At 45.7% G+C, this 70,597-nt stretch overlaps 2 protein-coding genes across 2 annotated transcripts in view; both read left to right on the forward strand.

Moving 5' to 3' along the window:
• The first annotated feature begins 26,331 nt into the window (after positions 1-26,331).
• LOC144248282 (3'-5' RNA helicase YTHDC2-like) lies at positions 26,332-52,481 on the forward strand. The gene is made up of 23 exons (XM_085567993.1): positions 26,332-26,358; positions 30,204-30,221; positions 31,465-31,576; positions 31,738-31,879; positions 32,821-32,923; positions 34,093-34,220; positions 34,970-35,025; positions 36,439-36,546; positions 37,636-37,784; positions 38,174-38,309; positions 38,664-38,790; positions 39,749-39,814; positions 40,601-40,785; positions 40,936-41,032; positions 41,109-41,196; positions 41,296-41,376; positions 43,075-43,194; positions 43,548-43,820; positions 44,314-44,440; positions 44,959-45,089; positions 46,325-46,487; positions 47,628-47,741; positions 52,372-52,481. Exons 1-23 carry the CDS (start codon positions 26,332-26,334, stop codon positions 52,479-52,481), a joined length of 2,661 nt encoding a protein of 886 aa, XP_085424119.1.
• A 16,075-nt stretch (positions 52,482-68,556) lies between these two features.
• Positions 68,557-70,597, forward strand: part of LOC144248331 (serine/threonine-protein kinase PAK 3-like) — an 8,314-nt gene continuing 6,273 nt past the window's right edge. The window contains exons 1-3 of the mRNA XM_077790414.1: positions 68,557-68,704; positions 69,471-69,584; positions 70,464-70,597. The exon at positions 70,464-70,597 is cut by the window's right edge and continues 55 nt beyond it. Of these exons, the coding sequence (XP_077646540.1) occupies positions 68,557-68,704; positions 69,471-69,584; positions 70,464-70,597 (396 nt within the window). The remainder of the gene's footprint in view (positions 68,705-69,470; positions 69,585-70,463) is intronic.

Below are 70,597 nucleotides of genomic sequence, written 5' to 3' on the forward strand. Positions count from 1 at the left end.
TCTAAAGAACTTTCAGAAATTAAACTTTTCTCCTTTTTTCCTCATTCTTTGCACTTGTGCACCAGAGATCTTCAGTGAATATATTCCACTCTAATACAACTCCAAGCTGAATCTCTCAGATGTATTTACAGTGGTTGCCCATGTGTCTCTTCTGCCCAGTGCAATTTAAAAATCTTCATTCCTCATTATTTCTGCTGTTCTTTTTCTGTTTTAGCTTATAAATACATGCCCATGCATCGGAAATGTTGTTTTTTTTTCATACATCACTTCCTGTCAAGTAGTTTATTTTTATCCTGTCCTGATGTTTCCCTAGTTTCATATGTTTTATTCTAACTGCACTCGTGTACTTTTGAATGTGAAGTTTTATAATGCAATGCTCTCATTCACCTGCTTTCATGAAATCCTTCATTAACGTTAGCAAAGGTACCTGTCTGGTTCCCTTCTGCTTTGTAGAAGATTTGGGAAACTCAAGTCATGCTGAAGATACCTTGATGAACAGATTAATGGGATTATGGGCCATACTGGCCTGCGACAGCAAGGTCCTGTACATGAAGGCAGAAGTGCAGAAGGTCCTGTCAGTCCTGTTTCTGTGTATTTCTGGAAACCAGGGAATCTCTCTTGGTCCTGTGAGGCACTGAGTTTGCAAAGCAATGGTTCTGTTGCTGTTGTTGCTTTCCCTTTGGGCTGTATCAGTATTTGAAGGCAGTCAAGCCTCTCTCCAGATGGACACTCTGATCATTGCAGTGAAGCAATGGAGGAGTTCAGGAGGTGGTGATGACCATTTCAGGATGGCTCACTCCAGTTCAAGCCCTGAGTGGGACTCAGAATAAAAACTCTTTCAAACCTCAACTCCATTGGAAGGTTCCCTTCCTTGTCACCCTGTGAATAAGCTCAACATTAACTTTTGGAATTATCCATTGTTTTTACAAGATGGAAAGTCCCATTTGTGGTGGTTTTGGCACGGTTAGGAATTGGGGAAGGGTCTCCTTCTGATGCCAAAATTATTTTTGCTTTTATATTTTCTTCATAGATATTCATGGCTCTGTAGACTATTGTTGTATAGCTATCTAGTTCCTAGGTAACTTCAGTACTTTTCCTCCCCTGATAGGCAGAAAGACAAAACACCTTCCATTGGCTCCTATCCTATCTTGCCTCCTTGGGGAACCAAAGTTCAAACAGGTTTTCAAGACATTGAGAACTGCACTTCACTACACTTTCCCATAAACTACCTGTAGCCAGAACAGCTAGTACAGCTAGTCACAAAGAAAGAGGGGCCCCAGAAGAGGTGGAAACAAAGTGGGGGAATTTCCCCTTTACTTGGCTTCTAATTGGGAATTCTTGTCAAGTATGCTAACTTCCCAAACTTGTAAAACCACATTGACTGGCCCTATGGAGGGTGGGCATTTTTCTGTATCTGTTCCTGGAGGCTTCCAGTTAAAGACCAGATTTGATCTTACCTGCTATACTTAAATTGCCTGGAAAGTGTGTTGTTTCATTTCTCAGTCTTTAAGGCATCACTCCCTCCACACTGCAGTGCCTTTGGAATACAGCCACTGGCTGTTGTTTGCACAGCTGTGGTACTTCTACCTGAGGCAGAAAGTGCAATTGCATTTCCAGCCAAAATCCATGAGGAATGCGGCAGCCAGAGCATCCTGTGCAGATACAGACCTGCAGCTGTGACTCAAGGGGGTTTTGGCTGCTGCCCAGCCCAGTGGGTGCAGTGTCTCCTGTGTGACTGCCCCCTTCCCTGCTGCCCATGGATAGTCGTGCAGGGCTCTGCAAGGGGTATGGAACAGGGAGGGAATGTCTGCCGGAAAGAGTGAGTGGAAAATGTTGGGAAAATGTTTGAAAGTAAGCAATTGAGAATTCCTTATGCTTTAACAGACAGCTCTGGGTCCTGTATTTCCTCATACAAATGATTGATGTGTGCAAGTGGGTATCTTAGTCTTGAGATTTAGAGTGGGCCTGCTGAGAAGATAGCTGTCGTTAAGGGGAAGAAATTGGTTTTAGGGGGCTCTTGACCATCAAAGGATAATCTGAAGCATGGGATGTTCCCAAAATTACTTTGAAAGAGACCTCTATTCTAATGCAAATAATTTTGTGGGAATGATTTAAATGTGTAAAACTATTTTAGGAATGCTTAGCCTATGCCTTTGAGCAAAGTAGTGAACATGGATACAAACTAGTAGGTGCTAAAATAAAGTAATTCCCCCTTTCTGTCCTTGTTAAAAAGGAACCTGGAAACAAGAATCAACCACTGTCTTTTCCAAACAGCAACGTAGTATTGCACATTCATCTCCATGCCCTTACTGCCTCCTTTCAGCCACCTTGTGGGCAAGGAGTTCTGGCTGCTGATGGAGTACATGGACAGAGGCACTCGGAGAGCTGTGACTAATGAAACTCACAGATCTGAAGATGACATTGCAGCTGCCAGTCTGGACCTTAGGGATCCCATCTGTGCTTCCGAGGACTTGGGTAGGATTGTCTGGGAAACAGCTTCAGAACAGGAGCAATTCCATGTGCTGGACTTTGTTTCTGTATTGCTGGAATGCTATGAGGAAGCAAGAGCATTTCAAGTGAATTGCGTGGCAGGGTGCCTGCACTCACTGTGCTCTGTTCTTGTACTCTTACTTCCTGCTGTTGTATCCTGGCTCTGTTTCTTGCATTTGTATTTACTGTTCCCCACCTTGCTTCTCGAAGCGTTTGCCTGGAGCCTGCCTGCACCCCATTCCTTGCCTGTAAAGCAATCCTGCTGGTGGCAGGATTTGAAACTAACAGCAAAGGAATAAGAGACTCATTTCTGACAGTCCTCAACTGAAAAGGACAATAAGGCAAATGCAAAATACTGTTTGCTCCAGAAGAGTAATGTGACACCCTCCTGTTAGTGTTTTCTCTCTCAGTTCCTGTGAGGACTGGATATCCTTCACTCAAGCTAAGTAATCCACAGGGATGTCAAAAGCTGGCACATCCTTCTCATAACCAACACCTCTTTGAAGCTGGGTCAGTATATTCTCAATCTGGTCCAGCATTCCAGGCATGTGGTCCATGGGGCTGCTTTTGAGTAACTGCCAGTTCCTGCAAAGTGGTGCTGGTGGCAGTGCAGGGACCCCTACTTGTTGCGGTGTGGTTTGATTTAGTCAGTTGGTTTTATTAATGTTAGTTATCATTTATGTTCCCCGGTTTGTCCCCTCATGGTTGGTTTGATCCAAGTTGTTTGGCCCAAAAGTTCCCACCACTTGGGTCCCCAGTTATCTGTCAATCTTCTCACCTCTCCCTGCTTTCTCCTTTTTTGGTTGCATCAATCAGAGTTTGTTCATACTCTTTTGGTTGTGAATCCTGCAACCACCCTGAGTTTCTTCAAGAAAGTTCTGTATCAATCACCCCAGGTCAGTTTTTCTATTTGTCCCCTGACTTGGTGCCTAACTGTGCTATGTTATCATAGGTTGCTGTAATTGGTTTCATCCCTCTCTGGTTTACCTCCATTGGGCGAGACAGATTTGCACCCATGTCCACCCAGCCCCTATTTGAGTTGCTGTAATCTTTGATTTCTTTGGCATTTGTTCCTGCACCCACTCAGAGAGCACTTGTGTTCTTGCCCCGCCTGGGGAAAATAAAGACTCTTTGGGCTGGCATACAAGTGTCCTTCTCTCATCCCTTCACCTCCTCTCAGCGTGTGGAACTACCAAAGCTGCGTAACCCACGCCACAGCACTCAGCACCACCAGGCTGGCAGATGCCGTTCCCCTGGGGTGCCTCTCTCGTGGTGGCCACTCGGCCTCACACGGGCAGTGCCAGCCGGCTCATCCCACCTGCCCGAGGTCGTGGCAGGGAGCCGCCGCACCTACTGTGAGCTGAGGGCAGAGTTGCAATGCACACAGAGCTGTCACAAGGAACAAGCAGTCCACACGAGCATTATTGTGTGTGTATCCCTTCCAGAGGGAGGGAGCTACAACCTAAAGCTTCCAGGGAATCAAATCCACTGCTGGGGACAGTGTAAAAAACTGGTTTGTTTCATTTAGAATGTGGAATTCTTTTGATTGGTTTCCTAATTGCACAGAATTTTTTTATTCTCCTCAGCTGATTTTGGCCTCTTTGCTCAGCTCACCCCTGAGCAGAGTAGATGGAGCTCAGTGGCCGGCACTTGTGGGTGGATGCCGCCTGAAGTGCTGACAGGTCAACCCTAGGGCCCCAAAGTGGACATGGATCAGGAAGTTCCTTACTGGAATGAAACTCCTGTCTCAGTAAGGTGCAAATACTCCCTGATCCTGCTGTCTTTCTCTCCTGTCCCATGTCCTGTGTGCCATTGAACAAAATCCCATTGCCATTTCCTGGCACCATTTCCACCAAGGTCCCCTTCTAAAAATGTCCCTGCAGCACAGCAGCATCTGCTGTAGCTTTGGTTGCATCAGTGGGGGAACCACAAAAGAGAAGTAGCTTATAGGAAGTAGAAGGAACTTGAGCAGCAAGTAGCACAACGAAGTGGCATGCAGAAGTAGCAAGTAGCCCATAGTTCAGGAACCTGTAATTTTGGCCTTCAGCCATACTTACATTTCTCCTGTGCTCTGGAGAGATTGGCTGTGGGCAGGAGGGGCTGTGAGGGGCTCACTGTGAGCCTCTGAGGGGCCCTGGTTTGTGCCCCCCACCCCACCCTTAGAGGTTTCTGGCACACAAACAGGGACAGCTGAGAGGGATTTGTCCCAGCCCCGTCTGCTGCCTGGCACGCTCAGGCAGAGGGGAACTGGCCCAGGCTGACTGCCAGGTTGTGTGGCAGAGAGGGAACTGCAGGACCCAGCGCCACTCGGCTGGCCCTGCTGGGAAGGAAGGTGCCATGCAGCACAGGAGGGGCAGGGCATGGAAAGGCAGACACTGCTCTGTGTGCCTTTGGAAATTAGCACGGTGCCTGTCTTTCCAACACAGGGACCTATGTGAGTCATTGGAGCTTCCTGAAAGGAAGAAACCCCAGGGACAGAAAGCACCATTTCTAGAGCACTGGCAGGGCAAAAATCCCAGCAAGATGGAACAGATGAGTGGGATTCTGGGCCAGGTTTGCTTGTGATGGCAAAATCCTGCACATAAAGATGGAAGTGCAGATGGTCCCATTGGTCCTCTTTCTGCATTCTTCTAGGAGCCAGAAGAATCCTGTGAAATACTGAGCTTGGAAAGTTATGCTTCCTTGGTTTTTGTTGATTTTTTTTTTTCCTTTTGGCTGCATCCATTTGTAACATTTGCTGAGCCTGCATCCAGACTGATGCCACTGATTGTTTCATTGAAGAAGGGGAAGGACACAAGAATGTGATAATCACATAAGGACCATTACCATTTACTTAGAGTAGGATTGTAGGTTAGGGTAGGATTGTCTAATAGGACTTGGAAGAGTTGGATTGGAAATTAATACAGTTTCTGAAACCACAACTCACCTTGAAGATTCCCTTCCTTCTCACTGTGTGAATAAGCTTGATATTTCCTTCTGAATTGTCTGTTTTTTCTTAAAGGTGGAAAGTGACACACCGAAAGTGGGGAAGGCTCTTCTCCATTCATCCTCTCCAGACCACACTGCCTTTGGAATATGGCCCACTGACCCCTTTTGGCATATCTGTGGCACGTCCAGTTGAGGCAGAAATGGCAATGGCATTTGCAGGAAAAAGCAAAGGGCAAGTGGTGCAGCCAAAATATCCTGTGCAGATGCAGGCCTTCAGCTGTGACTCAAGAGCATTTGGGTGCCTGCCACTTGGATTTGTATTGTGAAGGGCAATGTCTTTGGCTGGAGGAGAGCCTCGCTCAGCGGAGAAAGCAGAAAGATCAGAGAGGTGCTCTGAAAGGTCTCCTGCGGTGCAGAGCTGTCAGCGAGTGTGAGCTGAGAGCGGGCCCGGCCCTGCCCGGCGTGGAGCCGCAGCAGAGCCCTGGCAGAGCCCGGAGCAGCCTGAGCCTCGGCAGGGCCAGGCTGCAAGGAGGCCCTGGTAGCTGCAGGAGGCACAGCCCGGCCCTGCGTGCCTCTTGCTGGCAGCGGGCGCATCCTCCGCTCTCAGAGCCCAAGCGCAGCCGGCTGCTCCCGAGGGCAAGCGGAGCCCTGCTGGGCACAGCCCAGCCTGGAGGCATTGGCCCTCTGGAGTCTGCCCGAGGAGAGAAAGGCCAAGGGCAGCCGAGGCCCGCTGGCCTGGCTCAGCATTCCCACTCTTGTGCCGCTGCCCTGCGACTCCTGGCAAAGGTCAGCAGTGTGTGCAGCACCCTGGGCACCGGGGCAGGGAGCCGGGCTGCTCGGCAGGCTGGAGCACAGGGCAGCGTCCTTCGGGCACGGCACTTGTGCCAGGGGACCCGAGGCCAGCGGGAGGCAGCGACAGCTTGTCAGCTCACGGCTGCAGGAGCCAGTGCCTCACACAGCTCTGGGAGGCAGCGCCTGCGATCCTGCAGCTCTGCACTGAGCCACAGCAAAGCTGGGAGCTGCAGAGTGCTCTGCAGAAATATTCAGGGCCGGCAGGCCAGCCTGCTTTGTGCTCTCTGGCACACAGCAAGCGCTGTGCCACACCGCAGCTCGGAGCTGCTGGGAGAGAGGTGTTAGAGATAAACTCTTAGGTACATTTAAATGGAGACAAAGTCATTAAAGCAAAAGAGAACCTTCTTCTTAGCAAGGATTCAGCTGAGCTGGGTGTACTTCTCTTTTGGTCTGGTGTTCAGACCGCCCCTACCCCCCCACCCCGCCCTTTTCCATCTCACAGCAACACCCAACAAATGAACTTGAACAAATGCAAACCATAACTAACAACACCTAGCACCAACAACTTTCATTCTTTTTTTGTAATGACCTTTCGGCTGCAGCAAAATATTACCTCCTATCTCTCAGAGGGAACGGGGGATGAGCCTGAGCTTTGTGCTTGACTAGTGATCTGATTTGGAAGGGAGCAGAAGGGTTTCAGCAGGCAACTTGTGTTTCCTTTATTCATTTCTGAAGGAAAGACGCAGTGTGGCTTCAGTCAGCAAAAGCATTTGCCAGTTGCATTGAGGAAATGCTTGTGAGCAATTCCCAGAAAAGGAACGTGTTGAGGGCAAGTCTAATCCTAACAAATCCTGCATTCCTTTAGCTGTAGCAGGCGGTGTTGCGCCCTCTATTCCCCCGTGCAGTGATTAATGCCTGCAAATGGCTCTCCCGGCCCTGCCAGTGAAGAGAGCGCTCCCCTGCGCAGGTTCTGTGCTTTGCTTTGCGGCGGCAGCTGCCGCTGGCCGGGCAGGCAAAGTCTCTCGCTGGCCGTGCCGAGGTGGCGGTGGCTGCGTGGGCCCTTCTGGCCCTGCCGCGCTCAGTTGGGGCCGTGCCGGCCTCCCCTGGCGCCGTCCCGGGGCTGCTCCCGGCACGGGCAGCGGGAGCGTTCCCGCTCCTGGCCCCGGGGCCGCTCCTGGCCTCGGCCGCAGCTGCCGGCGGCGCTGGGATGAGCCCCGGCAGCACGGCCCGGCGGCCCTGCTGGGAAAGAGCCCCGAGCCCGCCGGGAAGGGGCCCCGCTGCCCCGCAGCACCCCTCGGGGGCACACACAAAGCCGGCTTCTTTCCCTCTCTTTTTGTCTCTCTTCAAAATGCTGTGCTACGGGCGGCACCAGCTTTTCTAATTGGCTTAGCAGTGCGCCTGCTCTCAGAGCCACTCCGTGATTGCTTTTGCCTGGCACAGGGAAAGCTTATGGCAGCTCCTCACAGAAATGCCTCACTTTCCCGGCTGCCTTCTTTCCTCCTCTCCAAAAACTGACCCATGAAAAACCAACAAAACCGGCCACTGGTGCTCCTGGGGCTGGGGAACCTGGAGGCTTAGAGAAAACTTGAAACACTTGTGTGGGGCCCTTCAAAAACCTCATGTGGCTTCATATCCAGACACACAGCTAAAGCCCAGCTATTTCTCTTTTAAAAATCTTTTTAACTGAGAAAGGAAGTCAGATTGTATCAAAGAAAATTCTATAAAGCAATGAAAAGCATATGTACACTTTCCTGATAGCCTTGGGATTTTACTCCTTAAATATTGCTAAGTTTCTCTATCAGTCTATTTGCAAAGTAACTGGTTATCCTAATAAATTTAGATACATTTCCCCTTTGATTACAAATTAAGCATTGCACCTTCAAGGCATATCCAGGGTTGCACAGGTGACACTGCGCTCATTGTCTCAAACGAGATGAGCACAAACATAGAAATTCCTGTTATTACCTTCCCATGCATAATTTTTACCTCAAATGACCTCAAATGACCTCAGTTCTGTGATTATATTAAATGCCATGGTCATAATTTGGTTCTAAAGAAAGAAAACATGCAAATTAGTATTTCAGTGATAGCAGTGGCAGACCTTTTAGCTTTAATCCAATTCCTGCTATATTCAGAAACCTGCTATTGGGCTTCAACAGGAGTTGGCATGGGTGCTTAACCAGGAATAAATCTGGAAGGTAGTTGTCAGTGATTTTCAGCATGAAAACGTTTTTATAGACACTGTAAACAGGTAGCAAATACTCAAGAGTCAGGAAACTCTGCAACCAAAACCTCCGAATGAAACACCTCTCCTTTTACAGACCTAGCCTTCAAAGACCTCTCTCAGATCTGTGGAGTTCATGGGAACCTTTAGTACCTTTATTTATAGTACCTTTCTTTATAAAGGTAAATTATAATTAAAAGCTGTGAACACAAAGGGAACATTTAAGCACATGCAGCGTCTTTAGACACTGCAATCTATGTTTGCTTTTGCTCCACCATACTCCAGTGTATTTGGGAAAATAATAGTTATGCAAACCTGTGTGTCAGTGTAGTTAATCACAGTGGCATTGTGTGGATGGATGGATGGATGGATGGATGGATGGATGGATGGATGGATGGATGGATGGATGGATGGATGTACAAAGCCTTGAGATAGAAAATACAAGTTCAGACTTTGTTAATTATTACTGATAGATCTGGAGTGCTTTAGTTGATCTGATTTTGTAGGGTTGCAGTATCTCTTATCTTAAGGCGGTCCATAAAATATAACTCCCCACACATGAGGTATTCTGCCAAGCAAAACAAAACACCTTGAGACAATTCTAAGATTTTTGAGAATGATAGCCCATGCTTTGTTTACGTATAGTGACTATATATTGAATTAGCATTCCCCAAAGGTAGATTTGGATTCAGCAGTGGGGAACAAAGCAATACAGAACCCCTCATGCATCCAAATGAGATCCCTTTATTGTAAAAATCGCAACCTTTTTATGCCTTTAATCTCAACTCAACATCACTGAAACCAAACCGAGACCTGACAGAACTGAACAGAAAGAAGGCACCCAATGGCTGGTGTTAGCAAATATCATAGATGAGCTTGCTGCCAAGCCCCAGGATTGACTGACCGGGGCTTCTCCCTCTCAGATCTCTTGTGAAGCTGCAAGCATTTCACTGGCCAGATCCCAAGGGCCATGGAGTTCAGACCAAGGAGAATATCCCAATTTCAAATGCTTTGTATAAGGGATGGCCTGGGAAATGAATACTGTCAGTGCCACACGAACCTCGGGGCTGAGTGATCTCTGTCTCCTAGATCTCTTAGACCCGCCACACCCTCGGCCTGTGCCACTTCCCTGTCCCCTCAGTGCCACCATGGCCCCCGGCTGCCCCACACCCTCAGCCCCAGCAGCATCTCAGGGTCACCGTCCCTTCAGTGTCACCGGCCCTCGGCCCCTCGCTCTCACCGTCCTTCAGCAGCTCCTCAGGGGACAGTGCCTGGGGCCAGCGGCAGCTCCCAGCGCTCCAGGGACACCCGGGCTGGAACTGCTGCTCCGCCCGGCCCGGCCCCAGCTCCGACCAGCACAGGGAGAGGGGACACAGGGGGCACAGGGGAAAAGCAAGAGGTGAAAAAGGCAGCTGAGGGGGGAAAGAGGTCAAAATGCAGCCTAGGCCTACACAGCTCAATCTATGCATCTAAACTTCCACATACCTCCAACTGAATAACTATGCACATTTCTAAATCTATATCCAAGCATGTAAATGTATGCATGTCAATTTAGCTATGTAAAAGTTACTCTTGAAAGATATAAATGTAAATCTAAAAATCTATAAATGTAACTACATCCATATAAATATAATTCTGTCCCATCTATAGTGATATATCTCACTTGGCAGTTGGAAGCCTGCTCTTGAAAGAGCCAGAATCCTTCCAAATGTTCAAAACTTCAGAAGTTTTGAAGTATCCCAATAAACTCAAAGTATTTGCAGTGCAAAGGGCACCCAGGAGAGCTTGAAACACAGACAGTCCAAGCTGCCACAAAGAAGCCCAGCCTTGTTCTTTCTCTGTGCTGACACAGAGACCTCAGTCCTCACTGAAATGGCTGGAGCTGAAGGCTTCTGGGAGTGGAGTAATGAATTAGCACTGTTCCCTGCCATCTACAAACTGCCCTCTACAGTGAGCAACAGCTCCTTCAAAACAAGCACCAGCTCTGGGATGAACAGCTCTGTGAAAAACGACCAGATAATATTGACTTTCACATTTATGTATTAGCTTACGCACATTGTTCGTCATTATAAGTATTGAGAAAAAGCATCCATTATAACTCTTTTTAGCAGCTTGTTAATGATAAAAACGAGAGCACACTTCCGGTACTAAAGTGATTTCAACACTTATTATAAGAAAAAGGCCTAAAGCAAGGGGGCCCGTGAGCATGCAGGAGGGTTCCTGTGGAGTTGTGTGATTTATATGTTTTAATATTTCTGTATTATCCATTGGTTTGTCCCTGTACACCCCCATTACCACTTGGTTTGTTCCCTGTTTTCCCGCCTGGTCCTCCCTTCCCACCTTTCCAGTATTTGTCCATCATCCTGGAAAGTGCAAAGTCATTCCCCTGTCTCCTCCCAGGTGCCTTGTCTGTCACTCGGTGTTCCTTCCCCTTCATCTAGAAGCTTCTGCTCAGGGCACCGAGTGGTTGGACGAGGGCCTGGGGCCCTTCCCATATCCTTCCCCCATTGGACCAGGTCAGATCACCCCATCCCGGAGCCACTCCCTTCCCCTCTCCTCATTGGTTCACCGATATCCCTCCCCAAGGGTTTTAACCCTCCCTAAAGGTTTATAACCCAGTGTCAGACCCCTCTCGGGGTTCCAGTTGGCTGGTACTGTTCCTGCACGTTTGGCCCGTTGGCCCGAATAAAGTGGACTTGGCCCCCAGCTGGATCCGCCCTTTCTTTCCTCACCGACGAGGCTTGCCTGCGCCACCCAGGGACCCACGAAGGCACCCTCTAAACCCCATCTGGGAGCAGCGGAGGGTGCCTCCACTGCCCACTCTCGCCCCAGGAGGAGCTAGCCGGGGCTAGAGAGACCAGGGATCTGGGGCAGGAGCGCGGCAGGTTCCCATGGAGGATGCTGCAGCGCTGGCACTGGGTCTTCTCAGCAGCGATGTAGCGAGGTCCCCGCCGTCCCAGATGGAGTGGCACAGGTTCAGTGGGTCAGAAGCCCCCTTTTTATCCTGATTTTTGTTCCTTTTGGATTGGTTTCTTTTTGGATCCTTCATGTGCATGAAGGTTTAAGGTTTAAGGTGCTCGATTTGCCCATCAGAGTTCTGTCCAGGCTGGCTCCATTTGCTTGGGGGATGGTGCACTTCACTCAGGTGTAACATGGTACGTTGAGTACTGTATTTCTTACAACTACCCATTTAAACCCCTTTTACCATAACGAAACTCAGAGTGCATGCTTAACTACTATCAACTGCTTTACAACAGTTTCTAACCTGTTTTTAACATTAATAGAATAGAATCCATCAGCTTAGGTGTGCACTGTGTTGCTCATAGAAATAGTAGTGTAATGAATATAACATCTGAGTATCACTTACGGAAACAAGAGTGTGATGAATGTATTGTGTTATAGACCTTAGCAAAACATAAGGGAAAACAAAATGCTTTTCTGTAACTATAAGCAGTGTAAGGCGTCCACTGACCAATCTGTCCAAGTGATAACCCTGACACAAACCAGAGCACCAGAGGACAATCAGAGAATACCATGCTAAATTTATAGAGGACATACTAAACCCTTATCAGAGGATGTGAAACAGCAGGATGGAGACACAAGAAGACATGAAATTATCAATCAAAAATATTGACCTGACACGTAGGATGTCATGCAGATAAGCTGGAGTGTGAAGAAGTCAAACAAGGAGTTCCCAAAACATCAGAAAGTTCCCCAGAATGTTTGAATAAGGCATGAAACACACGAATATGCATGTTTCTCAGCAATGTAACAGTATAAAGATAAGACTGTCTCCATATATTGGGTGTTCTTTGGCTGTTGGCCAGGAGCACCCAGCACAGAACATAGTGTCTTTTTTTATCCTAGTCTTAAAACTAAGCAGTGAATTCTGTTTTCACAGCTGGGAAGAAAAGAGCTCCCTATGAGGCCTGAAGGCTGCACTAGCTTTGCACAAGAATGCAGACCCAAAGTGCTTTATCTCTCCTCTAGTTCTCGCAAATTTGGGGTAATTTCAGTTCTGCCTTGAGCTACTGGATTTCAGACTAATGATTTGTTTGGCCTCAGAGCTTCTGCTGCTGCTTGTATTTTTAATGTATCTCACTACAGCTACCAGCACACCGGCACGACATCGATTTAATGCTTGGAGACAGAAAGCTCAGACTTCTATACTGACTTTTTCCTGTGGTTTTGCACTCTTGCTTCAAGAGTCACTCAGTGATGCCTCCAGAGCACTGACACACTGCAGCAAACTTATCCATGGGCATCAGCACAAAACTGGGACGCCTGACATGGTGACACAACTCCCACAAGGTCAGGTTTATTCCCTGCTCTCTTGCCACAGCAGAGGACTCAGTGTCAGAGCCTCTGCAGAAGCATGGAGGGCAGGGCTCAGGGAGGTTGTGCCAGTGCAGGATCTGAACTAAAGGCACCGGGGAGCACCAACCCTGCAGACAAGAACTCAGCTCTTCTCATCTCCCTTCCTGCCAGAGGCAGGCTCAGAGCAGCCATCTCACACCTCTCTAACCCAATGGGGCTCTGTCCTTACCAGGCTCCTCAGGCTCCTGGGAATTGTTCCAGCAGCTCTCGGTCCCGGGCAAAGCTCCCTCTGGTGCAGCTCTGTCCACAGGCTCCTCTCCTGAAGACTCAGGGGCAACAATAACCCTCTCCTTGAAACAGAAACAGAAAGAAAGAAACCCTTCTCTGCAGTTACACAGAACACCTGGTCCAAAAACTCTGTGGCTCACACTCTTAATCCCTTGCTCCTAAAAAGAAGTCTGGGCACCAAAGTCCTTCAATAGTCAAAAAGATTTGACTCCTCAAACACTGTCCAAAGGCTGTCAAAGCTGACAGTGTTGGACATGGGCGTGACACTGAACACATGGAATGGCTGCTAAGGAAGGAGTCCTGCCAGCTCCTGGCACAGGGATGTGCTCCTCTCTCCACAGCCCTGAGCACAGCAGTCTCATCCAGGCTGCAGCTTGGCAGGGACTGTGTGGGAACACACATCTCTTCCCACAGAGATGCCCAAGAGCAAGGCGACTGAGCTCTGCAACATGGACAGCAAGACTGGCCAGTTTGCCCAGCTGAGGATTTCCCAGATGGAAATTGGACTGCAGGTACCAGGTTACTGAGAGGACAAGAAAGCTGCAGCTCCAGCCCAGCCCCACCCATGGCTCTGGGAGTGCCTACAGGCACAGCAGGGCTCTCACAGCAGCAGCTGCTGCAGCCCAGCCCTGCTTTGCCTTGGCCTTCCCACCCAAAAGAGGCAGAGCCCACACCTCCACATCTGCTGCTGGAACAGAGGCACCTCTCGCATGCCCCTCCCTGCACGGGACACTTTGCCTTCAGTGGCAATTCTCCAAACACTCTTCTCTTCTTTCCCATCTAACAAAGCCTCTTAGAACCTACAGAGCTTCCACTTCCTCACCACAAATGCCCCTGCAGGAGGGATTCTTCCCGGGAAAATGAGCACCCAAACCTGGCCAACACCTTGCATCCTCACTTAAGGGCTAGCCCCTTGTTCATTCCCTCTTCTTTAGGAAATCTTGCTTTACCAAGCAAATCCTGCCCTGTCCATTCACAGCTGAAGGGAAGAAGCCTTTGCTTCTCAGCCGTGCAACAACATTCAAACGCTTTCAGTCCAGCCCCTTTCATCCCTGTCCAATGCAGGTTCCTGAACAGAAGGAGACGTCTCAGGCAGGGATCTCCTGCTCTCCCAAATCATTTTCTCAGCAGCAAGGCCCAGATCTACTGGTGGTGATTCCACTTACCCAGGTGCATTCTGTGCTGAGCTGGATGCCCTCAGCGCTGCACAACCAGCACTGCCGGGTGGAGCGCTGGGGGCTGAAGCGCCTGCTGTGGCTGCAAGAATGCAAACACATTGGTTAGGCTCCTGAATGGGGCTTTGGGATGCAGAGCTCTATTCCTGCCTTGGCTCAAACATCACAGGAAACACATAGAAAACTCTATTCCAGAAATGTATTCAACTTCTGAAGGGATTTGGAATTTGGATTTCTTCTTCTTAAAAAGTATTTATTTTAATTGATATGTACATACATTCAAGTATGGGCTGTAAAATTGATCTACACTCACACTAATAAAGCCAGGCTGTGGCACTGCCTCCCCTGAGATCCAGCTGCTCATTTCTTCCTCATGGTCGTTATTTCCCAGTGTTTGACCTGGTGTCCCCTCTCAAAAGGGCTCTATTGCTCCCAGTCTGTACAGCTTTTGACTGCTTTTCCTAGGAATCCTAAATGTGCTGAACAATCTTTCAGGCTATTTCCCCAATGGATCCTAAGGAGATCAGTAAAGATCAGCCCTTTGGCAGCTGCTCTGGCTACTGAAGGCATTTTCTGCTGAGATGGTGATGACTTTTCATTTCAGTTTATGATGGCTCATGACTGTCCAGCCTGGGCCCTCAGCCCTCAAGATCTGCTAAGCTTTTGATTGAGCAATGGGCTGTAATCACTTTGTTGAGGATTTTTTTTTAGGAATCTCTCAGGAAGTAAAGAAGGAATAAGACAGAGCTGGAAAAAGGCACCTGGGTGTGTTAGATTTGGCACAGCTTGGTTTTGGGTAGCAGGGGAGGGCCATGTGGGTAGCTTCTCTGGAAGGCTGCTAGAAGCTTCCACCATGTCCAACAGAGCCGTTCTGGAATGGCTCTGAAGAGGGACATGCTGCTGGGCAAATTAGAGAGGTTGTAACATCTCTGTGATGACATATTGAAGAACAAAAGCAAAACAGCCCATGTGTGGTTCTTTCCCAGGGGTGGCGAGGCACTGCTGCCAGGGGCCATCCAGGTGCAGCACGTGGCGATGAGCTGCCACGGCTGCTGCCATCCTGGCACGACCTGTGGTGAGCCTTGTGTGCCTGGCTGCTGCTGGCCAGCCGCACTGTGGACAGAAGGGCAGGGGGGCGATGGCAGCAGCTTCTCCTTCCCAGCATCCACATAAAGAGAGGTGTTCAATAGTGCCAGCCCCGAAGTGGCCACCACTGCCCCCATGGTGGTGGCAGGGCCACGTGGCTGGGAGCAGAAATGTAATGAGCGGTTCCCCGGAGCAGAGCCTAGATGAGATCAACATTTTGGTGCTGTGATATACTGCAATAATCTTGGAGATAGTAAAACTTTTTGGCAATGCTACCCCAGAGGAGCAGTTTTTCTTCTAGTCAGAGAAGAGGAAGAAGTGAGGACATGTGAGGGAAAACAACATGGCAATGCCAAAGTCAATAGAAAAATAAGGATATGAATAAGGGGAGAGAATCCACTGGGCCATAACTCTGTGGGATGTGTCTTGAATTTTTGGAAGTCACAGTCTCTCTTTTATCCTAAACTCCCAATTTTATCTTGCCCTCTTTGTTTTCCCATTGGCTGAGTTAGTGAGAAAGTACAGACTTCCCAATTCGCCTACTCCATGTAACACATATTCTCCCTCATCAAGCATTGCATGTTCATTAAAATTATCTTTAAGCCCACCCTGGGTCCTGCGTCAAGACCAGCTGCCTGAGCTGTCCATTCTGCCTTTAGCTTCTCCGGGGTGGTAGTGTGTTTTTCTTCCATAAGTTGGTTCTGTTATCCCTGTGCAGATGGTTTGTCCCTGAAGCCTATCCTCTCACCTCCCTTGTCCATCTCCCCAAAGATGCTCTTTGTTCCAGTACCTTCCATGTCCATCACTGTAACTCCTGCCCTCCTCTGCCCTCCTCCTTTGTCTGTCAGTATAATCCCGTCTTTACTTCCAGATCCTTCCCTGGCAATCTTGTATCCCCCTAAGACCTAACTGGTTCATTCAAACTGTACTCTTTCCCTGTTATTCCCTATGGGTTTGAGCATTGTAATCCCTACCTTCTGCTCCTCCCCAGGTTCCTTGAAATTTGACAAAGTCTGTAACCTCCCCTTGTACCCTCCTCTGTATATAAATTGGTGCACACCTTTGTTCTGTGTCTTTCCTTCCCTGACCCTTCTCCTGGAATAAACCTCCCTGAGAAACCATTGGAAGACCCCTCCCTATTCTTTGTCCTGACCCTTTTGCAGATACAGCTCGTGCTCTGGGGCAGCAGCCTCACTGCTGCAGCTTTCTAGCAGCCCTGCTATACCGCCACCCAGACCAATCCAGGCAACGGGCGGCCACTCTCAGTGTGGTCAGGGAAGGGGCTAGCTAGAAGTTGACCCAGCACTCCTGTCACTCCTGCCCTAGGGAGAAAGCGTGTGTGGGAAATAACTCTTTATTCCCTTTTCCTTCAGTGAAGATTTGTGAGAGCCCTGCTAGAGTTGCCAGTGGGTTGGCCTCTTGCAGGGCTGGGGAGAGTCCTGGGGGCTGAGTCCCTTCTCTTAATGGGGTGCAAGGGTGCCCATGGCAATCGGTGGTAGCCCAGGAGAGGGGTGGAGGGGCTGAAGCTGCTGCCCTGGGCAGAGGGATCTGCCACTGTCACCACCTCCTGCCATGGCTCCTCCTGGGGCCAGTCCCACTCCACGGAGACAGGCACAGGTGGGGGGCAGCTGGGACCCCCAGGGAAAGCAGCCTCCGATGTACCAGCTTCCTCCTCCACATGACAGACTTCGGGGCCATGGGCAGGAGCCCCCGTCCAGGAGCTGCTGCTCTGGGAGCTGCTGGAGGTGGTGGAGCTGGCACTGGCCACAGGGCTGTTGTTGTCATCCCTGATGGCACCAGAGCACAGCAGCCTCTGGGCCTCCTCACTGCACTGGCCCACCATGATGCTGATGGTGCCATGCACCAGTGGAGCCGTGTGCTGCTCGAGGACAGGCTGCAGCCTGTATATCTCTCAATATAATTTGACATCAGCCTTACTTCCCTAAATGTGTATAAATACATAACTTAATTCATGGGATCATTAATGATCACAGCAGCAAACAGCTGTCTGGTTACAAATGTACCATAATGCTTAAACCCCTGTGTAAGAGAAGGGTGACCTTTTTGTTCGATGCAGCTGCAGATAGTAATTTGTTTCAAGGAAGTTTGTTTTTTACAGCGGTAATAGGCAACAGGCTGTGAATTGCTGATAACACGCATTCCTAAGCTTTTACAGCGGTAGTAGGCAATAGGCTTTGCATTGCTTAACTCATAACACGCATTTCTAAGATAACACGTATACTTGAGACTGTGAGAATCCCCAGATCAAAGGACACCTGTGAGGAAGACAACCAGCCTTCATCCCACGACCACTAAAAGGCAGAAAACGACCACCTAGCAACAGAATGTGACTGCGCAGAAGAAACGAGTGAACTAAGGAGGAAGATAAAAGAGCGAACTAGGGGATCACAGGCGCGGCAGTTTGGCGGAGTGGTTGCTCCCCTCTGTTGCCGCAGCGCTGCTTTTTACTTTACTCTCATATACTCTATTAAATGAATTAAATAAATTCTATTAATCAGATCAGATGGCCTCTTGTGCTCACTCATAACACCTGCATACTGGAATTCCTTTTTTGTTTGGGTTGTTTGGGGGTTTTGTTTGTTTGTTTGTTTTGGGTTTTTTATGGGTTTTCTGCTTCTTTTTGTTTTTTTGGGTTTTTTGGGTTTTTTTTTTTATTATTCAAGGAACTGAAAAGATAAATATATCTTGTGCTCTTTCATTAACTTGATCTTGAAGAATTGGCTTACCAGTGATTCTTGCATCATATTTCAACAGCTAGCAAGTCTTACACCACTTAAAATATTTTAAAAATCCCAAACAAACAAAAACCAGAAAGATTAATTATTTTACAGTCAAACCTGACACAGTCTAACACAGTGCATAATAGATACTACTTTTTCACCAACATCCTTTGCAGTTCTTTTTCTCTTAGAACTGGCATATTTTGTGGAACATAAGAGTGTTTACAAGAGATAAAATGTTCTGCAAACTGAAAAGAAGTCAGCAAAAGTGACTCTAGGGAAGGTAAAATAAGAATGCCTAATTGTATTTAAACATGCAGATGTATTTTTTGCGTAAAACTGTGCTGCCTCTTAATTCTTCTTATAAAAAATACATGGGCATTTGACGTATGTTAATACAAGAAAATAATTCTTATTCCAGGGGTTATTTGTTTTGAGTAAACATTAGCCAGAAGGTATTTCTGAGGCCAATCATGAAAGCAGAATTTTTAAATACTTACAGGTTGTTATTTCTAATACGAAAATCCACAGCTAGTAATTTTTACTAGGAGAATACGTATAAAGAATACAATCTCCATGTCTAAGAGCTTGGTCAGGCACAATTCTTTGCTCATTCATATGCTGAGTGCAGACTGCGACTCAGTATTCAGCAGGGCTGCAGCAGGCAGTGCATGCCTGACCACACTCTCCTATTTTTTCACCCTTCTAATAGCATTGGAGAGTCAAAAAAACAATGAAAAGAGAAGGGCATGTATTAAGGAATTTGTTATGCAGGATGCACTCAGGCTTCACACCATTTAGCCATACAGATGAGCCCTAACCCAACAGTTATCTCTGTGCACTGCTGTATTTACAGGATTGCAAACTGAGAGCAGAATTGAGCCGAGGAATCTTTTTTCAGAATCATGGGGCTTTTTGTCTGTAGGAAGGCAAGCTGATGCTGTTAAGAGGTAGAAACTGTTAAGAGATCTGGGTTCTTAAGTAAAGATGTGACTCTTTCAAATTAGTTATGAACTCTCATTTTTCCTTGTTGATACCAAGGATGATAAGAGGAATGCTCATCTTATTCAGCTGACGTGTTTAATTTTCCCTAACTGTGATGTGCTTTGAGGTGGCAGTACTGAATGTCTCAGGAACAGCTATGAGGAACTAGCATTTTGTACTTTGATTGAAGATACATAGTCAGATACCTGAACTGAAAAACTGAAAAAAAAATTAAAGTAACCTTAGAACAGATCAATTGTTCCGCTCCAGTGTAATCTCTCAGTGCAGAATTATGCTGAAGTTAGCTTTGTAAAAGCCTTGGTGGAGGTCGCTTAAGAGCTATTTTTCAGCTAGCTACATCAGACAGTGAGTGTTTATTTTCTATTTATTTAATTGCCCATTTCAACTGAGGAGTAGTAGCTTATTCTTCTTCCAAGTACTCTCCTTCTGACCTAATGATGTTTCCGAAGCAGCAGCCTTCAGTACCGAGGCCTGTGTCAGGCCCAAGTGGATTTGGTTAAGTTTCTAGCTCGTGTCTTCAGCGTGGAGTCAAAGGACAGCAGGAAAAGCAGGGCAAGTAACACTTTACCGAGCGAGGAGGCTGAGGCCCGAGATGACCCTCGCCGCAGCTACGTTTCACACCATGCCATGAAAGCAGGTAATTTATGACGGGACAGGGAGCAGGGCCGCGTTCTGCCCGCAGCCACACGCGCAGCGCGGTGCTCGGGCAGCCGTGCCCCCCGAGCGGCGGGAAAAGCGCCAATTTCCTCCCGCCGGGGCCGGCTCGGCTGCGGGCGGCTCCAGCCGGCCCCGCCCCGCCCCGGCGGCGCCCCTCGGGCCGAGCGGCTGCGGCCCCGGGTCCGGGCGGTGTCGGGGCCGTGTCGGGGCCATGTCGCGACACAGGCGGGTCCCGCGGCGGCAGCCCGGCGGGGCTGCGGGGGACGGGGCTGCCGCCGCCGCGGTGCGCGCCCGGGCCGAGCCCCTCGGGGCCGCCGGCGTGGACGAGGTGGTGGCAATAGCGGCGCAGCTGGCCCTGGAGCGGTTCCGGAGCGGGGACGAGGCGGGTGCGCGGCACGGCCCGGCCCGGGGGCAGCTGCGGGTGTGGGGAGGGCGCTGGCAGCGGGTCAGGGAGGGGATCCTGCCCCTCTGCCCGGCCCTGGTGAGGCACGGCTGGGGTGCTGTGTCCATCTCTGGGCTTCCCAGCACGGAGACAGGGAGCTGATAGAGCGGGTCCGGCAGAGACCACTGAGATGAGAGGTCTCTCATCAGGAGAGCTGTGGGAGTTGGTCCTGTTTGGCCCAGAGGAGACTGAGAGGGGATCTCACTAATGCATATGAATATCTCCAAGATGAGTCCCAGGAAGGCAGTGCAGGCTTTTTGGTGACAGGACAAGGAGCAATGGCCATAAATTCAAAGAGAAGAAGTTCCACCTAAACATGAGGGAGAGCTTTCCTTTGAGAGTGGCAGAGCACTGAAACTGCTGCCCAGAGAAAGCATTGAATTTCCCCCTCTGGAAACATCCCAAACCCTAGATGTGTTCCTCTGTCACCTGCTCCAGGTGACCCTGCAGGGGGGTTGCACTGGGTGGTCTCCCTTCCAATCCTAAGAATTCTGTGGTTCTGTAACATTGAGTTGTCAAGATTACTGCCTGTTGCATTGTTACTGTCTTTTCATTATTATTTATCATTCTAGAGATGGAATTTCCTTCTAGTTTCACTAGTACTGAAAGAGCATTTGTTCACCGGCTCTGTCAGTCTCTTGGACTGGTATCGAAAAGCAAAGGGTGAGTCGGGGTACAGTTTTCAGTTCTTTGGTGCAGATGATAGAATTTCAAGACTAATGATAACCTGATTGATGTTTTCAACATCCTCAACTTGCTGCAAGGAATAGTGTTAGAGAAAAAAGTGTAAAAGTAGCTACACATATGAGCATCTTTGTTCATTGCTGTATGCATGCTTGAAAAAGCTTGTGACATGCATTTTGGGACAGCTTGATTTTATACTCTGTGGATTTAATGGCTCCGTTAAAAAAGGTTCTCACTGTGATTTCTGTTTTTTTTTCCAAAGATTTTGCTTAGCATCTCATACCCTGACAGATAAAAGTTAACCTAGAGTAGGTTCCTTTTTCCTAAAATAAGTTTCCCCTCCCCCCGACAGAAAAGGAGCCAATCGATACCTGACTGTAAGGAAGAAGGATGTGTCAGAGGCACACGCAGTCATGACTTGTGACTTGGCTCTCTGTACGAAACACGCCGTTCGGAGCCTAATTCAGCGCTTTCCCGTCACAAATAAGGAACGCGCGGAGCTCCTGCCAAGGACAGAGCGAGGAAGTGCCTGTGCTGTTGAATCTGGTACGTTCAGCATGTGTTCTGATTTGGACTTGTCCATCGACACCACTCGAAACTACCTGCAACTCAGTGACAAAACAAACCTCTTCCTGCTCTGTCCGCTCTGGTGTCCTAACAGACACCTTCAAACAAATGCATTAATTTTCCTTACTTTTAAGGTCTTTTATAACTGGTGCTGTGAGGAACTTGGGAAGTCATATCATGCACATTGAGATGTCCACCTTGTGTTGTGTTAATTTAGAATCTTTGAGCCAGTTCCAGCCAAATCTTTTTGGAAGCACATTTTGAAATGTGGCTTCACAGAAGTAACTATGAGGTGGGGTTGAAGAGTCAGTGTTACTGTGATGCCATAAGAATGCCTATATTAGAAAATGAGGTTGTCTGTTCTGCTTATAGAAATTAATGTCCTTGATAAATCAAAAATTTCAGTTTTTACTTCTTCATCTCTACAAAATAGATTTGGTCCTTAAGAGACTACTGTCCAGACTTCTTGATTTCTTGAATATGGAAGAGTTCACGGAAAGACAAACTTCTGTCGAAATGTTGGGGTTTTTTTTAAAAGCAAGGTTTTCATCTAGATTATTGCTTTAGCAGCTACAAGTGGAAGAGTTGCACTGTGTTTCTGTGTGCAGAGATGGGTGTAGTGAACAGAAAACATTTGTACCAGTATGCCTTGTTTAATTGCATGTTTTTGATACGTGGTGTCTCTTCTTGAAGCGCTTTCTTTGCTGTTATTTCCAATTGTTTTAGTTGTTTAATAGGATTGTTATATGAACCAGAGGGAAGCTGTAATAAAAGTACTGAAATGCAATGTCTTAGGAATGTAAGGGATAAGTTAATGAACAGTCTAATATTTGCCTTTCTCTGCATCTCAAGAATGTATTTTTAGTTCTCCTGATCTTTTAGTCTGTTTGTCTTGGTACAACAGAGCTTGAAATTTAGAATATGAATCTGTTAATGGCATTACATATGTATAACTGAGTTTACAGCAAACTTTTCATTCTGCCAGAGAATAATTCTCAAGGAATTATAGAGTAGCACTTGCAATGATGGATGTGAAGTAGCTCCCTCAGAAGATGTGCCTGTTTTTTGGCTACTTATGCACTGCTTTCTAACACATCGCACTGCTGCGTGGGGGCCAGGGCTCTTGATACAGCATGCTTTCATTGGTATGATTTCAGGCAAACGTGTGGAATAGCTTAAAGGTTTAACTCTGTCAGTGTGTATTTCTAGGGGGAACTGCAGGTGTGAAATGTGGGCGCAGATACAAAGGCCACCAAAATACGCCAGGCTGATATTCTCTGGTTTAGTTTGTTTCTCCTTTTGCTCTTTGTAGGCTTTTTTGACTTGGAGCAATGCTCTGGAAGAGTCTGGTTTTCTTCAAAATACCTATGAAAGTAATATCTGTTTTGAAAAATATCTATTGCAAGCACTGCAGGACATGCTATAAATATGACGTCTAAATGTGTGATGGGTTTGTCACTTTACCCACAGGGATGCATAAAAAGCCAGCAATGTTAATTTTTAAGTACAATTTTTGAGCAGTGTTTTTGTGACCTTCCTCTGTGTCTGCATAAATGACCTTTTAACTTGTCTTCACAGAAAAGAAAGAAGTAAACAAGACAAGTGGTCAATTAATGATGGTATCCCCCAGGTCCCAGGGAAAAGAGGGGAATCAGAGTTTGATTCCTTCAGGCAGTCACTACCAGTTCTTGAAAAACAGGAAGAAATTGTCCAAACCATAAAGGACAATAAAATTGTTTTGATCATAGGAGAGACTGGATCAGGAAAAACGACGCAGGTATGTTGCTTCAATGAAATAAAAACTATAACAGTATTTATTCTAAACTAATGCCAATTGTGTAACATTTGTGATATGGGGTACTTTGATGCTATTTCAAGGCTTTCCTTTTCCTGTGTGATTGAAAATGTTGTTCCAATTTATTTTCTTGCTTTTGAAACACTAAGCCTCTAGATAGGTACTAGAAGCAAAAATGATTCCTTACAATTTTCTGGTAGATACCATTTTTTCATTAAAATAATACAAAATATTGAAGGGAAAGTAGCTGTGATGTTTGTATAACCCTTTTTCTTCTAAGGCTAGTTCTGTTCTTAGTATCCAGAGTAATCTATTTTTTGTGTTAAAATGTGAGATTATCTGCAGGGCTTTGGTTTTTTTTTTAGATTTCTCTGAAGCAGGAGGGAGGCACTGTAAGGTTTTTCTTTAAAAAAAACCTAAATAGGTTATACTTAGAAATTTACTTTCTGCTGATTCAGATATGCTTGCTATGATAATTGTAATGAAAAGTCTTTTGCAATGTGCAATATTGATATGCAGTTAATGGTTTCCCTGTGCTAACAAAGCTGTGACTTTCTCAAAAAGCAAATTTGAACCACTTCTTTACAGATCCCTCAATTTATCCTTGATGACTGCTACAAGAATGGAACTCCCTGTCGTGTGTTTTGTACTCAGCCAAGACGTTTAGCAGCTGTTGCAGTGGCTGAAAGAGTGGCAGCAGAAAGAAGAGAGAAGATTGGCCAGACAATTGGTTACCAGATCCGGTTAGAGAGCAGGTACCAATGATATTTCTAAGTGTCGGTTGATCTTGTATTGGTCTTGTGAATCTTGTGTACATTGAAACTGCAGCCTCACAGGTGGGATATGTTACTGCAGGTAAGGAATACGTAAGGGTGAAAAGGATGGCTTTCTTCCTGTGTTTTGCAGTTTGATGTAGAAGGCTGTCTTACAGAACTGAATCTCAGGTATTTTCTGTTGATTTCTTCTGCATGGAAATCCTTGTCTGATTTTCAGATCAAGTCTACACTTTCTTCTTTCCCCCCCCCCCCTCTGCTTTTAACATGTGTGGATTCAAAAGGTCTGCAAGCTTTGAAGGTAGGTGTGAAAACCAGCATGCTGTAACAAATGTTATGTAGTGAGAGTTGATAGGAGCCATAAAAGGGAAAACAAAAAAAATTGGAATGTGACTGATGAAGCTGAGCATTATTTATCAGTCTAGTCTGGATTAAATGTATTCTTCTTCAGCTGCTGTGTTTAAAACATGAAGTGATGTAAAAGTAGAGATTTCAGTATCTTCAGCTGCTGTGTTTAAAACATGAAGTGATGTAAAAGTAGAGATTTCAGTATCACTTGATGAATTTGTCTGTAAAGCAGAGCATGAATGGATTGTTTGGGGTTTTTACATCTTTGCACCGTGTAGCGAAATGACATTTAAGGGAAAGGCCAGCAGTTGAGATAATGAGTGACCAGAAGATGGCTAAAGGTTGTGTTGCTTGAGTGAACAAAGATAACACATAGCTGGTGAAAATGAATGCACTTGAACAATGAAGCCACAATAAGAATTCAAATATGTGTATGAAAGCTCACAAGGATATTAAGAGATTAGAAGAGCTGGTGAAGATGTGTCACAAATAAGATGGATGATTAATATATGGAAGTACTATGCTGGCAGAAGAAGAGCAAAGTCAGGTGAAAATGGTAGAATTACTGGAAGCAGTGCAGAAAATCCAGAAAAAATGACGGGAGACAAGTCCATTCTATAATGTCAACAAGTCTCAGTTTATTTCAAGCACACATGTATAGTTATACCTGTTATAATGAAGCTTATGCATATTGCAAAATTTAAGCTCATCACTGGTGTATGAAAAACAGGTCAATCCCGCCTTTTGAGCTTTCTAAGCTTGCTTTGTTTTCCCTTACATTTATCTTTTGCTGAACATTCTACTGTTGGGAACCAGCTTAGCCAAGGACATAAGATATTATTACTACATCTGCTATTGCTGCACTGTGCAATTTTCAGCTACTGCTTCACTAACTGCATGTAGTCATGTCCTTTCTCACGAAGCCATTCATCCACAAAACTCTCCATATTTCCCCCGTTTTTGTTTTGGACCATTAAGTTAGTTGTCCACATCTTTTGAACCATGCGTTCTACCAGCTTCTGAAGACAGTTAAACAGGCAGGGCAAAATCAGCAAGAGTAGTAAAACAACAATCAAGATTCCTACTGCATACATGATAAAAGTTCTTAGCCAAGGACCGATCCCTAAACTTTTAAGCCATTCTTCTATCCCCAGACCATCTTCTTCTTTTAATTGATGAAGGCCCTGTTGTAATTCTTTAATCTTAGCATGTATTGATACAGAATGATCAGAGAGATTCATGCAACACATTCCTTCAAATTCCTCACATCCATGTCCCTGGGCTAACAACAAAAAATCAATTGCTGCTCTGTTCTGTAGTACAGCATGATTTACACTTTGTACATCCATAGCAAGCATAGCTAAAACCTCTGATGTTTTGTTAAGTTCATCTTTAGTCCAGCATCCCAATTGTTCAGCTAACACCATAGCCTTTCTGGCAGCTTCTCCTGGTAACAGGGTTGCCACTATTACCTGTTTTAGGGTCCCTATACCTGACCCATACTTCTTTGCCCTTTTTGCTTATTTCTTTTTGTCCATAATGTCTCATTGCAGGTGGTGCCTCTGAATCCCCAAATACACACAAATGATTAAGAACAAAGAGCACTTTCATTAATCTTTCCTGAACATCTCCAATCTCTCTATGTTTTTCCAGATATCTCTTCAAAGTTCCATTTGCCCTTTCTACAATTGCTTGTCCAGTGGGAGAAGGTGCTATTCCTGTAATGTGCTTAATTCCCCATGATTTTAAAAATCTATTCACCCTGCCACCAATGTATGCAGGACCATTGTCTGTCTTAATCTGCTTTGGCACTCCCATTACTGCAAAACAACTACACAAATGCCTTATAACATGTAATGCTTTGTCTCCAGCTTGAGCTGTTGCCCAGATGTATTTACTATATATATCTATAGTAACATGAACATATTTCAAGCGACAAAAACTATTTACATGAGTAACATCCATCTGCCAGAGTTCATTAGATGAAAGACCTCGTGGGTTAACTCCCCATCCAATGCCATGACCGCCATTATGATGACTACACAGGTAGGACAAGCTCTCACTATAGCAGTAGCATCTGCATGGGATATTCCAAACTCCCGTTGTAACCCTTTTGCATTCTGATGAAACATAGAATGTGCCTCCCTGGCAAGCATTTGCCCTGATAAAGGAGAAGTTTGAGTCACTGTGACGAGCTTATCTGCCCGGGCATTACCCTCTCCTAAGCCAATTTCCCATTTGTGACTTCTTATATGAATGATAGCATAAGGATGTTCTCGGATTTTTACTGCTTTTTGAAGTTGTATGAACAGTTCAAATAGTCTCTGATTTTGTACTTCCTTGATAGCAGCATCCTCTATTCTTTCCACAGCACCAACTACATACAAGGAATCTGTAACAATATTCAAAGGCCCCTTCAGGACTGTTAGAGCCCAAACCACAGCTGCGAACTCCAAGGTCTGAAGGGTATCTGAGTCATTTGCAGTAAGAATTTCATGATTCCAGACTCCCTGCTCCTGCCATGTAATTGCTGCTGTTCTTGACCTCTTCCCTGCATCTGTGTATGCTGTTATTGCACCAGGAATCGGCTCCTTTTCTCTCTGTGGCCGAACCATCCAACTCAATTTTCCAATCCACTGTAATGGAGGATTTTTAATACTTTCAGTTATGACAGCACCTCCTATTCCTAGCAGAGCTTCCTGCAGTTCTTCACTATTAACCAAATACCATTGTAAAGAGTCCTTTTTCATAGGAATCTGTATTAGTTCAAGCTCTCGCCCATCAACCTGCAAAATTCTCTCACGACCTCGTTTTATCAAAGCTGCTAACAGTTCAATTTTTTGAATTAAAGTCTTTGTTTGCTGAAGTGGAGGGGATAGCCATTCCAACACCCTTATCTCCCCCGTTTTTGTTTCTAGCTGGGTTAAAGCTTCCAGCAAATGTTTTTCACCACACCATATAGTGAGATTAAGCGGGATTCCCAGTATTCGCCGATGTACTAGACCCTGAACCACACAGTCTGTAATTTGCTGAAGAGTTCTTTTCTGCTGAGGATTAAGGGTCACTGGTGCTGTTGGGTCTGTGCCCTTCACTAAGGGTCTAAGAGAATCTAACAGTTCATTTGGAAGGCCCACTATAGGTTTAAGCCATTGTAAATCACCTAGTAATTTCTGAGCATCATTTAAAGTAACAATCTGTGTTTTCAGTTCTAATTTCTGAGGCGTTACCAAGCTTTGAGACAATATCCATCCCAAGTATTTCCAAGGAGGAGATAACTGTATTTTCTCTGGGGCCACAACAAGCTTAAAACGTCCCAGCAAGTTTTGTACATGTTTAACCTGTTGACTCGTAAATGATTTAGGCTGAGCAATCAAAATATCATCCATATAGTGATAAATGATAGCTTGTGGCCACTGTTGCCTCAATGGTTGTAATGCAGAATCTACGTAAAGTTGACATAAAGTAGGGCTGTTACGCATACCCTGAGGCAAAACCGTCCATTCAAATCTTTGATCTGGGCCTTCTCTGTTCAGAGCTGGCAAAGTAAATGCAAAGCGCTTTGTATCCCTGTCATGCAAAGCTATTGTAAAAAAGCAATCTTTGAGGTCTATTATCAATAGAGGCCATCCTTCAGGTAGCATTGCTGGATTAGGCAGACCTGGCTGTAGTGCACCCATTGGCTCCATCTGTTTATTAACCTCCCGCAAGTCATGTAACAAGCGGTATTTCCCTGACTTTTTCTTGATTACAAAGATAGGGGTATTCCAAGGACTTGTAGACAATTTCAGATGCCCTTGTTGATATTGTTCAGTGACCAAGGCATGAGCATGTTGCAGACTTTCCCTTTTTAAAGGCCATTGCTTTACCCATATAGGCTCATCACTTTTCCAAATTATGGGAATTGGGAAAGTCCAAGCAATGGCTATTATCCCAAAGGGTGCTCCTTTGTCAGGACAACCCCTAACTGTGTTAAAATGTCTCGCCCAACTAGGCATTGCACCGTAGGTGGTAACTGAACAACAGAAAATATTGCCTTTATGACTTTACCATCTATTGAGACAGTAAGAGGTGGCGAGCGACTTGCAAGAGTTAAACCTCCAACTCCTGTTACTGCTGTAGCAGCTGGCTGTAAGGGCCAATGTGCAGGCCAACACTGTGGTGCAATAATACTTGAATCAGCACCCGTGTCCAGCAAACCTGTAAGCATGCATTTTGTCCCTTATACTCCAACAAAACCTCTTTTCTTGGTCTGTCATTCAGATCCAAAGTTAATAGAGTCAAGCCTCCTGTAGATCCAAATCCATCTCCTCCACGGCTTTTCCGTGAGGATACAGCCTTAGTAACTTGCTCCAGAGGAACCAATTGAGCGATCCTTTGTCCTTTATTAATCCGAATAGGAGGAAATGGAGTGTGAACCATAATCATAATTTCACCAGTATAGTCTGCATCAATGACACCAGGCAGCACAAATAATCCAAGCATAGAGGCCGATGATCTTCCCAATAACAAAGCTCCCATTGTCCTGCCCTCTGTTATAATAGGTCCATTAACTCCAGTGGGGACCTTCTGCGGCTGTGGTGTCATTAAAGTCACTTCTACTGCGGCTGCCAAGTCCATCCCGAGGCTCCCTCTTGTGGCTGGACGCAAGGTGTCGCTGTTGGAAAGGCTGGAGCAGCTATTTGTGTCGGAGCGCGGCTGCTCTTGTTCGCGCTGTTTCGGGCGTTTCCCGGTCTCCTCTTACAGGCAGCAATGTTATGAGTATCCGATTTGCACTTAGGACACCATACTCCAGCAGCAGAGCATTCTCGCCGAACGTGTCCTGTCCCTCCACATCGGAAACATCTCATACGGCTGCTGTAAACATTTCCCTGGGTTGCTACTGACGCTTGGAGGGGTGCAAGAGCAGCTAACACTTGTGTCTGTGAAGCTTTTGCCTGCTCTTTTAATCCCTCCCCCAGCTCTTTAATAGCCTCAACTAAAAATGCCTGCTGCCCCGTTGGTATAGTAGCCATCCTCTCTAGTGCATCTTCTATAGTCCAATTAGCTCCTAATGTGTTTAACACACTTCTTGTAGAAGCATTACAGTTTTGCAAAGCACACTGCTTCAACAATGATCCACGCATAAACTCAGGCACTCCAGCTCTCTCTATTGCTGCCGCTGCCTTATCAATAAACGCTCCAAAAGTCTCATCCCTTCCTTGTTTAATTCCCATATACGCTGGCAAACCTCCTGGGTCTTTCACCTTATCTATAGCCCTTCGAGCTAGTCGCATTGCCTCTCGACACTTCTCAGGTCCTAGCATAGCTTGTGCCTCAGTGTGAAAATATGGTCCTAAGCCCATTAATTCATCTACAGTTACTCCGTGAAGAGGATCTCCAGGCTGTCTTTGTATAGCTACAGCTTCATTAACTTCTGCCTGCCAGTGTGCACCAAACAAAAGCCTCTGATGTGTCGAGAAAATCAGCTTAGCAAGACTTCTACAATCTCCTGGTAGCAATATATTAGTACTCCAAACATAATCCAATATCTGCCTAGCCGGTTCACTAGTAACTCCAAATTGACTCACTGTAGCTCGCAACTATGACAACAACTTCCAATCTAAACGGTGTAATCTGAGCTGTTAACCCTCCGCCTGCCTGCTGCTGAAAAATTACAGGACAAGCCAGTTCTGCTGCTAGTTCCAAAGCCTGCCCATCTCCTTTGTCCAGCTCCTCTCTTGCCAAAGTCGCCCAAACTTCCCTCCGTTCCCTGGCCAGAGCCTCCGTTAGGTCAGACTCTGCCCTAGGGGTCGGCTTACTGACAGACAAACTTTGACAAACTGTCGATTTCTGTTTTGAGGGGGCTGGAGGAGCCGTGGGCTCACAACGTGACTCTGTTTCCGTGTCCTCAGGCACAGGTTGCAATGGAGGTAACTCCACTGTAGACACAGCAGGTGGCATGGAAACACCAGGCAACCAATCCTCCCCGCTAAAACCTCTATTTTTCTCTAGTGCTGAAGTTCTCTGCCCGGCAGCTTTCTTTTCTGCCTGATGTTATAATAACTCATTGTGAACTACCTTCCACCACTTTCCCAACTTTTTAGCTGTCTTATCATCATCTAAAACTTCCTCCCACAGTTTATCCCCGAACTTACGCCACTCAGACAACTCATGTACTGTATGAGGATTTACAGAGAACCCCTTAGAATACCCATATGTTAATAACCCTGGCAGATCTTTTTGCAAATCAATGCCTTTAATCTGCCTTCTCTGCAAGAATGCAGTAAATAAATCATATGCTGCTTGCCTCTCCATACCTATATTGTCAGCGCTGTTGCAGCCCTCCGAGGTCGTCGGCAGCACGTATCGGCCAGGCTTGCCTCTGCAGTCACCTGGGGCACGGTGCACTCTATTTCAATTCAGCACTTTTGCCGTCCTGGCTGCATCGGGACCCGAACCCTTTTTCGTCACTCCACCGTGGTGCCTATCACGTCGATCGGGTCACCATTTTGTGGAAAAAATGACGGGAGACAAGTCCATTCTATAATGTCAACAAGTCTCAGTTTATTTCAAGCACACATGTACAGTTATACCCGTTATAATGAAGCTTATGCATATTGCAAAATTTAAGCTCATCATTGGTGTATGAAAAACAGGTCAATCCCGCCTTTTGAGCTTTCTAAGCTTGCTTTGTTTTCCCTTACATTTATCTTTTGCTGAACATTCTACTGTTGGGAACCAGCTTAGCCAAGGACATAAGATATTATTGCTACATCTGCTATTGCTGCACTGTGCAATTTTCAGCTACTGCTTCACTAACTGCATGTAGTCATGTCCTTTCTCACGAAGCCATTCATCCACAAAACTCTCCATAGATATTAGGAGATTAGAAGAGCTGGTGAAGATGTGTCACAAATAAGCTGGATGATTAATATATGGAAGTACTATGCTGGCAGAAGAAGAGCAAAGTCAGGTGAAAATGGTAGAATTACTGGAAGCAGTGCAGAAAATCCAGCTTGAGAAAAATCAATACAATTACTCCAGGGAAACACTGAAAGGGGGAGATAACAATATTTTGAGCTGTGGACAAAAGAAATTTGGAGTGGAGATGTTGAGAGGTGTTTCTAGTAACACAGAAACATAATTTTTAAGGTTTTCTTAACTGTCCTCCAGAGAAAAGCTGTAGAGTACAGTACAGAGGAACTTTTCAGCTCTTTTAGGATGGCAGTAGCAGAGGGAGTAGTGAGAATTGCTGTTGTTATTGGGACAGCTAACTGTGCCCCAGGTATAGAATTGTAACATTTCAGTATTTTCACCTCCTGAAAAACCAGAGGATCAAGCAGATGCCTCTGTGATTTAGTCAGCTGTAATGAATTGTGCCTTCAAGGCAAGGCTGTGGGGAGGCTTCTGTGAGGAGGTGCCAGAAGCCTCTCCCGTGTGTGACAGAGCCGGTGCCAGCCAAGGCAGACCTGCCTCTGGCCAAGGCTGAGCCTATCTGCGATGGTGATAGTGCCTCTGGGACAGTGGGGAATGGGGGAGGAAAACCTGCACAACAGAGGCAGCGGTTCCGGAAGAGCAGTGAAAGCATGTGAGAGAAGCAGCTCTGCACACAGGAAGGTCAGTGCAGGAGGGGAGGAGATTCTCCAGGTGCCAGAGCAGCCCATGGTGCAGCCCATGGTGAGGCAGCTGTGGCCCAGCAGGCCGTGGAGGTCCGTGGTGCAGCAGGGATCCTCCTGTGAAGGATTCTGTGTTGGAGCAGGTAGATGCTTGAAGGAGATTGTGATCCTCTGGGAAGTCTGTGCTGAAACAGGCTCCTGGCAGAAGCTGTGGCCCCAGGGAGGGAGCCACACAGAAGCAGGTTTGCTGTCAGGATTGTGACCCTGTGGGGTCTCACACTGGAGCAAACTGTTCCTGAAGTACTGCACCCTGTGGAAAAGGACCTGTGCTGCAGCAGTTCCTGGAGAACTGCAGCCGATGGGAAGGACCCATATTGGAGAAACTCGTGGAGAGCCCACTTTCCCGTGGGAGAGACCCACATTCTCCTTATCTTTCTCTGGGGCCTGGGAGTCTTTTTGTTATGTTTCCTCTCCCTTGCCCGTGGAGAGGACAGATAGAGTGGCTTGGGTAGGCACCTGGCGTCCCTACAGGCTCATCCCACCACATGTAGACAAGTACAAAGGCTATATCCAAGCACAGGCTGAGGAATTGGAACCTGGTTTTCCACATGGAATTTTCTAGTAAAATGAATGACATGCAGGGTTTCTTCACAGTTTTCTTTTACTTCCTTATTTATTAAAATTGAATCTTATTCTTTCAATTAATACATTGTCCAGAGTTTTGAGATGCAAGCACTACAAATTGTTAGGAAATGTCTGGGAAAAGGCATAGTTTAAAAACAAGTGGTGTGCATTAATCTTTTGAGGAGGGAACTGTAATTTCTCTTCTGGTCAGCAGCTGCATTAATTTTTGATCCATGGAAAGCTTTAAATGGTGCAAACCCCTGAGTTGTCTCTGTGATGTGATCCATAGGGTTTCTCCAAAGACGCTGGTAACATTCTGCACTAATGACATGCTCCTTGGCACGCTGATGGCAGGAGACAGCACTCTCTCCACCGTGACCCATGTTATTGTGGTGAGCATCCTGTGGTCTTTCATGTGGGGTGGAGCAATATGTATTGCTTTGGAAAATGAGGTCTTCATTTGTTTTACTTAAATTTGCTGAGCACTTTAGGTGTTTTTGTTTGGTAGAATCTGAATCAACTTCAAAGACTTTCTGAGTCCTCAGAGTAGAATGCATGTTTTGTGCAGTTTGGTGTTTTTCTGTGTGTTTGCGTTTTTCCTGTAAAAATATCTTATTTTCATGCCAATGGTTAAGTGTGGAATCAGGAGGAGTGGAGAGGGACAGAAGTGTAAATATTTCTGAACTTCCATGGTCAGCAGAAAATCCTTAGGGAGGCTTACCTTGATGTGGTTCAATGTGATTGTGTCAGATTTTCTCTTACCATTTGTTTTAGCAATACAGGTTTTCAGTCCATTTGTTTGCCCAGAGTTTTCTAGATAATGTGGAGTCTAATTGCTAGCAAAGTATTCAGATTGTTCATTTGTGATTATGTCAATATTCCTATGATGGAATTGAATAAGTAAAGGGAACTAGAATGTTTTTGGCAAGACTTAAGTACTGAAGATGAAAAGGTAAGTTTAGGTGCCTGCCTGTTTATCAGAGTTAAAAAAGCATGAGAATGATTTATACATTCTTGATGTCAGCCTACAAACTTTGTATTTTGAGTCCTTGTTTCCTTCATTCATAATATAAATCAAAACAGAAGAATGAAAAAGATGATTAATCAGTTATGTGCCTTAACTTACAGGCTTTGTGTATGACTTGTCTAAGCAATTTGTCTGTTTTTCTGATTATGTGGTGTCATATATTTTTTTAAATGCTTATCAGTGGTGAAGTGAGAATTTATTAAAATAAGATTTGTAGTTTGTGGTGTTTTCTTGAAATTTGGCTTCAAATACAAAACCAGAGAGGTTTCAGATACTCACTTTAGCCTCTAAAGTTAAGGTGCTTACAGCTTCAGCATTGTAATGCACTCAGCGCTGATAAAAACTTTTTGAGGCATTTTTGTTTCTTTATGGATAGTTTTTTTAAAAAAACCTATTACTTAAACTAGACTCACACATATTAAGGCCTCTGTAATGTGCCACCAAAACATGTATTTTTTTTTAGAGAAGTTTTTTTTTGTTAGAAGTTGTGAATCTGTGATGGTTTTTATCTCTTTTTTTCCCCTTTTGTTACAGGATGAAGTACATGAGAGGGATAGGTTCAGCGACTTCTTGCTAATAAAACTGAGAGATGTGCTGCAAAACCAGAATAATTTAAAACTAATTCTCTCTAGTGCTGCTCTAGATGCAAATCTCTTTATTAGGTATTTTGGAAGATGCCCAGTAATACATAGTAAGTCTTGATCTTAACTCTTAAGTCTGAGTATACCTGCCCTGAGACTCACAGATCTTACTAAACTGTAGCAAATTATTCTGAGTAAAGGCACATGATTAATACACTGAGAATTCCAGGAATCTTTGTTCTTTCTGTATGCAGGTTTCTTGTTTCTTGACTGTTTGCACCTCATTCAAAGTGAAGTGTTTTAGTCACTGGGAGTTCTGTAAATGCAGGTACATCCTGCCCCCCTCCACTCTTAATTGAAGAAGGAGGAAGAGGTCATTGAAGTTCTGTCTTCATGCTGATACAGGACTTAGGAGCTACATGAGTGTGATATATATCAGTGCATTCCAGTAGGATCTTACTGTTCAGGCTTTTTGAAGGTTGTTACTGGTTACTGGATAAAACACAAATAACTGTACCAGTTCAGTTCAGAAATACAGGCTTAGGCAGATTGGGTTTCACATGAAAAAAGAATCACATGATTCTCTGATTTAAGGAAAATTAGTAGTTGTTCATCTAGGTAAATATTCAGAAAAGACATCCAGTTTCGCTTAGTTTGTTTGCAGACTCAGTTACCTGCAGTTAGACTACATTCAAATGCAAAGAAAAGTTACCATTATTTGCTGGTTTAATTTCATTTGACTGATCTTAAGTAAAGGCAAAATGTAAATGCGTGGGAGATGGGGGGTTTTTGTGGGTTTGCGGTTTTTGCCCCACCCTCTTGGCTTGCAGGTTTTCTGAATGGGTGACCTCCTCTGGCACCTTGCAATCCTCTTACTTTTTCAACAGTAATGTCCAACTTTAATGTGTTTTGAAAGGTAGCTTTTAAGAGAAATGCTTTATCTGGCAATCAGGTAGACTCTCTGCATGTCAGCCTTTTTAAAAAAAAATCTCAATGGTTTTAGGAAATGGGATTGCTTACTGGTTTATTTTAGCAAATGTTTGTGAGGAGGAAACCTTTTTTTCCTTCCTTTTTTTGCAGATGGAACTGTTTAGTTCTCAGTTTTGAATTTTTGCCCAGTTGAATAAGGTTTGCAGCTTGTTGGAGACAGGAATCTGGAAATTACACGTGATTTCATGTTCTCTGAATTTTTTTTGCAAGGGAGTGCCTCAGTTGTGATTGTTGTATGACTTTCCAGTTTAGTCTTTTTGCAGCTTCCTGTTCTTTCAGATCGGTCAATTTGTGTTGGAAAATCTGCTGGCAATCTCTCCCAATCTTTCCAGTTTACCACAGTGTTTGTGCTGGTTATGTAACAGGCCAATAACAATTCAAAAGATGTTTTTTTCCCGTTTTTTTTTTTTTTTTTTTTTTTTTTTTTTTTTTTGGTTAATTTAAGAATTAAAAGAAGTAGCTTTTTCTGTTAATGTAATATACAAGGTTTGAGTCTCCTTCAGCAATACAGCTGACAAAATCCTGACCACAGAAACCACATCTTGTAGCTGTGGATCGCTGTAGTACACAGTTTGTGATCAGTGTTGGAAGGCTTCCTCTGTGACCAGCTTCTAAAAGTATGTGAATTGTGGATTGTTCTTTCTGAAGGAAAATCCTGAGTGTTCCTGAGTCAGGTTAAGGAACAAGAAATCAAAATGTAGAGATTTTAATCTTCATGCAAAAAGCATCCTGCAATGTTGACAGATAAGGTCTAAAAAACAGTCCTGTTGAAAAAGAAATCAGGATAAATTATCAGAAGGTAAAGGCCACTGGGATGTCTCATCTGTCAAGAAGTATTCAGTAAAGAAAGCTCAGCTTTGCTGAATTAGTAGAGGACATGGATATAAGGCTGCCTTCTCACATGATTCTCATGAAAAGAAAGTAGTTCAGTACAAAGATGTACTGTCTCTGTGTGGAACCTTGCAAAAAGCTGTATTAATTGCTTATTAATTAATTACATTTTTAATCCAGATGGCAGATTTACATGGCAAGTTCTTGTTTGTAAGCCTAAACAAAAACAGCTGTTTTCTTTTTCTCGTTTAAAAAAAAATTGTAGTTAATAACTGTCAATCTTCCAAACATCTCCTGCTGGAACACTTCATAAAATTGAAGAGGTTATGGAGAAACAAGGTGGCATTTGATTTTGGAAATGTTTTGTTTTGTACAGTTTTGAGAAAAATAAACTCCAGTGAAGGTAGTTTTTTAAAAAATTAATTCTGTAAGTGAAGCTGGTGAATATATGATCTTTTATGGATTTTTTCTATTTTAGTCCAAGGGAGACCTTTTGAAGTTAAAGAGATGTTTCTGGAGGACATTTTACGAAGCACTGGGTATACAAACAAAGAGATGGTGAAGTACAAAGAAAAGAAGCAGCAAGGTCAGCGGACTTGTTAATTCTAAGGGTTGGCAATGAGAATCATTGATTGAACAAACAATTAACAGGATTATTTTCTGTTGAAATTCCAGAGTCAGGAGATTAAATGAGTGTAATTTAGATGACAGCAAGTATCTTTAAGCTCTCAATATTTACATTATGGAAATAGTTTATGCAATTAAAGAAAAAAAAATCACTTTGATTCAGTGGTTGCATTCTGTTTTCACTCAGTTGATAAATGTCATCTTTTTTCTAATTATTATGCTGTAGAGTTATATATAACTGGGGGCTCTGCCCACATGAATACTAAAGAAGCATAGGATGCTCTGTACCTTTGGGTGCAAATTAAAGTGCAGCTATTAAAGCAGGCATGATTTTGTACATCTTGCACTAAATGGACAAGGTATTCCCTTCAGTAACATTTTTCACTGCTTTCTTCAGGCATGGATGCATTTTTTTAAGTGTTAACACTCTTGAGCTAAACATCATTGGTTTTAAATTAAGTAGATACTGCTTCAGAAGTTTTCCTGGCAACTGAAAGTAATGATCCCAGTGATTATTTAAAGAAAAAGTAGAAAATGCAAACCCCAAAGCTATAACATTCAATATCCAGTCCTAACTGGATATTGATCACAGTGCTCATCTCTGATCACTGGGGTCAGAAAAGTTCAGTTAGGACACTGGTGTTTTCTGATGTTTCTTCCACTAGTGTAGAAAAGTAAGTTGTTACATGCAGGGACTATATCACTTGTCTTCAGAATTCCATTTGTGGAAAAAGATCTGGCCTGAGATTGTGTGGAAGGTGATTACTTAAGGAAGATACTTCGAATGCAGTAGTTTGGAATAATGGAGGTTTGGGGGGTTAAACAGCAAAGTGTTGGGTTTTACCTTGTTTTTATAGCCCGGGTGCAGTGCACTTTGGGTACCCTTAAACATGTCATTTATGTTGGACTGGTAGGAGCATTCTAGACTAAAAAAAGATGTTGAATGGGTAAAACTTGGTAAAACCTGCTGTGACTAACTTTTTTAGTAGAAGACAATGGATAATAAATATGACTCTAAAACTTTCTTGGGGAATACTTTGCATTCTAGAAGAGAAACAGAAGAACACTCTTGCTGAGTGGTGTTCAGCTCAAGATAACACTAACAAAGGGACATCTCGGAGACAAAAATCGGTTCCAAGGACAAATGAGGAGTACAAACGGTTGGATGATGGCGGTGACACAGTATTTAATCAACTGGTAAGTTTTTTCTTTAGTCGGAAGAGATGTTACAGGTGTTTATATTTGTGTTGTATTACTATCCATTTAAAATCTGTTTTCTAAAGTTCTGTCGAGTCTTTCAGGACATTAACGTATTTTAAAGATTACTTGATGAGGATGAACAGCTCTAGCTGAAGTGTGCTCTTCAGTTAGGGTGGTTGCACACAGCTTTTCCTCAGATCAAATGGCTCGACTGCCATTGTGTTCATACTTGTGTATGACAAAATCAATGCATGAACTGATACCTGAGTGCTGGGTTTCTGTTGCTGCTGGGAAAAATAACCATTGCAATTCTTTGTGGGTAATGTATGAGAATAAAGACAACTCTTGGAAAAGATTAAACTTTCAATATTGTTTTTTATCTTCAGACTGAAAAAGATGTGAATTGCCTTGAACCGTGGATAGTAAAAGAAATGGATTCCTGTCTTTCTGACATCTGGTTGCATAAAGATATTGATTCGTTTGCTCAGCTGTTAAATCTTATTTTAACTGAAAATGTCAGTGGTAAGTTTCATGTGTTATTACATAAGAAAAAAGCAACCTCAGATGTACTTAGATTTTTATGGCTACTTTTATCTCCAGTTTCAAATGGTATTAACCTTTGCATTCTGATGCTGACTGAAAAAATGATAGGGCTAGCAGAAATAATGAGTTGTTTAGTTAGTTGTTGTTTTGAAGTATTGACAGAAGTGTGTTTCTAAAACAGTGTAGAATTCATATGAACTAACTTCAGAGATAAAGTGAGGAAACAAATTCTCTTTGGGCTGGAATTTGAAAGCAATATTTGTACTATATTTAGATGAAAAAATAACATTTCTACTGGGTTTGCTGGATTTTTTTTTTTTTTTTATTTCTCAGTTGATTATCGGCACAGTGAAACTGGTGCGACTGCTCTGATGATTTCTTCAGGGAGAGGCTTTTTGAGTCAAGTAGAACAGTTGATCAGCATGGGAGCAAGTATCCACTGCAAATCATCTAATGGCTGGTAAAAACAGAGAAACCAAAAGATAGATTTATTTGTCAATATAGGAGAGAGGAAGAAAATTCTTTATCATCTAAATTAATTTGCTAACTTATCACACTGCTGTAAGAACTATAGATTTTGACAGCCTCAACAATTTCTAACTCCTGATAATCACATCGTTTTCTGTAAATTCTAAATTGAATTCTTAATTACATGGTCTTGATTGTGAGCTATAAACTTTGCTTCAGTAGGTCTTATTTAAGATACTGGTTAGTAGAAAACTGTAATCTACTGAATTGGACCAAAATATTTGGCAATTGCTATTTTCATGGAGTTACACATATCAGAAGATCTTTCTGTTATGTTTCTAAATATATTGTAGCATGTAAAAATATTTGTGAATCTGTAGAAACTCAGGTTTTGTGGTCATGGAGTATGTCTTCATATAAACAGGGAAGTACAGTAAATAATTGTAGTATGGAATGATAAGAATTAGGATTCCAGGGGTCTGATATTTGGTACTAACATTTGAATAACTTGGGGAAGAAATGCAATTTAAAGATAAAAGAGTGAACTGCATAGTGAGAAGGACAGCTTCTGAAAGACATGAAATAGCCAGATGTTATGCCTGGGGTGTGACTTTTTGAGATGACTTCAAGGATACTGCAAACAGGCAGGTCTGATCTCTGCACCATTTTTAAAGGAATGGCACCTTCTTCCTCCTCACTTCCTTGTGCATGTTTGCTCCTGTGTAAAACTGACATTCTATTGTGGTAAAGAACTGTAGTCACCTAAAAGTCAGCTGTTAACACCTATGAAGCACTTTCAAATGGGAAGTTGCAGATCCAGCAATAACAGTACTGATGTCAATACAGAAATGGGTACAAAAGTCTGATGTCAATTGCCTCTCCTGATGTGCTCTTCATATGCATCTTTTGAAGTGAAAAGTCTAATAAAAATACTTGTGCAACTATTTCAGGATGGCTGTGGACTGGGCTAGGCACTTTGGACAGACAGAGGTTGTTCATCTGTTGGAATCCTACAGGTAAGCTGTAACTGTTTTGCAGAATGAGTTGTATATGATATACATAGAGTTGTGATGGGAAATTTGAGATTTGTGTTCTTCTAATCAGAACAGGTTTTAGCTTTTCATGCTCTAAAATCTGGACTTAATAGCAATACCTTTTTTTAAGAATAGGAGTATTTCAAAAAATAAACAGCAAAAAAGTTTATACTCAATAGCATATTGTTTATGCTTGCACAACTTGCTAATTCTATACTATGTACCATTTTCTTTTCACATGCTTACTTTGGAAACAAATCTGTAATGTGTTTTTATCTGTATTTTTTATATGCAATAGGCATATTAAAGAAAATTTGCAGAAGTAATGTGTACACTAGGCCATTCAAGAATGATTTTCTGATTAACTTACAGTTATCATACTTGTGGTAGTGTTTTGTAAAGATTATCTCTACTATAATTTCTTTTAGTGTAGTTTCTGCTAGTGGGAAATTTTTGGAGAAGACGTATCTCTCAAATATTTTTACTTGAACAGATAAACGAGAAGTATCTTTATACTTTCCTTTGCTTATGGTTGTGTTTCAATGAAGTTGAAGAAAACTAAAGTTACCACTAATAAATAAAGTGGCATCCTTCATTGGGTTAACATTGGAATCAGTAAACAGTAATAGTATGGTGATTCCCTTCTGCTACACTTAAACATCAGAATTCAAGACCAATAGTCATGTTGGTCTTGATCTAAGTTTGAGTTGATGGCTCAATGCAAACCCGAAGGGGCAGCCTTGATTCTGGTGTATTTTCCTGTTACAGCGCTTCATTCGGATTTGGAAACATGGATGAAAGTTCCAGTTCCCTGGTCCAAAAAAGTGCTAGTGACCTTAGTGCAGAGGACAGAGAGCTACTGACAGCTTACCATCACAGTTTTGATGATGAAAAAGTGGATCTGGATCTGATAATGCACTTACTTCACAGCATCTGTCATAGTTCTGATGCAGGTAGGTAAATACCTAACCAGTGGTTGTGGATTTGACTTCTGATAATCATGCTCTTTTTTCAGCAATCCACAGACGTTAAAACCTTCTGAGTGCTATTCGGCATGTATTTGAATTTTCTGTTTAACTTTGCAAACCCACTTCCTTTTTTAGGAGCAATTTTAATATTTCTTCCTGGGTATGATGAGATAGTGAGCCTGAGGGACCGCATTGTTTTGGATGACAAGAGATTTTCTGATAATGCTCACAGGTAAAACCTTTAGTTACTGTGGCTTTTCATTGCTTCTTTTAAGGATCCTTAAAATGTTCCTTTTGTCTTGCATTAGATACCAAGTTTTCGTGCTTCATTCAAGTATGCAGACTTTGGACCAGAAGAAAGTGCTTGAAAGTCCACCTTTTGGCATCCGCAAAATTGCAAGTATTAGAGGACTTTTTCCAATGCCACAATGACCTATTTTGCCATTGCTTTTGCAGTTATTATAGTTTTGGTGGTTTTGGGTTTTTTCTTTGCAGATTCTTTCTACTAATATTGCAGAAACCAGCATAACAGTCAATGATGTGGTGTTTGTCATTGACTCAGGCAAGGTGAAAGAGGTAGGACTGCCTTAAATTTTCCTAATGTGATTCTAAAACACACAGTGTATAAATTTTGGAGAACTTTTTTTTTTTTTTATTACTTTACAGTAAAGTGAGAAAAAGCTTTTACTAGCTGAGACCTAGTGCCTGTCAGGCAACAGTCCTTTCTGAAAGGCTTCAACATGCATTTGTTTTAAGACAAATACTGTAAACTATCCGTCTAAAAAACCTTGAAAATCTTGAATTTCAAAAATTGCGGAGCATTAAGATACTAGAAAGGAGATACCCTCATTAATTCACTTGAAATTGAGAAGGTACCTTTGTCTCAGAAGCTGCTGTATATATTACTATTTCATACTTTTTAGAAAACTCCTGTTGGTAATCTAACTAACTAGTAACTTGTATTTCATGTACCCTATTAAGTTTTCAGTTTGTATTCCTTTCTTTGTTTTTCTAGAAGTCTTTTGATGCACTGAGTTGTGCTACAGTGCTAAAAATGGGGTGGATTTCAAAAGCCAGTGCTATCCAGAGAAAAGGCAGGTAATAAATGCCTCATAGCGGTTCCCATTTTGCAGATATGCACAGTCCTTTATGTTTAGAATAAACCACACAACACAGTAATTGTTTCTGGCCTATTCTGGTGTTGTGTTGCATAGAGGCCAACACTGGTTCTCTGCAGACGAGTAGGCGTCAGCATGTATTTCCTTGGAATAATCTCCCAAGTTGTAGAAAAGTGATGCTCAGGCATTTCCCAAAGGTCTGGGTTGTTTTCCCCCCATTAATTTGTTCTCCTTCCTCTTTCTCCCACGTAGCACCCGCAGTCACAATGTCCAGTGGGATGTTTTCACATCATGTCTATGGGCAGAGGACTGCCTATTTCACTTTCTCCAAGCTATCCATGACTTAACAGGCCATGATTATATTCTTCCCAGCACTGTGGGGGAGGGCTCAGAAGTTTATGTAGCAACAAATGCCTGTTTAATCAATCATATTGGCATTAAGCTGCATGTATGCACATAGATGTATATGACTGAGAGAATTTGCTCATTCCTCCCTCATTCACTCACAAGTTACTTCATCTTTATTCTACCTTTTACTCCAAGGATCACTTCTGTTTAGGGGATGTGAGGAGAAGCAAGAAAGTTTGCAACTGGTTCCTTACAACAAAGGATGATTGAGATTTGGACTGGTCTTAGGTTAGCAAAAAACCCACAGCACTTTACATTAGAAAAGCCTTGTTTTTCTTTCTCCAGATTTCTCAGTGTTGGGTTAAAATTACAGTAAAAAATTGCCACACTCTCAAAAATAATTAATGATTAGGAAATTCTCATGTTGCATGTGACCTAACAACACTTTCTTCATGGTAGTGCCTCTTCTTTTCCATTCTGAGTTTCTGTGTCTGTTTGTTGGCTTTTGGTTTTGTTTTTAGAAAGAAATCCTCATTTTCACAACTTCCCATATTTTATTTTCAAGGGCTGGGCGCTGTCAGCCTGGGGTCTGCTTTCATCTCTTCAGCAGGCTCCGATTTCAGAATATGTTGGAATTTCAATCTCCAGAACTTCTAAGACTGCCGCTTCAGGTGCATGTTCAGTTAGAAACTATAACTTTAAAAAATACAATGTCCTCAAACCATACTACTAATTGCAACAAATCATGTGTTTGGCAGCTGCTTCCAAATCTTGGTAATCTTTTTTTGTTCTGCCTTTTACCTTGCAGGAGATCTGTTTGTACACAAAAATTCTGGCTCCAATTAATTGTCCAATTGTAGACTTTCTTATGAAAGCTCCTGATCCTCCGCCTGCTGTAACTGTGAGAAATGCTGTGCATATGCTTAAGGTCAGAAAAGGAACAGGTTTAGATGGTAATTGTGTTTGATCCCAAATTTGTGGTGTAGCAGTTTACTGACTTCAGTTTGTACTGAAGCTGTTTTTAATTACTTAAGGATGTTTTGAAGTTTTGCTTGTTGTCTGTTTTCATTTTGTGTGTGGGGATGTGTTTTTCCATGTCAAGGGAAGAGAGTGCTTCAAAGTCTTGTCTCTGTTAATAGTCTGACTTGCTTCTTCAGTGTTTGGAAACAAGTCTAGTTAATGTCCATTATTCACATCCTTTTTGCTTTCACTGTAAATTGATTTTGTCCACTGTACCCATCCTCCTCTCCTTTATTTGTTTGTTTGCTTGTTTATGAACAGACCATAGATGCCATGGACCCTTGGGAAGATCTCACTGAGCTTGGTTATCAGCTGACTGAATTACCTGTAGAGCCACACCTCGGTAAAATGGTGTTGTATGCTGTAGTTCTGAAGTGCCTGGATCCTGTTCTGACCATTGCCTGTGCTCTTGCCTGCCAAGACCCTTTTGTGCTGCCCACGCTGGCCTCCCAAAAGCGTGCAGCCATGCTGTGCAGGAAGCGCTTTGCTGCCGGGACATTCAGTGACCACATGGCCCTGCTCAGGGCTTTCCAGGTAGTCTTTCATTTCAGAAAGTACTAATCACAGCACATCACCCAAGCAAAATGCAGATGTACCAGTTGGATGTAGAGTGGCGGACTGTGATTAAGTCCTCAGAGAAGACTTTCTTTTTGCCTAGTGCCTTTCCTGTGTATTGGACTCATAAATTTGTGAGGGAGCCCTTTTTGTAGTATGTTTTGTTTCAAACCCTAGAAAATTTTGAATGTTTCAACAATGTGCCTCTTTGCATCCTACTACACTGAACTTTGAATCATGATCTTAATGTAATGATCTTTATTTATTGTTTTAATTTGACATAATCATCACTGGAGTGAGCACATAAAGAGAATCTAATTGTTGAACAGAAAAAATAATCTGGTTTGATACATTAACTTTTAGAGTGGGTTTTGCATTCATTTTATTGACATAAATGTAATCTTTAAAAAAACACCTGCAGTTTTTAGTTTAAGTCCTTCAAATTAATAGGCAAATGTAAAAACATTTTCAGGCATGGCAGAAGGCACGCAGTGACGGCTGGGAGAGAGCCTTCTGTGAAAAGAACTTCCTATCCCGAGCCACAATGGAAATCATTACAGGAATGAGAACACAGGTGCTTGGCCAGCTTAGAGCCTCAGGTAGAGAAGTTGGAAACAATTTTAACGTTGTTTTAAAGTCAAGCATATAGAAATTGTAACAAAAATCATGTTCACTGGTGTAATTTTCCTTAATTTGAAATACACTGTCATGCATACATTCATGAAGGGTATGGTGCAGATGAGGAATTGTGGCTGATCAAACTGAAAGCACCCTCATCTCCACATGCCACTGCATTTCATGTTTTAATGAATTATTCCCATAGGAAATGTCTTTATATTGCAGAAAATAGTGGTATCCTGTCTCAGTATGAAACCCCTTATCAGGAAGGATTTCAGTGTAATGGTTTCTTCTTGGTGCTGTTAAGGTTGGCAGTGGTGAAAAATGCAACAAAGAAGTCATTTATTTCACCTTTAGTTTCTGACTCCTTTTGAGAGCCAAACACAAGGTAACATGGCACTGTTTTGTCTCTTTCATTTGTCAGGTTTTGTGAGAGCCAGAGGAGGAGCTGATATTAGAGATGTTAATGCTAACTCTGAGAACTGGGCTGTAATTAAAGGTGCCTTAGTGGCTGGGATGTATCCCAATCTTGTGCATGTAGACAGAGACAGCCTGGTGTTGACGGAACCAAAAGAGAAGAAAGTGCGATTTCATCCTACCTCTGTTCTTGGTCAGTCTCAGTATAAAAAGGTAAAGACACTTTGAATTCATAGTTCAAAAAAAAGGGTACTAAAACCTGTCACGTGTTTTAGAAATGTCTTTTCCTATTTGTCAGTACTTCAAAAGCAGTATAGGCATTTAACACTACAGCTTTAGAAAATACTGTTCTACCCAGCTGATAGAATTGGAGTTGATTCATTTTTCTATCGTTTCAATTAGTCCTTTCTCTAGATGGAAAAGGCAAAAAGGCAAAAAATCTGCCCTGCTATAAAATTGTTTTAAAGATATAATGATCCCTATTCTTAAAAGCAAGTTTTTCTCTGAAACTTATTTTTAACATTTCTTTTTAAAGCAACATATTTTGTTTTACCATGGTAGGATAATTGATGAATCTGGTTGAATTCTCTCACACTTTTTTATGTGCATGTGCGGCTTTCGGGGGTTTCTCGCCGCTGTCCCCCGTCCCTCCCCGGCCCCCCGGGACCCTCTGGCTAGCTGTCCCCTCTCGGGGCCGGGGTTTTCCGCGGTCCCGCTGCCCTGGGCTCACCAGGCAGTGGCTGGGTTAGCACGGTCCGAGCTGCGGCGCTGCCTCGGTCGCCACTAGGATTCGAGATAAAGAGACCAAGAGAGACCAGTGGTATGCTTGTCCAGAGAGATTGTATTGCCTGAAGCGTTGCAGGGACCAAAGGCCCCGGGCTATTGCCCAGATACAGTTTTATACAGCAAAATTAAGAGTTAAGGTCTAAACAATAGAGACAGTGTCCAGCTTAGGCACATCAGAACCACCCCAAGGGCCAGGTCCAATAGGAACTGCTCAGGGGTGGGGAGAAAGGGGGTTTACAGAGGAATGCTGAAGCGGGACTTTCCTGAAACAATGGAGCATACATAAATGTATCTTTTCCCTCAGTTTCTCATTTCCAAGGCCTTTCTAAAACAAATCCTCCACACTACCATGCCAGCATGATAGCAACATGCATGTATATTTTTATATGTATATAATTGTACATGTATTTAATTCTCAAAATACAGAATCATAGAATGGTTTGTGTTGGGAGGGACCTTAAAGCTTATCTCATTCCAGCCCCTGCCATGGGCAGGGACACCTTCCACTAGTCCAGGTTGCTCAGAGCTCCATCCAGCCTGGCCTTGGGCACTGCCAGGTTGAGGCACCCACAGTGTCTCTGGATAAAATGAGAAATACGTTCAAATTTACATTAATTACAGGTAGAGGGTACAATAGCCTGGTTTTACCTGCTCTTCCACAGATTGCCCCAGCAAATGGAAAAGCTGCAGCCATCCAGGCCCTCCCTACAGACTGGCTTATATATGATGAAATGACGAGAGCTCACAAGACAGCAAACATCAGGTGCTGCTCTGTTGTGACACCTGTCACCGTGGCCCTCTTCTGTGGACCAGCCAGACTGCAAAGTAATGCCTTGCAGGCATCTTCATCCTTTCAAGGTACACTGGAGTCTGGATTTGGGATGTTTCCGTTGGTATACATCAGCGTGTGACATGCAGAGCTTATTTTTCAGTAATATTTAATACATATATTGGCTGATTCTGGAAACAGCGCTGTTATAATTCCTGTAGCTATTCAGGAAGAGTTTGTTGGTTCTGTAACAAATCTCTCCATTTTGGGATTCCTTACCTATTCAAGTCCATAAATTACACAGTCGTAGGGTCTCAGAAACTGCAGTATAGTTTGTAAGGAAAGAATGCAGCCACAATATCTAATGAGAACTGTAGTACTGGTACTGAGAAGTGTAGTATGCATGTTCTCTTTCTGCAGACTACTTTATTTGATACATTGAACCAGATTATTCAAACAGAATAATTTAGAAACAATCAGTATGGCAAACAAGTCATGTTGCTTCTAGCTAACACATACATTTTCAAGATATGTTCTACTGATAATTTTTAATTTCAGTTAACTGTACTATTAACTATAAGTAATAGAGAATATATTTACATTTCCTTCTTTTTTTCTCATTTAAATTGAGTCCTGTTGGAATGGAAGCAAAAATAACTGCTTCTAGTTGTCATAGTTTGAATCAAACTAAAAGTCCAACTTATTTCTAAAGCTTTCCTGTCTTGCTTTTAAACTGTGAACCTTAGAGTAGTGCTCATGCTGACTGAATTGCACTTAAGAAAAATAAAGAATCCTAATTAGTAGCCATACATATTTTTTTTTTCTTACTAGGTCTTTAAATCTGCTGTTTTACTAGGAAATAGAGGCATGTGTGATTTTGCCAACAGCTTTAGGCAAAAGTTGTATAGTGGCCTGTGAAAACTGGTGAAGGTACATGAGTTGGGTCACATCATATCAATCCACATTTTTACATAGTAGGACCTTCAGCAGGCCTGGCTACTTGATTGCTGCTATCTGGAGCAAAGACTTTGCAGTGTATTTGCAGAAAAGAAGAGGTAGTTTTACAAATGTTTACATTTAAAGTCAATTTTAGAAGGAAAAATATTGCTGGTAATACAGTAGTATGCGGGTTTTTGTATAGAAATAATAGTAGAAAAAATATGGAAATTCTGATGAACCTTTTGTCTTTAATTCAGGGGGAGGGGTGTCTAATGATAGCAGCGACAGTGAGATGGAGGACAGGACGTCTGCTGATCTGGCACTGCTGAAGCTGGATGAATGGCTCCATCTTAAACTGGACCCTGAAGTAAGTAAGAAATTACTCCTGGGTTTGCTTCATGTAGAGGAATTGTAAAAAGATGTGAAAAGGTTTTTGTAATATTTGAGTAGCCAAGAATTTTCTCCAAGAATATCATGGTCCATTTGGGTCTCTCCAACTAGGTACTCTGTGATTTAACCTTTACTTCACAAGCTCATTAAGAATTAAACGGCTTCAATCCCCTTTGGCACAGAGTTGTCTGTTGCATGAATTTGTGTATTCAAAATCCAAGTTGCAGTGTTTGATCACCTATCACCCATACCTTTCTCTTCTTTTACCTGTCAGCAGAAAGAAAGAGAATAGTCACCTAAGTCAACAGTGAGAGTGCTCATCCCTCTTCCTCCATATTGGTGTGGGTGTCCTGTCTCTCACAAAAGGGAGCAGGAAAGCCTCAGCAATCCAGATGCTGTTGGGTCTGTTTCAAAAACTTTCTGGGCAATATGATGTTTTATATCTGAGCTTGGCAGTTTTGTCCCTTTCCACAAGTCAGCAGATTCTGAAGAAACTGGCAGACAAAAAATGATGACTGCAAGGGACAGCAAGCTGCAGGTGACAGTGACAGCATAAGGGCCCTTCTGCTCCTTCTGGCCTCCTGTCCTGCCTGCATGGTGCTCCATCAGGCCATAGCACAAGCTGGGATAAGCTAAAATCTGGACAGGAGCTGAGAGAACAGTCACATTGGCATATTGTGTTCTTCTTTCTCTGAGAGGATAACCAAAATCAGATCAAAAAAGGAGCACTTGAAGCTGAAGTTGCTGAGAGAAAGTTGCTGTCAGATTTTGGAAGGATACATTTCAAATCCTCTTTGAAATAGAAGTCTTTATGTCATTGAGGAGCTGTGGCTGCAGTTTATGGGTCATGAAACACACAACTTTACCAACTCTAATAATAATACTCTCTCTCCTAGTCATGTCCAGAAGAGTGATTTTTAAAAATTTATTGTAATGGAAGCGTTTCTAGTAGCAGAATTAGACAATAGTCTTCTGAATTTAGTCATCACATTTGACCAGGTGTCTATGTAAGAAAAATATCACTTAGAGCTCTTTTCCATCAACTATACTGAAGAATGCATGAGTAGAGACTGATTTGAGAGGAAGGGCATAAAGCATGAAAGGATTGAGTTTTCTTGAAAGATAAGAAGGAAAAAAAAAAGTCTGTGGAATTACAATACAAAGCTAAGTTTAGTACAGAGCTAAATGAAATGTTTCCAAAATGACCTTGTACCCAAGGAAAAGAAAGCAAATTAACATCATAGTTTAAATATGGATTATTCCCCTTCCCCAAGACCTTAGTCTTGCCTTCAATTCTGGGCTCTGTTTATATTGGAATGCCAGGTGTTGCTTGATAGGGAAAAGACAGGGTTCTCTTACCTGTGTGATCTAATTTTCATCAGTATTTAACAGAATTGGAATTCATTGCAGGCTGCTGGTATGCTGCTGCAGCTCAGGCAGAAGTGGCACAGCTTGTTTCTGCGTCGTATGCGAGCTCCTTCTAAGCTGTGGTCTCAGGTTGATGAAACAACTGTAAGAGCAATTACAGCTGTTCTGAGTGCTGAAGAACAGTCTGCAGATCTGCAGCAGCCTTCAGGAATTGGCCAGAGACCAAGGCCTGTGACTTGTGAAGAACTTCCTTTGGCGTCTACATGGAAGTCAACCAGCAGCAGAAAAAGCTCAACAGAAACAGAATTATCTGACTCCTCTCATGCTGAAAAGTAAGATGCTGAGGTCTTCTGCTTACTGTAGGTTGCAGTTTATGTATACGAGTATCACTTAAGTTTCTGCTAGTAATAGGAGGTGAAAACAGTGGAAGTACATTTGGAAGGTGTTATACTGTTGTATGCTGCATTGTAATCCCAAAGAGAAGTATTTCATACCTGGGGCTGCTGTTTGAGAGAGCAGTCAGGAATATTGTCCATGAATTGTGATGTTTGAGAAGTAGCAGAAGAAGTTTAACAGTAGCATTAAAAAGCAATGAATGGTCAGTATGAGTTTTTAGTTAGGTTTAATAGATGTTGTAGTTGCTGTAATACATGTGGTCATGCTGTAGGTGGACAGGTCGATGTAAATTGTTCAGTGACTGCTTGTGAAACTCAAGGTATGTCCTTTGTAGGGTTTCAGTGAAATCTTCTTCTCCTGCACTCCACCAGCCAAAGAAGTACAAAGAAAAAGACATTTTGCTCTCCGGACAATGCTCAGATGACAGATCAGCTCAGTCCTCAGTGAAACCTGCAGACAGCAGTAGCTATTCCAGCCCCTGTGCTACTCCTTCTTCTCCAGTGTCTGGAAAGGTAGAGTTCTCTAACATACTACCCTGCTCTTCCAAAATAATAGAATTTCTTGCTGATATCATTCTGCAGTTAGGTATTTTACTGATAAATTAGGAATCTAACGTAGCTTTTCATTTGTAACACTGCATAATACTTCCTTCTGGAATTTAAAAATCTAGACTAAATATCCTTGTTTCACTAGTTTAATACAGCAAAAATAATTTATGGACTGCTGAGGTAAAGCTATCCAAAGTAGAAAAAATGAGATTTAAAAAAACCCCCAAACTTGTTCTAATAAACGTGTAAGTTTTTTTCAACTAAATGAGTATATTATATACATACTTCTGAAGTTTTTGGATTCTGCCTTTTTCTGCATTCATAATAGATTTTCAGTATCAATACTGATTCTGTCTTACCTGCCTTACTATGACTGATTTTTGTGATGGTTATTTTAACAAAGCACACATTTTTAATGAGATTACTGTGACAGTTGTCCCTATATACTTGAATAGTAGACTGCAGTAACACGAAGGAGATCATTCAGAGGAAACTTCATGGACTCATTGGAGGATGTAGTAATTCCTCTTGAATCTTCCAGCTTTTAAATTAAGACAGCGTAAAAGAAGAAAACATTTTTCCCGAATATAGAAATGCGAGTAGTGTGCTGTAGGCTACACTCTAGGATGATGAATTTTGGTGTCATCTCAAGGTCTGTCAGACTTTAACCAATTCTAATTAATCACTAGGCTTTTTAATCCTATTCTGCTCTACTTGTTTCCTGCCCCTCATGGATGAATTACTGTGGAAGGGGCTAACAGCAGGCCTGTTAGCTAAAGGAGCAAAAAGAAGCTGAGGGGCAAGAAGCTGATAAAGAGCTCTCTCCAAGGCTGCTACCAAGGAGGCTGAGAGAAGAACTGGAGAAAGATAAGGAGGGAACTGCAGCTGGATAAAGCATTTTCAGAAAGTTAACTAAAGTCACTGTTACTGTTCACCAGTGGTGTTATGTTGATTTTTTGTGGCCAACAGTTGGGGTAGAAGAAGTATAAACAATTAGAAAGTTTATAAAAGGTCATGTTCGATAATAAAGAGTTGCCATCTGAGACCGTCTGTGGTCTGTGCTTTGTGTGGCGACCGCCTCACGATGCAGTGTATATACCAGTGATAGCTGGTGCCCACCACGTGGAGCCACAGCCTGAGCAGCGTGGTCGGTCTGGAGCCACGCGGGGTCCCAGCGACTGGCAGCCCTGACCCGCTGGGGAGTAGCAGGGGAGGCGGCGCTGGTGCAGCTGAGAGTGGCGGGTGGAAGCCACAGGCAAGTCCTGACCTGATTTTCTCCTATCAACACACCTGGAAGCAGGTGAGGCACCAACTAGTGATAATGGGAAATAAATCTAAAGAGGAAGAGACTATTTTGGCTACATAGAAAGCTTTGTTAAGAAATAAGGGAATTACTACTTCAGACTATGCCCTTTGAAGTATATTGCTGTGGGCTAGATCATAGGATTTTGCTACTGATCCTGACACAGCATTTAGTGTTAAAGGTTGGAAAAAAAGTCAGGGACAAGCTGTGGGAAGTCACCTGAGCGGGAGATAAAACTATTGTCAATCTAGTTGTTACTTGGAGATTGCCTTTTGAGGCATTAAAAGAATGGAAAACAGCGGGAACAAGCAGAGTACAAGGTGGATGAAGATTTGGGGTTGATAAAGGAGTCTGATGGGAGGGATGAGTCAGATGGGGCCTCTGATGGGGAACTTGTTGCATACATCCTTGAAGAAAGTGCAGGTGCCCATGGAAGTTACCAGGCAGGCTACCAAAGCTTCCAGGAAAGTTGCCAGAGCTTCTGGGCTGGATGCTGAAGCTTTTGGGAAAGCTGCTAAGGATTCCGGGCAGACTGACAGAGTACCTCCTTCTCAGACTCCTAAGCCTCTTTATCTCACCTGCACAGCAGCTTTCAGCAGTGCCTCTATACACTACACCACTGTGCCAGTTAGCGGAAATGTCTTTGGCAGAGAGACAAACCCAGCTGTCTGCCCCCTGCTCCCCTCTGACGCTGTTGAGGCAGGATGGGAATGAATAGACTTTGTTCAGAAGGCTGAGACTATAACTGATTTATTTCAAAATACATCACTCTTTTATACAGAGCTTTGTGCAGACCAACTCTATTGGTCCTGAAGTGAAAACATCTCAACGTATTGGTGTGCAGTGGATGACATACAGTAGTAAAACCTAATTATAAACAATTTGAACAAGAGAGATAAAGAACTTACATTCTTTCTCAACACTTTCTCAAGCTTCTACCTGGTTAGAAATTTATGGTTTTTCTTTGAATCTAAGACCTACACCCCTCCACTCTAGCCCAGCCATTTGCCCCCCGCCCCCCTCTGAGCTGCATGAACAGTTTGCAAGGTCGTATCCTCCACTGCCGGACAGTGACAGCAAATCAAGTGAAGAGTCACCCGCAGTAACACCTGAGGTGGGGCAGGGAACTGTTGGCAGTTCAGCTTTTAAGAGATCTAGCCCTACTGCCCCATGGACTTTGCCTCCGTGTCAAGTAACTGTGCTTCCATGACAGCCTCAGAAGTTTTGGGAATTTCTTAGGAAGAAAGCAGCTGAATAAAAAAATTGGGACCTAATAGAAAGATTTGGTGCCCCAAAAGTACCTCAGGAGGAGAGTGTTAAGGCAAATGTTTCCTGTGATAATCCTATGGCTTTTCCAGTTTTTAATGCAGTTCCTGGAATAGGGCAGGATGACAGTCATCATGTCTTTGCCTGGAAGGTTGTGCAAGATCTCCAATTGAAAGTGGCTCAGTTTGGTATTAATTCCTCAGAGGTAATGCAATTAATACATGTAATTAATGCAGTATGCTTGTACCTTATGACATCATGCATCTTGCTACAGTTTTATTCCAACCAGTACAGTATGGTGTGTTTCAAGAAACTCAGAGGTGAGTGGCTGAGCACACAGCTTTAACAAATATGCAGCTGCCTCAACACGACTCGTCATGCTGTGGGTGTTGATGCCTTATTGGGCACTGGGCCTTTTGCTAACCCAGATTTACAGGCAAGGTGGGATCCTTCAATTTTGACACAAGCTCGGCAAATAGGCATGAGTGCTTTAATTAAAACAATGGAAATGGCAGCTCCAAAACAGAGATATGTTACTATACAACAAGGGATGAGAGAACCATTTTTGCAGTTTGTGGAAAAGCTTGCTGCAGCTATTGAAAAACAGGTAGATAATGAACCTTTGTGACATAGATTGTGTATAGAATTGGTGAAAGAAAGTGCAAACCCAGACTGCAGAACGATTATTGACACCTTACCTGGGGAGCCCACATTGCCTGAAATGGTTACTGCTTGCTCAAAGTTGGTTCAGTAGAGCATAAAATGGCAGCTCTTGCTGCAGTTCTAAGACCACCACCGAAATGCTGTAATTGTGGACAGCAAGGGCATGTAAGGGCACAGTGTAATACCCAGAAAATAACATCTAAGTCAAATGCAAGCAGCAATGTTATGTGCAATCATTGTGCTAAATTTGGGCACTGTGCACGAGTAAGTATCATGCAAATGGTCAGCTGTTGCAGGGAAATGGGAAGAAGAACACGAAGGGGTGTGTGGGGACACAAATAACCTGACAACCATTAACAGCAATTATGGGCATTCCCAGCACTGCAAAGCTACCCATTTGCAAACAGTATTCAGGAGCAACAAGTGGGTCCACAGGGATTGATGTACCCACCACCGACACAGTAACTATTTTGACAGAAGAAATCTGCAAAGTGCCCCATGACACCTATGGTCCAATAGGACGTGGATTGAGTGCATTTCTGATAGGGATATCAAGTACTACACTTAAAGGTATTCATGTGCATTTAGGACTTATTGATGTTGATTATTTAGGACAGAGTCATGCTATGATATGAATTGATGACTGCCCTATTACTATTCAGGAAGGAACTTGCATCACTCATCTTGTAGCCTTTGTGAGTTTTGTTCCCAATACAGTAAGTACCTCAAGTGTTCCGGACTGAGAAAGTAACGGAGACCCATCCAGAAAAGACATGCATCCTCACAGCCAGTGGATATCATCCAGGAACTGTATCGGTAACAGGTTTGATTGACACTGGAGCAGATGTTACAATAATACTCTCATGACTGCATTGACCTCAATCGTGGCCTCTCACTCGTGCAAGTTTTGGACTTATGGGGTTGGGTGGTTCTACAACAGGTGGCTTGTCAGCCATTGTAATTCATGTGAAACATCCCGATGGCCAACAAGCTAACATCAGACCCTCAGAATTACTGGGATTTTTAATTACTATTATTACAGAATTACTATGGATTTTTAATAGGAGCCGCTGTGATGCAGGGTGGTGAATGTCCAATTGTAGCCTTGACATGGTTAACAGATAAACCTGTCTGGGTTGATCAGTGGCCCCTTACTACTGAAATGCTTACTGCCCTGCAAGAATTAGTCACAGAACAATTGCAAGTGGGTCATATTGAAGAATCATTCAGACCCTTGAATACCCCTGTTTTTGTAATAAAAAAGAAATCAGGAAAATGGAGACTTTTACATGATTTACAGCACATAAATGCTGTAATGGCAACAATGGGAGCTTTACAACCAGACTTTCCTACACTGACGAAACCTGGCTAAAAGATACATTGAATCAGATATATATCACTAATACTTTCTGAAAGACTAAATATGGTCTGCAATAATTCTAAAGTTCATCAGCTGCTTACATTATTCTTAAAATGTAAAATTGTACTGCTCTCAAAAGTAAGAACCTTCCTCAAACTCCTAAGTAAAAGGTTGTTTGAAACGTATTATTTCAAACAAGAAGTGTTTCTCAAATATTTTACAAAACCTAGTGAAAATATTATTTTCTTGCAAAATTTCACATTCCTGTACAGACCCAAGCCAATTGTGCTTAAGCAATAATAATTACTCACACTATTACTGTGTTCTTCTACGCTACAAAGTACATATTATTTAATGTCAGTAACTTCATTTTATAAGCTAAATTAATAGTTTAAGACTTTCCATTAAGAATCAAAGTGTATCTGACAGTATTTCAGAGATTAAAATGTGTGAAAATACCACAAATACATAAAATTGCAGTCCTATACAGCATGTGAACATAGTAAAATACAATGATCATGACAGTTACATTTTTCCATTCTAATCTTTTTCTGAAGCTTTGCATGTGTACCAGGTAACTGGGCTGGGCTTGGTGTATCACTGTAGAGCCCCAGGAGCTCTGCTCCCAGTCAGCTGAATGTTAGCACATGGGCACCAGCCCTGGGCAGGAGCCAGTACAGGGCCCCTCCTGCAGGAGAAGGGATCAGGCCCTGCTCTGTAACTTTCATTTTGGCCACTTCTGTGAACAGGTAAGAAAGGTCAAAATGAAACCTTTCCCAGGTATTTCCGTCTGCTTTATCTTTTTGGCGCCAGAACTCTGGGTCACAGATGGCCTGGTTGTGTGCTGAGCAATGCAGCCCCCACGAAGTCCTTGGTTTCCCCACAAGTTGCCATGCCTTGTTCCCAGGTGTGCCCAGCTCTGACAGGAGCAAGAGTCTACAGCGCCGTGCCCTGCCCAGCCACTTGGAATCAAGTGGGCGTGTGCCTTGGAGATTTGCAGGGGTCCTTGGTCTTCATGTGGAAGCTCTGTGTTCCCTGTCCGGCATGGCAGAGGGCTGGTGGGCTGCCGTGCTGCCGGATGAAGAGACGCCGCAGCCAGGCGTATTCTAAGGAGTCCAGGCAGCCTAGGGAGATCTCCTGCCTAGGCTTGCTTTCACTGCCAGGGCTATAAAGGGCTTTTTCTGCTGCCCTTTTCTTTCTAAGGGCTTTGGAGCAGTTTATAAAGCCCTCAACACCAGCACAGGACAACAGGTAAAGTGTCAATACCCGCGGCAGTTTCTCCCTAAGCTCTGCTGTCTGGCAACAGGGCAGTTTGGCACAGCTCGCTGTGTCATGGCACGAGCGCTCGCTCCGTGTTCCTTGAGGTCTCGTGCAGGGAGCGACTTCTCAAGTTAATGGTGGCCAATGTCTTTGTAGGTGGCCATCAAGATAATGTCTCTTCAGGAGAAGATGTCTGAGGAGCTGGCTGTCAATGAAATCCTGGTGATGAGGGACAGCAGGAATCCCAATATTGTCAGCTATTTAGACAGGTTGGGGTATTCTCACGTCTATGTAGCTTTAGACATCTGCATGTGCACGGGAGGAGTTTGCAGCTGGCTTTCAGTAATCTCTTCTGGCATGTGTAGCTTGGAGAGCAGTTGCAAAAGCCTGGGTCAGGCCCTCGGGTGCCTGAGCCGTGCCCATTCCTCTCTCTCCATGCCGTGGTTTCCTTCTTTCAGCTACCTGGTGGATGCGGAGCTCTGGCTGGTGATGGAGTTCATGGACGGCGGCACGTTGTTCGATGTGCTCCGGGCAGTGTACCTGGAGGAAGGACAGATAGGCGCCGTCTGTCGGGAGGTGAGGCGTCCCGCTTGTGCTTCCCCTGGCCTGCCCAGGATGGTTCTTGTCAGCTGGTGGTTAAGGAGAGCAGAGATTTCTTGGCCCCGGCTTTCTTTTGGCGCTGCTCTCACAACACAGAGCAGAAGAACGAGCATTAATCTGAAGGGAACTGCCTGCTGGAGTCCCCGCACGCCTTAGGCTCTGTTCTTGCACTCTTCCATGCTGTCCGTCCTCTGGCGCTTGTGCACACTCACTTGTTTCATTTCCTGGCTTGCTCCTCTCAGCTTTGCCTCTGAATGTTTGTCTGGAGCCTGTCCGTCTGTCCGACATTCCTTGACATTCTAAGCCCGCATGCAGGTGGCAGAATTTCAAGCCGAGGGCGAAGGAGATGTCCTCAGCTTCAAAGCACGGCATTGCAGCCCAGATGGCGAGGGATTCTGAAACAGGTCTAATGTGCTGCTTCCTCCTCTGCTGCCACAGGGCTTCCAATGAAATCGTTGCCATGCTGCTTGCCAGCCAAAGGTCACGTGCTTGGTACCAATGGCAGGATGGACTCGTGCAAGCTCAGATGCCTTCGCTTTGAAATATCCAAAGCACTTCTAAGAGTGTTGAAGCAGCAAGCTCTTGCTCTTGACAGCGCCGTGCTAGTGCTCCCTCCTTCACAATTCCCTGAGAAAGCTGTCAACCTCTTGGAGCCCTTTTCTTTCTTCTGGGATTAAATCAGATGCTGAATGTTAACTTTCCTTCCCTCCTTTCTCTCTCAGTGCCTGCAAGGACTGCATTTCCTTCATTCCCGCCAAGTCATCCACAGGGACATCAAAAGCGGCAACGTTCTCGTGGGCATGGACGGATCTGTCAAGCTGGGTGGGTATCGCCCCTGCTCAGGGGCAGCCTTCCCCGCGTGTGCTGTGGGGCCGCTTTTTGGTGACTGCCACTTCCCCAGAAGCGCTGCTCAGCCAGCGCGTGAATCGTGAGGGTGTTTCTGAAATGGCCAATGCCCTATTTCCCTGGCTCCAGCCACGGGGAAGGCGAGCTCAGCTGCCTTTTCAGCTAGACTGGGCATGGCCTTGGCAGGCTTGGAGTGGGCCATCCTTTAGGCCGGTTTGTCAGCGGTGGCTGGCTTTGACAGGCTTTGTTTTTCTCCTCAGCTGACTTTGGCCTCTGCGCTCAGCTCAGCCCTGAGCGCAGCAAGCGCAGCTCCAGAGTGGGCACTCCCAGCTGGATGGCCCCGGAAGTGGTGAGAGGAGAAGCCTACGGCCCCAAAGTGGACATCTGGTCCCTGGGGATCATGGGGCTGGAAATGGTGGAAGGGGAAGCTCCTTATGAGAGGATGGCCCGTGTCAGGATAAGGTGCAGCTTAGAAAGGGGGCTCTGTGTGGAGAGAGCTGTTGTGGCTAGGAAAGGAGCAGCTAGAGTGTCCTCTTCCATCCATGTGTTGTAGGTTTTTGAACTGATAGAAACGAACGGGCCCCCGAAACTGCAGAACCCCAGGCACCACTCGGCTCTCCTGCGCGACTTTCTGCGCTGCTGCCTGCAGGCAGACGAGGACAGGCGCTGGTCTGCCCAGGAACTCCTGCAGGTGAGAAAAAGCAAAGGGGCAAAAAGCCCTGCCAGCTGAGAACACCTGCATCCAGGGATCAAGAGGAGTGTGGGCTGCGTGGGTGAGGCAGCTTCCAGGAGAGGAAGGCCCACGGGGAATGTGCTGCCCTCGGTCCTCTTGGTGTGTCTTTTGGGCAGCCAAGGAGTCCTGCTTGGGCCCGTGAGGATGTGCTCATGGAAAGTAACGGGGGTTCCCTTCTTTTTGGTTTTTCTTCCGGGCAGCATCCGTTTGTGACCTCAGGCGAGCCAGCCTCCAGCCTGGCTGCTCTGGTCACCTCAGCCAAGCAAGTGCTGGAAGACTGGAGAGGAGACGCTTGTGCCTGAGGAGGCCCTTGTGCCGTGCCAGCTCCGAGCAGGGGCAAGGGGATGTGTTGTGTTTGGGCAGAGATTCAGCCATCCCCTGACTTTTTAATAAGGGGCTGTGCTGTAGATAGGAAATGTAATGGTTCCGGAATTTTCTTAGTTTAGCTAGGTTCAACTTAAACCGTTGTTGTGGTTTTTTTTTCATGAAAAGATTAACTTTTAAAACTTAAGGAAATTCAGGCAGAGAATTCAAAGGACTGTAGAATCTAGATAGCTTAGATAGTAGAGGATAGTTTAGCTTAGAATATAGTCTTGTTAATTTAGGTAAGTTCTGAGCTCTCTTTTAAGTAGAAAAGAAGGAATTGTCATAATCAGAATTAAGCTGTGAGAGGAAAAGCTGTGATGCAGCAGAAGTGCACTGTGCAGGCGCTACAAGCTGTCAGCCTGATCAGGCCAGCTGCCGGGCAGAATGATAAAGATGCAGAAGTAGTGAGGGGACACTTTGTTTCAGCCAGAGTGGCAATAAAACTCTGACATAGGCCGAGCGTTGGAAGACTCCCTTCCTTGCCATGCTCTAGCTAAGCTGGACAGTCCCTTGCAGAGGCCCAGAGATCACGCTGAGGTAAGCAGCTTTGCTTACCGCAAGTGGGGAAAGCAAGTGCAGGAAAACTGGCGTGCAGACGCCTGCGCCTGAGGAGGCCCTCGTGCCCTGCCAGCTCAGGGGAGGGAAACGGGGATGGATCGTGCATAGGCAGAGCTTCAGCCATCCCCTGAGTTTTACGAGGAGCTCTGCTGTAGATAGGAAATGTAATGTTTTGAGGTTTTCTGAGCTTAGCTGTCTTTAGTTAGGACTAGAGACCATAGAAGGCTTCATTCATGAAGCATTGTTTAGAAAAGAGTAGAGTAGTGTTGATGTAGGGAAGCTCAGAATTATCCCTTAAGGAGAAATGAATGAATTGTCATCAGAAGAATTGAGCTATCCAAGAAGAATGTGGGATTCAGCAGATCTGGAGCAGGCATGTCCCACGAGTTGTCTGCCTGAACTGGCCACCTGGAGGAGGCCACCTGGAGGACAGATTGAGGAAGATGAAGATGGTGAAGTAACCAGGAGATGCTCTGTTCCAGCTCTTGCTTTCAGCATGACTGGCAATAAAACCTCTAAACCCCCCAGAGCCCTGGAGTGTTCCCTTGCGTGTCACGCTGTGCCTAAGCTGGTCAGTGCCTTCCAAGCTGTGCGCTGCGGACGGGCTCTCCCGTTCACGGCTTTGCGCTGCTTCCGAGCGGCCCAAGGCTCTCCCCCTTGCCAGAGTGGCCCTGGCCTGCCCCACACAACTTCCCCGACAGCTGCCCCACACCGCCCCACCTGCCTGGCTGAGATGTTCCCCACCGTGCCCTTGTGTCCCTCCGTGCCAGCTGCCCCTCACGCTGGGTCAGGATGAGGGACGTGGCCTGGCTGTCCCCCGTTTCCTGGCGGTCACTTGGTGCTGAGGAGTAAAGGAGGGTCGAAAGGGCACGTCTTCCTTACGCTTCCCTCTCTTGAACCTCTGGGGCACCAAAGCGCCCTGCTCAAGGGGGCCTGAGGGCCTACACTGGGCTTTCCATGCTACCGTGTCATTCCTCCTTCTCCAAAGCCCTACAATTTGCTGGTTGATGTGAGCGGACTTGGAAATGGGGAAAATGAGATGCTTTCCAATGGAGGCAATCCTTCTGGGTAACTACTGCAGTGTTTCAGCAAGAGAATTTGAAGATAGTGCTGGGCCTTGCATCAATTGCATTGATTTTGAAATGCCACCCTCAGCTTCTGAAGTGTGAGGAGCCCACGGTAAAGCTCCTTGAAAGAGTGGACTGTGCTGTCCACCAGCAGAGGACTTGCGGGTGCGGAGTCACCAGGAAAGCAAGTCTGGCATCCTTGTTCTACAGGTGAACCGAGTTGATTTCCAGAGGAGTTGCGTGCACTTTTCCGCCCTCTCACGCAGTAATTCCTTTCTGCTTTCAAGCTGGCTCCTGGGTCTAGCTGAAGATTTTAACAGAGAGGGGAATGACTACAACTCATTTTCATTGGCATGTGGCTGTGCAAGTGTCCGCCAGGAATCTTACAGGGAGCATGGAGCCTGGGCAAACATCTGTGAGACTGCGGCTTTGGCCTGTTCCAAAGGGCCCTTCCTTGGGCTCGACATCTGCAGGGCGTTGCAGAGCAGTGGGCTGCAGGCTGCTGCCAGAGCTCCAACACAACACAACTGTGGCAGCCCAGGAACCACTGCAGAGCTCCTGTGGTTGTTCTGAGGCTTTCAGTGGCCAGAGAAAGAGCAAGCAGGACAAGAGGAGCTTTGTGTCAAGAGCTAAGCCAGCATCTCCCTGCCACAAAAGGGAGGCCGTGCAGCAAACAGAGTGGGAGAAAAAATCAGCATGCACCGGTGTGCTCAAGAAGCATCTGCATGCTGCAATACTCCTGGAAATTTATTTTCTTTGCTTCTTTTTCCCCCTACATGTCATGGAAGAAGCTGGCTTTTCAGAACCAACTAAGATGCCAGGGAGAAGAAGCACACTTGCTCTCTGTTCTCGCGTGCAGGCTGGGCCGCCATGTCTTCTGAGTTGCCCTGGGACGCCTTGAGCTCTGGCTTATGGACTGGAAGGACATGTTCTGCTGCTTCACGACTGAGCAGAACTTCCCAGGCTTTTCTTTTGCGTCATCTGTACAGAAGGTTCGGTTGCTGGGCACAACAAACCCAGAGCAGCTGCTATTGTGAGGTCAAGGGAGCAGTGCCACGTCACAGTGCTGCGTCACAGCACAGCGATGTCCCGGTGAGCCCGAGGCCTGGTTGTCCAGAGCAGCTTTTCCGCTCGCTCCCTGCAGGAGGATCCTTGCGACCAAGGAGTTCTCAGCAGACGGCCTGCACCCCGAGAGGAGTCTTGCTTTACCCCTTGGGTGGCATTCAGTGTGCGAAGCAGCAGAGCACGGCCAAAATGTTCGGGCAGGTCTGTGCCGCGGTTTGCACCATCTTTACCGTTGCTTATTCTGGATATTACCTGACCCACCTGACTCGTAAGTAAAGGTTTATCCTGGGGCTGGCGTCCCCTGGCTTTTGCTTCGCTCTGCTCCATTCGCCGCGGTAGTGACCGAGTTGATCAGGGAACAAAACTGCCGTTAGGATGCCACCAGTTTGGTAAATCTCCTGCCAGCAGCATCAGCTAAGAAGGGGGTATCTGTACTGGGTGGTAGGTGCAGAGCGTTTGCAATGTAATTTGCAGCCTGCAGCGCTTGCCTTCCCTCCCCGGGACAGCGCGTGGCAGTGGAGTGTGTCATTTCCTCAGCTTGCTGCTTCAACCAAGACAACCTGGAAATTGTAGACTCTGAGGGGAGATGCTCAGAAGTACTTCTCAAAACCCTGTGGCTCTCTCCAGGAGTGAAGGAAAGCCCCTTTTGCTCCAAATGCTGCCATTTAGAGGCCTTGGCTGTGTGCCTTGACTCTTTCTAGGCTGCGCCAAGGTAGCCATTCTCCTGGCGATGCAGCACAAACTCCAGTCCAGTTAGGGTTTGCTGCTGAAGGCAGGAGCTGTTCTGGGGCCGCTGCAGCGGAGAGCTGCCACAGCAAAGGGGCCCTTTGTGGAAGCTTTGCTGTTGTATTGTCTTCCAGCAATTGATGGGAATGGCTTGTGCATGCAATTAAAAAAAGGATCTATAAAATACTGGGAAGAGAAGAGGAAAAACTGCTTGAGCTGTTGCATTTCCTTGGCTGTGTTTCTGTTTCTTTCCTGGCAAAAGAGGCCCAAACGTAGACAGCGCCTACTCTAGTGTCCTTGTTTGTTCTCTCGCTTGCTGTGGGAAAGGGCTCTTGCTCCTGGAGGCATGTTGGGAAAGGGAAATGCTCTCCGTTGGGAATGACTTGTGCTGTGGGAGCCCCCAGCAAAAGGCACTTTTCTAAGGGCCTCTGGTTCCTTTTCCCTTGCTCCCTGCAGGTCACCTCACACGTGGATGGAGAAAAGCCTGTGCTTTGGTGAGTGGCAAAGGAACCCCTGACGTTGCTGGCGTGTTAGAACTGTGCAGCAAGCTGTGAGCTTGGCCTGTTGCAGTAGAGTGTAGAGTGCCAGCGTGGGAGGCTGAAGGAAAGGCCAGCTGCCTGGTGGCAGCAGCAGTAGCAAAGGGAGCACTGGCTCCTTCCTTATTTTCCCATCAAGAGCCTTTCAAGAGGTGAAAAGCAAATGTGACAGCTCCAAGGTGTCTTGCTGCTTCTAGCCAGCATGGAAGATCAAATGCACAGCAAGAGGCAGTAGCACCTCATTCAGACATCTTCCGAGGGCTTTCATGACTCAGAATGCCACTTGTATCCAAGTCTATGATTTGCCCTTATTCTGGGTGCTTTCCCAGTGCAGTAGAAAGCAGCTGCTGCAAGGGTTGGCTGTTCCCAGTCTCTCTCACTTCTGTCTGTCTGCAGGGCTCAGCCGCAGGGTCAGCGCCTCGTCTGGCTGGCACTGTTACAGAGGGAGAGGCTGAAGAGGAGCAAAACAGCAGCAAGCTTCTAGCTGCTGTCCCTCCACAGGCTGAACTTGCAGAGCCAGTAAGTGGCATCTGAGGCTGGCACTGCCTTGGGTGCAAGGCCAAGCTTCAAGCCAGGCCTTCAAGCCCAGCCCTTGTTGCTTGCGGCTGAAGATGCTGGGGGCTGTGTGCCTGCCATGACCTAGTGCTGCTTCAGCCAAGCCAGGGAGCCCTGGCCAATGGGTCCTGAACTTTGACACTTGAGCATCACTTTGCTGGGATGCTGAGAGGGCTCGAGAATGCCTCTTGCCATCAGACAAGAGGCAGCATTCAATGATTCCCAGCGTAGAAATGAGCCCCTTGTGCCCCCTGGCGATGCGGGCCGCCTGTGGCCAGCGGCAGAGCAGTCCAAAGACTCAGCTGACAGCCTTGCAGGATATTTGGGAAACACTGGCCCCTGGAAGGGACAAGCCACACTCCATGGACTACTTAGGTTCAGGCATGATGTAGACTGCTTCACTTGCACATGGTCAGAGCAGGGTTTGGTGAGGAGAATCCTAGAGGGCTCTGCATTGTAAAGGGCGGGTGGGGCTCAGCAGGGCTGGAATGCAGCCCCGAAGGGCCGCCCCCCTAATGCCTGAAATACAGAGGGGAAATCGCTGAAAGGGATCAGAGAAGGGACACGCTCTGGGCTTCTGCTCAGACAGTTGCATGCCAGCTCCAGGGTGATTTCATTGCCCAGGAAAACACAGGAGGAGGAAGAACCGCAACAAGGCTCTGGAGCCCTGCTCTGATCTCTGTGCGGATCTTTGCAAGCCCATCAATGGCTAGTTCCACTCGTCGTGCAGAAAGGCCAGCACGATGGAGCATGGAAGTGGCCATGAGGGGCTGATCGAAGTAGCCTTAGTGGTTTTCCCATTGCCTTTGGGAAGGGGACGTCCAAAAGCCCCCAGCTGAGGAGGCCTGGCGGTGGCCGACAGCATCTTCCGAAGGCCTTGCTTTTGCCGTGTGCTCTCCGGGGCGTCTGTGCCAGCCGCCCTTCTGACGGGCAATCCTTTCTGGTCCCAGCTCAAGACAGGCTCTGCCATTCAACGTGCCGCTGGACCGGCATCGCCTGCAGCGGCCAGCTGTCCCCCAGCTGCCGGCACTTCATCCAGCAGCCCAGCCCAGCAGCCCGAGATGAGAGAGGAGCAGGGCCTGAAGACACTGAGTATGTCTGCCGTGTTTCTTGTCTGCCAGAGCAGTGCGTTGTCTGCCTGTCTCGGTGCAGGCTGCGCCAGAAGTTCCTCCTCGGTCTCAGAGGCGCTGAGGCCTCTCTGCAGAAGCTGTTGTTGTGCTTTGAGGCAGCGAGGGAGCGCTCGGGGTGTTCCTGCTGCCTCTGGGGGCACCTGGGCCTGGCTTGGCTCTGCCTGGGCTGCCTTTTGTGGCACGTCGCGAGTGACTGGCCCCAGGGAGCTCTCAAGCTCCTGACAGTGGGCATGCATTTTGGATTGTGTGGGCAGCAAGGCCTCCGGTTGAAAGTGAGCTCCTGGCACTGCTTTTGTCTCTCTCAGGGAGCATTGTGAGTCTGGGCGAGCCAATGAAGAAATACAGGGCATTTGAAGAACTTGGACGAGGGTAAGTGTGACGTCTGCTCCATAGAACAAACCGTGGGCCGGGTCTTCAGCTTGTGCAATATCCAGCGTGAAGTCAGGCCAGTTCCAAACACGGTCAGCCTCGGGCTTTGCCTCCTGTCACCTCTCAGGACGGCTCAGTCAGAGCAGTCAGGAAGCATCAGCAAAGACAACTTGATGCAAGCGACGCCTTGCTTGCAGCAGTGAGGAGCAGGACCTGGAAGATCTCCTGGCCCTGTGTCTGTATGGCCTCCAAGGGCACCTTGCCACTCAAGAGCTGTCTGAGGACAGTTCTTGAAGGCAGTGTTTTCCAAGTTAGTCTTCTCCAGATGTAAGCCCACTTGCACACCTGTGCGCAAAGCCACACAGAGATCGAGCCCCCCTTGCACTGGAATGGAACCAAGTGGGCATGTGCCTTGGAGATTTGCACGGGTCCTTGGTCTCCATGAGGGAGCTCCGTGTTCCCTGTCCGGCATGGCAGAGGGCTGGTGGGCTGCCGTGCTGCCGGCTGAAGAGACGCTGCAGGCAGGCGTTTTCTAAGGAGTCCAGGCAGCCTAGGGAGATCTCCTGCCTAGGCTTGCTTTCACTGCCAGGGCTATAAAGGGCTTTTTCTGCTGCCCTTTTCTTTCTAGGGGCTTTGGAGCTGTTTATAAAGCCCTCAACACCAGCACAGGACAACAGGTAAAGTGTCAATACCCGTGGCAGTTTCTCCCTAAGCTCTGCTGTCTGGCAACAGGGCAGTTTGGCACAGCTCGCTGTGTCATGGCACGAGCGCTCGCTCCGTGTTCCTTGTCTCGTGCAGGGAGCGACTTCTCAAGTTAATGGTGGCCAATGTCTTTGTAGGTGGCCATCAAGATAATGTCTCTTCAGGAGAAGATGTCTGAGGAGCTGGCTGTCAATGAAATCTTGGTGATGAGGGACAGCAGGAATCCCAATATTGTCAGCTATTTAGACAGGTTGGGGTATTCTCACGTCTATGTAGCTTTAGACATCTGCATGTGCATGGGAGGAGTTTGCAGCTGGCTTTCAGTAATCTCTTCTGGCATGTGTAGCTTGGAGAGCAGTTGCAAAAGCCTGGGTCAGGCCCTCAGGTGCCTGAGCCGTGCCCATTCCTCTCTCTCCATGCCGTGGTTTCCTTCTTTCAGCTACCTGGTGGATGCGGAGCTCTGCCTGGTGATGGAGTTCATGGACGGCGGCACGTTGTTCGATGTGCTCCGGGCAGTGTACCTGGAGGAAGGACAGATAGGCGCCGTATGTCGGGAGGTGAGGCGTCCCGCTTGTGCTTCCCCTGGCCTGCCCAGGATGGTTCTTGTCAGCTGGTGGTTAAGGAGAGCAGAGATTTCTTGGCCCCGGCTTTCTTTTGGCGCTGCTCTCACGACACAGAGCAGAAGAAAGAGCATTAATCTGAAGGGAACTGCCTGCTGGAGTCCCCGCACGCCTTAGGCTCTGTTCTTGCACTCTTCCATGCTTTCCGTCCTCTGGCGCTCGTGCACACTCACTTGTTTCATTTCCTGGCTTGCTCCTCTCAGCTTTGCCTCTGAATGTTTGTCTGGAGCCTGTCCGTCTGTCCGACATTCCTTGACATTCTAAGCCCGCATGCGGGTGGCTGAATTTCAAGCCGAGGGCGAAGGAGATGTCCTCAGCTTCAAAGCACGGCATTGCAGCCCAGATGGCGAGGGATTCTGAAACAGGTCTAATGTGCTGCTTCCTCCTCTGCTGCCACAGGGCTTCCAATGAAATCGTTGCCATGCTGCTTGCCAGCCAAAGGTCACGTGCTTGGTACCAATGGCAGGATGGACTCGTGCAAGCTCAGATGCCTTCGCTTTGAAATATCCAAAGCACTTCTAAGAGTGTTGAAGCAGCAAGCTCTTGCTCTTGACAGCGCCGTGCTATTGCTCCCTCCTTCACAATTCCCTGAGAAAGCTGTCAACCTCTTTTCTTTCTTCTGGGATCAAATCAGATGCTGAATGTTAACTTTCCTTCCCTCCTTTCTCTCTCAGTGCCTGCAAGGACTGCATTTCCTTCATTCCCGCCAAGTCATCCACAGGGACATCAAAAGCGGCAACGTTCTCGTGGGCATGGACGGATCTGTCAAGCTGGGTGGGTATCGCCCCTGCTCAGGGGCAGCCTTCCCCGCGTGTGCTGTGGGGCCGCTTTTTGGTGACTGCCACTTCCCCAGAAGCGCTGCTCAGCCAGCGCGTGAATCGTGAGGGTGTTTCTGAAATGGCCAATGCCCTATTTCCCTGGCTCCAGCCACGGGGAAGGCGAGCTCAGCTGCCTTTTCAGCTAGACTGGGCATGGCCTTGGCAGGCTTGGAGTGGGCCATCCTTTAGGCCGGTTTGCCAGCAGTGGCTGGCTTTGACAGGCTTTGTTTTTCTCCTCAGCTGACTTTGGCCTCTGCGCTCAGCTCAGCCCTGAGCGCAGCAAGCGCAGCTCCAGAGTGGGCACTCCCAGCTGGATGGCCCCGGAAGTGGTGAGAGGAGAAGCCTACGGCCCCAAAGTGGACATCTGGTCCCTGGGGATCATGGGGCTGGAAATGGTGGAAGGGGAAGCTCCTTACGAGAGGATGGCCCGTGTCAGGGTAAGGTGCAGCTTAGAAAAGGGGCTCTGTGTGGAGAGAGCTGTTGTGGCTAGGAAAGGAGCAGCTAGAGTGCCCTCTTCCATCCATGTGTTGTAGGTTTTTGAACTGATAGAAACGAACGGGCCCCCGAAACTGCAGAACCCCAGGCACCACTCGGCTCTCCTGCGCGACTTTCTGCGCTGCTGCCTGCAGGCAGACGAGGACAGGCGCTGGTCTGCCCAGGAACTCCTGCAGGTGAGAAAAAGCAAAGGGGCAAAAAGCCCTGCCAGCTGAGAACACCTGCATCCAGGGATCAAGAGGAGTGTGGGCTGCGTGGGTGAGGCAACTTCCAGGAGAGGAAGGCCCACGGGGAATGTGCTGCCCTCGGTCCTCTTGGTGTGTCTTTTGGGCAGCCAAGGAGTCCTGCTTGGGCCCGTGAGGATGTGCTCATGGAAAGTAACGGGGGTTCCCTTCTTTTTGGTTTTTCTTCCGGGCAGCATCCGTTTGTGACCTCAGGCGAGCCAGCCTCCAGCCTGGCTGCTCTGGTCACCTCAGCCAAGCAAGTGCTGGAAGACTGGAGAGGAGACGCTTGTGCCTGAGGAGGCCCTTGTGCCGTGCCAGCTCCGAGCAGGGGCAAGGGGATGTGTTGTGTTTGGGCAGAGATTCAGCCATCCCCTGACTTTTTAATAAGGGGCTGTGCTGTAGATAGGAAATGTAATGGTTCCGGAATTTTCTTAGTTTAGCTAGGTTCAACTTAAACCGTTGTTGTGGTTTTTTTTTCATGAAAAGATTAACTTTTAAAACTTAAGGAAATTCAGGCAGAGAATTCAAAGGACTGTAGAATCTAGATAGCTTAGATAGTAGAGGATAGTTTAGCTTAGAATATAGTCTTGTTAATTTAGGTAAGTTCTGAGCTCTCTTTTAAGTAGAAAAGAAGGAATTGTCATAATCAGAATTAAGCTGTGAGAGGAAAAGCTGTGATGCAGCAGAAGTGCACTGTGCAGGCGCTACAAGCTGTCAGCCTGATCAGGCCAGCTGCCGGGCAGAATGATAAAGATGCAGAAGTAGTGAGGGGACACTTTGTTTCAGCCAGAGTGGCAATAAAACTCTGACATAGGCCGAGCGTTGGAAGACTCCCTTCCTTGCCATGCTCTAGCTAAGCTGGACAGTCCCTTGCAGAGGCCCAGAGATCACGCTGAGGTAAGCAGCTTTGCTTACCGCAAGTGGGGAAAGCAAGTGCAGGAAAACTGGCGTGCAGACGCCTGCGCCTGAGGAGGCCCTCGTGCCCTGCCAGCTCAGGGGAGGGAAACGGGGATGGATCGTGCATAGGCAGAGCTTCAGCCATCCCCTGAGTTTTACGAGGAGCTCTGCTGTAGATAGGAAATGTAATGTTTTGAGGTTTTCTGAGCTTAGCTGTCTTTAGTTAGGACTAGAGACCATAGAAGGCTTCATTCATGAAGCATTGTTTAGAAAAGAGTAGAGTAGTGTTGATGTAGGGAAGCTCAGAATTATCCCTTAAGGAGAAATGAATGAATTGTCATCAGAAGAATTGAGCTATCCAAGAAGAATGTGGGATTCAGCAGATCTGGAGCAGGCATGTCCCACGAGTTGTCTGCCTGAACTGGCCACCTGGAGGAGGCCACCTGGAGGACAGATTGAGGAAGATGAAGATGGTGAAGTAACCAGGAGATGCTCTGTTCCAGCTCTTGCTTTCAGCATGACTGGCAATAAAACCTCTAAACCCCCCAGAGCCCTGGAGTGTTCCCTTGCGTGTCACGCTGTGCCTAAGCTGGTCAGTGCCTTCCAAGCTGTGCGCTGCGGACGGGCTCTCCCGTTCACGGCTTTGCGCTGCTTCCGAGCGGCCCATGGCTCTCCCCCTTGCCAGAGTGGCCCTGGCCTGCCCCACACACCTTCCCCGACAGCTGCCCCACACTGCCCCACCTGCCTGGCTGAGATGTTCCCCACCGTGCCCTTGTGTCCCTCCGTGCCAGCTGCCCCTCACGCTGGGTCAGGATGAGGGACGTGGCCTGGCTGTCCCCCGTTTCCTGGCGGTCACTTGGTGCTGAGGAGTAAAGGAGGGTCGAAAAGGCACGTCTTCCTTACGCTTCCCTCTCTTGAACCTCTGGGGCACCAAAGCGCCCTGCTCAAGGGGGCCTGAGGGCCTACACTGGGCTTTCCATGCTACCGTGTCATTCCTCCTTCTCCAAAGCCCTACAATTTGCTGGTTGATGTGAGCGGACTTGGAAATGGGGAAAATGAGATGCTTTCCAATGGAGGCAATCCTTCTGGGTAACTACTGCAGTGTTTCAGCAAGAGAATTTGAAGATAGTGCTGGGCCTTGCATCAATTGCATTGATTTTGAAATGCCACCCTCAGCTTCTGAAGTGTGAGGAGCCCAGGGTAAAGCTCCTTGAAAGACTGGACTGTGCTGTCCACCAGCAGAGGACTTGCGGGTGCGGAGTCACCAGGAAAGCAAGTCTGGCATCCTTGTTCTACAGGTGAACCGAGTTGATTTCCAGAGGAGTTGCGTGCACTTTTCCGCCCTCTCACGCAGTAATTCCTTTCTGCTTTCAAGCTGGCTCCTGGGTCTAGCTGAAGATTTTAACAGAGAGGGGAATGACTACAACTCATTTTCATTGGCATGTGGCTGTGCAAGTGTCCGCCAGGAATCTTACAGGGAGCATGGAGCCTGGGCAAACATCTGTGAGACTGCGGCTTTGGCCTGTTCCAAAGGGCCCTTCCTTGGGCTCGACATCTGCAGGGCGTTGCAGAGCAGTGGGCTGCAGGCTGCTGCCAGAGCTCCAACACAACACAACTGTGGCAGCCCAGGAACCACTGCAGAGCTCCTGTGGTTGTTCTGAGGCTTTCAGTGGCCAGAGAAAGAGCAAGCAGGACAAGAGGAGCTTTGTGTCAAGAGCTAAGCCAGCATCTCCCTGCCACAAAAGGGAGGCCGTGCCGCAAACAGAGTGGGAGAAAAAATCAGCATGCACCGGTGTGCTCAAGAAGCATCTGCACGCTGCAATACTCCTGGAAATTTATTTTCTTTGCTTCTTTATCCCCCTACATGTCATGGAAGAAGCTGGCTTTTCAGAACCAACTAAGATGCCAGGGAGAAGAAGCACACTTGCTTTCTGTTCTCGCGTGCAGGCTGGGCCGCCGTGTCTTCTGAGTTGCCCTGGGACGCCTTGAGCTCTGGCTTATGGACTGGAAGGACATGTTCTGCTGCTTCACGACTGAGCAGAACTTCCCAGGCTTTTCTTTTGCGTCATCTGTACAGAAGGTTTGGTTGCTGGGCACAACAAACCCAGAGCAGCTGCTATTGTGAGGTCAAGGCAGCGGTGCCACGTCACAGTGCTGCGTCACAGCACAGCGATGTCCCCGTGAGCCCGAGGCCTGGTTGTCCAGAGCAGCTTTTCCGCTCGCTCCCTGCAGGAGGATCCTTGCGACCAAGGAGTTCTCAGCAGACGGCCTGCACCCCGAGAGGAGTCTTGCTTTACCCCTTGGGTGGCATTCAGTGTGCGAAGCAGCAGAGCACGGCCAAAATGTTCGGGCAGGTCTGTGCCGCG

Source organism: Lonchura striata, chromosome Z (genome assembly GCF_050655825.1).
Source record: "Lonchura striata isolate lonStrDom1 chromosome Z, ASM5065582v1, whole genome shotgun sequence".
NCBI classification, from domain to species: Eukaryota; Metazoa; Chordata; class Aves; order Passeriformes; family Estrildidae; genus Lonchura; species Lonchura striata.

What these genes read in the sequence shown, in the direction of transcription:
- LOC144248282 (XM_085567993.1), top strand. Translation starts at nt 26,332, where the DNA reads ATGACCGCCATTATGATGACTACACAG. An exon ending in TTTAACTGAAAATGTCAGTG is followed by an intron (nt 38,310 to 38,663) that starts GTAAGTTTCATG and finishes TTTATTTCTCAG; the next exon opens with TTGATTATCGGCACAGTGAA. An exon ending in ATGCTGTGCATATGCTTAAG is followed by an intron (nt 43,195 to 43,547) that starts GTCAGAAAAGGA and finishes GTTTATGAACAG; the next exon opens with ACCATAGATGCCATGGACCC.